The sequence below is a fragment of the Haliotis rufescens genome, unplaced genomic scaffold (genome assembly GCF_023055435.1).
Source record: "Haliotis rufescens isolate VD_foot unplaced genomic scaffold, xgHalRufe1.0.p SCAF_8, whole genome shotgun sequence".
Lineage (NCBI taxonomy): Eukaryota > Metazoa > Mollusca > Gastropoda > Lepetellida > Haliotidae > Haliotis > Haliotis rufescens.
The window spans coordinates 15,585,267-15,636,716 of record NW_025964372.1 but is presented as its reverse complement, the minus strand read 5'-3'; the positions used below and the strand labels follow the sequence as shown (position 1 = coordinate 15,636,716).

Here is a 51,450-nt window from a genome sequence, read left to right as displayed (position 1 = left end):
CAATGACCACATTATATTTCTGTTTACAGAATCACTCAACAAACTTTATATAGATCATGTCAACAACTGATAAAGATAAAACTATCAATGTTCATCTATCATGCTATGTTAATTAGAATGTGACCTGTTAAACATATCTGCATCCACTCCCGAGAACAGAATTGTACTATGGGCCTGAGGCCTTCAGTATGGAATAAAACAGATCCTTATCCTTATCCTTATCTTTACCTTAATCCTTATCCTATATGCCACATCCATCAACCCATGAACTGCGCTTCACTGTGATTCATTGGGTCATTTAGCGGGTGATTTATCGGGTGAGTGATTTGAATTTAACGCCACTTTAAACAGTATTGCAGTTATATACCTGTGTGTCAACTTAATGTGGGAGGAATTCCAAAGTAACGCCGTAGGCGTTTGTGAAATCCATAAACCCGGATATGGTGTTCATAGGCAGGGAGAATCTTATATTTGAATCAATGATCAGCGGATCCTATTGTGCGTAAGGTATGTAACTATGCAAACCTAATAGCGGCGTGGTTGGGCCAACTGTGCCCTCAGTTAGACTGTTTGTTGACAAGGCCGGCATATGCTTTGTTTGTTTGTTTGTTTAACGCCGCACTCAGCAATATTCCAGCTATATGACGGCGGTCTGTAAAATAATCGAGTCTGGACCAGACAATCCAGTGATTGACATCATGAGCATGGATCCACGCAATTGGGATACAATGACATGCATCAACCAAGTCAGCGAGCCTGACAACCCGATCCCGTTAGTCGCCCCTTACGACAAGCATAGTCGCCTTTTACGGCAAGTATGGGTTGCTGAAGACCTATTCTACCCCGGATTCTTCACTGGTCCCCGGCATATGCGGAAGTTCTGCTCTTCGAATTAGTTCATGACTCCCGTGGGACCTATTCCGGTCCTACAAGTTTCAGAGACTCTGTTAAATACGTGTCATCGTGACCTGACGGCGTGAGACTGTGCGCATAATATCAATCACAGGTTCTCTGGTCCATACTCGATTATTTACAGACCGTTTGTGTTAAACAACAAACAATGCTACGGACCTTGTGTTTGATTTATATACTTGTATTTTAGGGAAGAAAGCACAACGCGGTGGATGTTGCAGACGTTAACTATTTTTTATGGAATACTGTAAGGGACATTCTCGCGATCTCGCGATCTCGACCTATGGAAACGAGCTAAATATGCCCCAAACACGAGAATGCGAGATCGCGAAAATATCCCTTACAGTATTCCATAATTTTTTGAAAGCCATGAGTTTCACACACCATGGGTCATAATGGCTCCGAAGCACGGACAGCGGATCCTGGCTGGAGGAAGAGTAGCTATGTCCGGCCTTGTTTTTACTATCCGACATTAATTGTTTTGACGATCAATAACTGCCGGATGGTACAAACACGGGGGCTAGCTGTGCATAGCTACGATTTTACAGCTACGGGAAAGGGACACAACTCCGCACGTCGAATTGCGCTCTGAGAACAATCTTGCTTCTTTAGGTTAATTACATCATTTCGCATTTCTGCCAGACCACATTTATATGATCTTGTTTTTCGTCATAAAAATTGTTAAGAAGAAGAAAGTATTTTATTTTATTCATTAAAAACCTTTTTTTCCCCAACCACTCCAAACTATATAATGAATTGTAGAAATAAACGACCCTCCAAGTCATGTGCTTTAAAACATGGCAGCAAAATCATGACAGCACATTCGAACAGCATACCTGCATGTCAGGACGGGTAAGAAGTGCAACCTCGGAATTGAAAATAATCTAAATAATCTATAATCCGGATTAATTGGAATCCATGCATATAATAACCATTACAATGAAAACAAAAACAACTTTAAGGGTCGGGCCGATTTGCATAGCTGGTCGGTATTAAAAACAAGATATGTTTAAGTCGCCTAACCGTAATAATATATGAAATCATTTCATGTGATTCCTATTGTTTCTTCACAATATTCTATATCGGTTTTTACAATTGACATTTATTGAAGATACAAGCAATGGTTTCGTCTTAAATCACTCAACATTCACAGTGGACATGCTTTGAAATTCAGGTATTCACTGAAATGGTCTTTTTCAGTTGGTTGTTAGGAACTTAAACTACTTAAACTTAAATCACCTGATATTTGTATACTCATTTGTTTCAAATTGTTCGTCTAATTTTTGTATTCCTGCACTAAAATAATAGAAAATATTACACCAGTTTCATGGGAACAGGATTGCATTCAATATTACATATTAAACCCAGGCCGATCGCGTCGGGTTCACTGATTCCATTTCTGGCGTTCTTCCCAGTGACGTAACGGAACGCGTGGCAGCAAATCCCGTGACGTAACGCGATTGTTTCATAGCGACACAGGCTTTCCCTGTTGGACGCAAGTGGACTCTCTCCTCGGACATTTAACCTTTGGCGTTGGACAGTAAGCAACAGTCGGCTAAATCAAAATGCCTGGCTCAAACTGCAAGGGAAAGAGTATTGTAATGACACCGGACCCGTATCATACACCCGGGTGAGTTTATCACAAGAATCATATTTATCTATATATCGATATACTTAATGCTTGTTGAGTTGTATACCAGTACCACTCTACATATTTTGCAATTTTCGGATATACGCGGATATGATTAACAGCTTATTCTTATACTTATGTGATATGTTTTACCTATAGAAAAATTGCGCGAGGAATTATTAATTAATTATCAAGTTTGTATTCATTATGTTGTTTGCACTTCAGCAAGTTTAGTATACGTCGGCTTTCTGGAAATAACACCAGTGCAGCTTAAATACTTTTCCTATTCCCCACCGAATTCCTTTTAATCAACATATGTTCACAAGGAGAATTTTGCTCAATCTCTCCACTCATTGCAAACACCATACAGAGTATGCGCTGCGAAACCAAAATATAGAATCGATATATATTGATATACATATTTAGATTTTATTATGTGCTTATTCGTTCTGTCGTTTGACCGTGTATAGCTATGAATATGAAAGTACATGATTGATATACAATTGAGTTTTTCATGTCAAAGAACATGCTTACCTATTTTGTCAAAGACACTCGATCCATTATAAAGATTATCTGATAAGAAATGGCAAAAAATCCCTCTATTTATGTCATATCGTATTGTGAGAACGGTGTATGAGATATTTAAACGCTTCTTGATCATGAATCAGTATCTACCTTGTTCTCGGGCCTCAGCTCCAAGTGGTGAAAGTACTCCATGTTTTCTGTAGTTTGAAGTTGTACTCTGCAATATTCCAGCTATATGACGGCGGCCTGTAGCTGTTTGTTGTTTTACGCCGCAGTCAATATTCCAGCTGTACGAAGGCGGCCTGTAATATACCCCACAACGCGTTTTGCGAAGGGGCATAAAAATGGACTCCGTCTTTCTGTCCGTCCGTGATGGCGATGTAGTTTCCGGTGCAGATGTTGAAGACCGCACCAAATTTGACACATAGATAGATCTGGTGATGAACTGGTACCTTTTGACAGTTCGGAATTTCTCAAAAATTATTTCTAGTTTCCATGGCAACAACTTTAACTTAGACTGAAAATGGCGGTAGTGTTCGTTTCCGGAGCAGATCTTGAAAACCGTAAATATTTGTTCACCAAACTTGGCACATAGAAAGGTCTAGTGGTGAGTTGGTGCCTTTTGGTAGTTTGGGATTTAGGAAAAAAATATTTTTAAAGTTTCCATGGCAACAACTTTGTCTTAGACTGAAATGGCGATAGTGCTCATTTCCGCAGCAGATCTTCTTCCCCAAACTTGGCACATATATAGATAGGTCTAGGGGTGAACTGTACCATTTATACCATTGTAGTGGTTATCGATGACTTTGTCAGCAATATCCCAGTTATGTGACGGCGGTCTGTAAATAATCGAGTATGGGTCAGACAATCCATATGTTTAGATGTTAAACACATGCACGGCGTGTGTAGCTGAAAACAGGTTTGGTATTGTGTTTTAGATTTGCTTGTTTGTTGTTTCACGCCGCACTCAGCAATATTCCAGCTATATGGCGGCGGTCTGTAAATAATCGAGTATGGACAAGACAATCCAGTGATTGACATCATGACCATCAATCTACGCAAATGGGATACGATGACATTCACCGACCAAGTCAGCGAGCCTGACCACATGATCCCGTTAGTCGCCTCTTACAACAGGCATGGGTTGCTGAAAATCATTCTAACCCGGATCTTCATGGGGATCGGCGGCCTGGGAAAATAATCAAACCCGACGATGACACGTAATCAACCAAGTCACCGAACAAAATCAATAAATCCTTTTATTCGACTCTTATAAATACAAGCATGGATTATTGGGATTTGCTAAATCTCGGAATCCCCGCGGGTCTGCTTTCTGTTGGGGGCCGACTTACACAGATCGAGTGCTAACAATGTGTAGCTTGGTAGAATGTGTGTCCTGGCGGCGTGCATCGTTGCCCGCGCAATAATGAGGGTGCCACACACACATTTCAAAATCATTATTTCAGGGACGCCTCCGTGTCCAAGTTGAAAGCTACAAAATGGTTCTTGTTGTTACCCTGCCTGGCGCTTGGCATTAACTGCTCATGTTTAACTACGGCATGGTATCAAAGTGGGCTAGCACTATAAAACCGGCATATTTCCGAATAACTCACACACACACACACACACGCACACGCACACACACACACACACACACACACATACCTCCCCTGAACTCCGAATACCAACTTATATTTCACTTGAGTCTCATTGCTCATCCTTGTATAATACTACTTAATATAAATCTCAAAAGCTTTGAGAAAACGGCTAGATTTGATGTTAGATTTATAAAAAAATGTCGAAGAAAGAACTTATATAAAGGACTCATTTATGTACAATGTTATATTTGTCTAAATGCTGTATCTGCGAACCAAATACGGACTTTATTTGCGTGCCGCGTACCACACTGCCGAGTCCCGAATACCCCCTAAATATCCCGCGTACAAGAAGGGGGTTTGCAGCCTCAGAAATCAACTGGTTTGTCTGTCCTTGACTCAAGTTTGCAGACCGCCGAAATAGCTGGAATATTGCCAAATGAGGCGTTAAAAACATATGTCGTTTTACCCCTAAAATGCATTATGGGTGAGTTAGTGTGTTGGTCAACTTGTTCTGGAGTGCGTGAGTTGGTGAGTGAATGAATGTAGTTGAACGCCGCGGTCAGCAATATTGTGAGAGGCCACAGCGGCCTTTATTTAACCAGGATTAGATCAGCCAAGAGCCACGAGCTACACCAACGGGGATTAACGACACAGAATCAGCCAGCCATAGAGCCTGCTCTACTCGTCTCTGGGGACATGCACGAGATACTGGGACCTGTTCTTATCTTGAATCTTCATAGGATACCAAACGTTTAGAATTAATCCAGTTAAAAGTACCTCAAGGCAAGAGGGGTACGAATAAAAATAACTATCTACATTCATTACAGAATTTTACTGTATTTTTGTTCGCACTTGCGTACACACGTCCATGTTGTGTGTGAGTGTGTGTGTGTGTCGGGGGGGTGGGGGTGGGTGGGGGGAGGGAGGGAGGGGATGGGGTGTCATTTTATCACTCGAGTTTATTATATTCATTTTTTAAAGAAACATTTGTGCGATTATTTCCCGTTACAGATTGTTTGGCGTGTTGAAATTGCTTAAGTGACAGAAGGCAATGAAGAATATGTTATTTTGAAATTCGTCCTTGTGATAAGAAATATACATTTTCTACTCCCTGCAGTTATGGCGGCTTTTGTCCCCAATTCAAGTACCAGATCGGTCAGACATTCGGCCGGACGACATCTCGTCTGCTCCAAGACACGGACGTGGCGAGTTCCGGGCGCCTGGTCCTCGCCGACATCGAGCCGTCTGCCAGCCTCGATCTCGGCCAACAGCGGCGAGCCAAGATTCTCAACTCTCGAGTTCAAAGTTGGGGGGACCAAAAGCTCGTAGAGAAAATGGTTCCTGGGTACACAGGTAGGTTCCATTAAACGGTTTATATAGAAGTGAGTTCCATAGACATATAGTAATAGTAACAAATATTGTAGAATATGGAGTATCAAGACAACAATAGCTGACGTAACATAAATGCATGGTGAATGTATAAAGAAACGTATAGTTGAATGTTATGCTTTTTATTTGACAAGACATACAAAATTATTATAAGATTTACATGAAAATGACCAGGCTGGTAAATATCCAGTTCTATACAGTGTGAACATTTGAATGTAAGCAACACAATATTATCGAAAGATATAAACATCGTTTTAGCTTTAACAAATGAAGCTAAACCGCCATCGATGTTTGACCACATACGTATATGAAGCTTGATAAATCTACGACAGTCGATGTGAGTGCTAGGTATATTGTACTGAACGTGTTATGTAAAATGTTGTTTTCGTCCGTAAGATAACGCGTCTTAAATCTGAATTCTGATTTGTCGAAAAGACGCATTAACAGTATCCAGCACATGAAGCTTACGCGTGTTGTATGAATATTATTATCAGACTGTTTAATGTACTGTTTATGTTTGAAATAATTTTACCTAACGGTCGTACCAGACCAGTGAATTAGGTATGTGTTCTGAACATGATCGCGTGTCTGTGATTGTAAAGATAATTTCTAGGGTTTCAAAAAAATAAGTATACTCAGGGTCATTATTGAGGGGTCACATGGGTACAATGTGTGAAGCCCATTTCTTTTGTCCCCCGCCGGGATATTGCTGGACTATTGCTAAAACGGCTTAAAACCATACTCACTCACTCACTAGCTGGAATATCCATATAGCGAGGCAAGGCCATGATCTCTCCCTTGGCCACTTCTTCTAATTACAGAATCTCGGTGAAGGGCATTGTTGCTGTGTTTGAATCTTATATAAGCAAAGGCGATCATAATGATAGTCTGAATGTACGACTTAGCACATAATCCGGGTTCATCCAGGCGATCTTGAACATAGGAAAATGATCCCGTCTTTGTAGATCTGGATTGATTTACTGGGCTGTTGAAGTCCATGGCGTGACGAGTACATGAGAAGTTCCCTCGTGTTTACTGCTCCACTGGTTGCTGGTCGGGTTACCGTTGATAGTACCCACAATCTCACCGGAGGCCTCCCTTCACGTGGGGTGGGGTGGGGTGGGGGTTGGCGGGTGACGGGTACTTTTTACATAAAGTATTCCCTGGGAACAATGTTGTTTATATTTTGTTTGTTTGTTGTTTAACGTCGCACTCACCAATATTCAAGCTATATGACGTCGGTCTGTAAATAATCGAGTCTGGACCAGACAATCCAAGTCATCGAGCCTGACCAAATGATCCCGTTAGTCGCCCCTTACGACAAGCATAGTCGCCTTTTGCGGCAAGCATGGGTTGCTGAAGACCTATTCTACCCCGGATCTTGAACTATAAGCAGTTGATATTGCCACGCATTTAGCTGGGTAGTTGGACACGTATTGGTCTATAGAAGCAAGTGATTTTGATCACGTATTGATCTACAGGTAGTTGATACCGGCCACATATCGACCTAGGCAGGTGATTTTGGCCACGTTTTGAGCTAGACAGTTTATATTTGCCATGTGTATCGCGGTAGGTTGTTAATATTGTGTAGTTGATATTTAGCCATGTATTGAACGAGGCAGTTGATATTGACCTAGGGTGTTCATATTGGCCATGTATTGACCTAGGGTGTTCATATTGGCCATGTATTGACCTAGGGTGTTCATATTGACCATGTATTGACTTAGGGTGTTCATATTGGCCATGTATTGACCTAGGGTGTTCATATTGACCATGTATTGACCTAGGGTGTTCATATTGGCCATGTATTGACCTAGGGTGTTCATATTGGCCATGTATTGACCTAGGGTGTTCATATTGACCATGTATTGACCTAGGGTGTTCATATTGGCCATGTATTGACCTAGGGTGTTCATATTGACCATGTACTGACCTAGGGTGTTCTTATTGGCCATGTATTGACCTAGGGTGTTCATATTGACCATGTCCTCAGCGCAGCAGTTTGACTTCCATCGCCAGGTTTCATCCCAAAGGGTCAGCACTATTTCGGCACGCGTTACGCCGAGGGTTGCCGGAACTCCATCTGTGACTTTGAGCTGGATCACCGGACTTACAAGGGGAAGATGCAGGAACTGACAGACCTGGAGGCGTTACAGACGGGGAGGACCCCCAGGACGGTCCGGGATCTGCCGGTGAGTTTCTGTAGAACATCACGTGATTTGAAGGTGAATTTATATATAGCACACCATGACATATGGCGGTGAGTTTCTGGTGAACACCACGGAATCTGCCGGCGAGTTTCTGTAGAACACCGCGGGATCTGCCGGCGAGTTTCTGTAGGACACCGCGGGATCTGCTGGCGAGTTTCTGTAGAACATCACGTGATTTGAAGGTGAATTTATATATAGCACACCATGACATATGGCGGTGAGTTTCTGGTGAACACCACGGAATCTGCCGGCGAGTTTCTGTAGAACACCGCGGGACCTGGCGGTGTTTCTGCAGAACACCACGGTATTTGGCGGTAAGTTTCTATAGAACACCACGGTATTTGGCGGTAAGTTTCTGTAGAACACCACGGTATTTGGCGGTAAGTTTCTGTAAAACACCGCGGGATCTGTCATTGGGTTTCTATGAACACCATGTCATTTGTAGGTGAATTTCTGAAGCACACAACAGTATCTGGCGGTACGTTTCTGTAGAACACCACGTGATTTATAGTTGCGTTTGACAGATGAGTGAGGTGGGTTTAATGCCACTTTTATAAATATTCCAGTTATATCACGGCGTGTCAGCTTAATGTGGGAGGAAAGCCCGAAGTGATGCAGGTCTCAGACGTCTACCACTTCGGTGAAACCCACGAGCACGGGTATGGTGCTGACAAACCTAGGAACATAGTCAGGGAGAACCGGAATTGGAACCCACGAGCACACGTTAATGAAAAGTTTACACTTAAAGTATTATTGGTTAACTTTATTACAACCCATTTAATGCCGCCACAAGCTAATTAAACAATTAAAGTGTAATAAACCCTTGAGTTAAAGAATGTTTAATTCCTGGTCCGGTCGTCCAACAGTATCGTCATGTGCGTGTTACTTGCAGATATGACCCGTGAAGATCAGGGGTAGAATAGGCCTTCAGCTTGCCATAAAAGCGACCATGCTTGTCGTAGGAGGCGACCAACAGGATCAGGTGGTCAGGCTCGATGATTTGGTCATTTGTCATCATATCCCAACTGCGTAGATCGATGCTCATGTCAAACACTGGATTGTCTGGTCCAGACTTGATTATTTACAGACCGCCGTCATATAGCTGGAATAATACTGAGTGCAGCTTTAAACAACAAACGATCAAAGGAACAAACTTGCAGATATGCAATGTAGTTGTTGTTTTTGTGTTTTTTCAGCCCCTAAAAACTAAGCAGGTTCATCCACTAAAGTCAATAGCCGCGCAACCCGAGCCCTACCAATCTCCTAACGTCGTCAAACATATGTTGTCGCCTTTCGAAATGAACAATGCTGACCCAAACAAAAACTTCATGTCAGGTAAGGAGAGTGAGTGAGTTGTGTTTTAGGCCGCTGTGAACAGTATTTAAGTTATATCACGTCGTATCCGTTTAATGTGGGATGTAAACCTGTGACACCGGTGTGAGACGCTTAGCACTGTGGTTAAAACCCATGCGCAGGGTCTGGTGGTGATAAACAAATGATCCTAACCTGGGATTCGAACCCACAATCATCGGATCCTGGGACGCCTAAGGGATGAAAGCAATGATGCCATCATGGGTTCCACGTTTGACAAAAAGGGATTCAGGGACACAAAAGCCCTTTGTGCCGCAAGCTTTATGTTCGAGCATATTGAAAAGAGCGTCAAGTGGCTGTCATTCCTGACCTGGATACTTGTTCATACTATCAACCACTGATTTGCCTGGTCCAGATTCGATAAAATACACCAAGAAATGGCACGAATATTGCTGATAACGGTGGCAATTAACATAGCCTTGCACCAGGGTCGCAATAAACAGACCAGAGATTCACATACATTTTGTTCATTTCAAAATCAATTTTTTTCAGGGACGCCTCCGTGGTCAAGTTGAAAGTTAAAAAATGGTTCTTGTTGTTACCCTGCCTGGCACTTGACATTAACTGCTCATGTTTAAGTGCGGTGTGGTATCAAAGTGGCCTTGCACTATATAACCGGCATATTTCCGAATAACACACACACACACACACACACACACACACACACACACACACACACACGTAGTTATATAAGTGCAATAATCTTCAACGCGAAGGTAAACTCCATTTCACCTCGCCCATAATTTCAGGCTACACAGGATTTGTCCCTCGGTCACGTGGTCTGATCGGCATCGGCTACCCCATCATCACCCACCACGCCCTGAACGACTTCACCGACGACGTGGCTCGGTCACAGTCTATCAAGGGTCTGCCCATTACCATCCACAGGAAGGAGAAAATAGTCCCCGACATGAAGGGCGTGTACCCTGTAGAGACAGGACTGGTACCTCACTATACCGGACACATACCTGGTGAGTAGGTTGTATATAGTGGAACCTCACTGTACAGGACACATACCTGGTGAGTAGGTTGTATATACTGGAACCTCACTATACCGGACACATATCTGGTGAGTAGGTTGTATTTACTGGAACCCAACTATACCGGATGTATACTGAGTAAGTAGGTTGTATATGGTGGAACCTCACTATACCGGACACATACCTTGTGAGTAGGTTGTATATACTGGAACCTCACTATACCGGCTGTATACTGAGTAAGTAGGTTGTATATGGTGGAACTTCACTATACCGGACACATACCTTGTGAGTAGGTTGTATATACTGTAACCTCACTATACCGGACACATACCTGGTGAGTAGGTTGTATATAGTGGAACCTCACTATACCGGACACATACCTGGTGAGTAGGTTGTATATAGTGGAACCTCAAAATACTGGACACATTACTGGTGAGTAGGTTGCACATACTGGAACCTCACTATGTTGGACACATGTCTAGTAAGTATACTTGTATATACTGGAATCTCACTATACCGGACACAACTGGTGAGTAGGTTGTATGTGCTGGTACCTCACACATCTGGACACATACCTAATGAGTATACTTGTATATGTTGCAGTCAATGTCAGTAATCAGGTAATATGTGTATTGACTGAAATGTTCAGTGGTATACATATTGCCTGAATATAGACATTGACTGTAACATACATACTGGAACCTCACTATACCGGACATATGCGCAGTGAGTATACATGTATGTACTGTACACTATACCAGACACATACCTTGTGAGTATACTTGTACATACTGGAACCTTACTATACTGGAAACATGCCTTGTGGGCATACCTGTATATACTGGAACCCCACTATACTAGACATGTGCCCAGTGAGTATTCTTGTATAAACAGGAATACAAACTTGTATATACTGGAACCTCACTATACCAGACACTTACCTAGTGAGTATACTTTCATATACTGGAACCTCACTATACCAGACTCTGTATACTGGAACCTCACGTTTGTATAACCCTTCAGTAGAGTGTAACCTGCCTAATGTGTATGTATCAAACTTATATAGGGCATAACCTGACAAAATCAAACATATAGCTGTTGAATAGAGGTGTCTACATTCAATAAGACCCGTGAAGATCCGGGGTAGAATAGGTCTTCAGCAACCCATACTTGCCGTAAAAGGCGACTATGCTTGTCGTAAGAGGCGACAAACGGGATCGGGTGGTCAGGCACGCTGACTTGGTTGAAGCATGTCCAACTGCGTGGATTGTCTGGTCCAGACTCGATTATTTACAGACCGCCGTCATATAGCTGGAATATTGCTGAGTGCGGCGTAAAACAACAAACCAACCAACCAACATTCTATAAAGTGTAACCTATACGTAAAGTAATTGTAAGGTCTTGCACAAACTGGTACTCACTGTACAGGAATGTGTTCTCTCCTTCAAAAGATTGTCAACAGCTTCCTTTTATAATTGCCTGTGTACCTAATCACCTTGGTGTTCTCTTTTAGGCCAGAAGTTCCGATATGGGGAGACATTCGGGCACAGCACCGAGAACGCCATGAAACACCCTCTCACAGCCAGGACGTAGACAGCAGTTGTCTCCCTTCCTTGTTTCTTTTTGTTGTTATTTTTTATGAACTGGGAATTGTTTTCAGAAAAGATGTTTCAATGTTCGATCAGGCAATGTTAAAATCATTAATGATTAAGACTTCTACAACAGGAGTAAATAATATTATTTTTTTATATTTATCAAACAAATCACGAACAGTAACCTCAGTGATATATACACATAGGTATCTGAAATTCTGCTTTTTCTCTTGGTAACGTCTTCAACTTTCGTTTATACCACAATAATTTACATGTTAAATAATCATGGCTTCTGATTGCCAGCACATTCCTTTTGTTTACTATTAAAAGGAAAATTTTGTTACCCTTTCGGTTTTTGTTATGAACAAATTATTACATCCTTCAGTAGACCAGTAACCTCAGTGATTGAGGCAGTTGAATTTCCGTTTTTTGTCTCATTAAAAATGTCTTGAGCTTTGCGACTCCCAAGATAACTTACCATTTAAATAATCATGTCTTCTGATTACCAGCTTATTCCTTATATTTATTATTACAAGGAAGAATAACTTTCTTCACTTTCGCTTTTCGTTGTGATCAAACTAAGTCACATTCTTCAATTGCAGTTCTATCATGGCAAACTTGATTTTTGTTGTTCCTTTATAATAGTTCTACATGCCTTTTTATTCACAACAGAGAATCTTCCAAATGTGACCTTATGGCATGATGGCTGTTTCTGATATTAGGTTCTGCTAAGACTTACACCTGTGGGTGAAAATTTGTCAACGATCTGGAAAACCCCATAGCTTGTTCCATCAGCATTTTCCAACAACTTTCACATTCATACACTGCCACCATATTTGGCCACCACGTACATATTACTCGACTTCCTGCAGCTGCCATGTTAATTTTTAAAACGGCAGTAATTTACGCCAATAGTATCTATCATGCCTCCATGTGTGGACGTGTTTACAATGAATATACAGCATGCATGGCACTTTTATATCTCGATTTTCTATCCAGAAAATATTTGAAATTTTATACCATCTCCTTGATATTAACTGTCAAGAATTACTTTGGTCCAATTAAAGCCATGTATAAATAATATATACTGCAATGGAATTACAAGGAAGCAATGGTGTTTCACAGCTAGATGAATGTTTAGCACATGGGTGTATGATTGTACTCTTGTAAGATTTTTTCAAATGTTTGTAAGATGAGTGATTAACAGTGTAAATATAATTTTCAAACTTTTTTTGTCATAAATGTTTTATTTTGATGTATAAAATGTAAATAAATATAGATATTTTAGCATAGCATTGTGTCATTTTTTCTTTTGGGATCAGTTAGGTAATGTTATGTTTACTGCCCTCACCTGTTACCGTGACAACTTGCTGGTTTGTTTGTTATCACTGTAACGATTGGTATGCTGTATCGTACATCTATGGGGGGTATTCATCCTGTGTCAAGAAGTACATCATCAGTGATGTGATACACATGCCATGCTTGCCGTAAAAGGCGACTATGCTTGTCATAAGGGAAACTAACAGAATCGAGTGGTCAGACTCGCTGACTTTGTTGATGCATGTCATCGTATGCAAATTGCGTGGATGCTCATGATGTCAATCACTGGATTGTCTGGTCCAGACTCGATTATTTACAGACCGTTGTCACATAGCTTGAATATTGCTGAGTGTGGCGTTCAACAACAAATAAACAAACAAACAAATATGGAATCTAGTAAGACAGCATCAATATTCTATCCATTTGTACGGTTTTGTGACCCTTTAGACCACAGCTAGGATCATTCATGCAAAGTTTAAGATCATGGGCTTATTGTTAAACGATGTAAAAACACATCAGATTACAATGGACTGTCAGACAATATGTTATAACCAAACCTCACCAGAATTTTCAGTTCAATGAGATGAAAAGCAAAACAAAAAAGTTGTTTCCAAGATTTATTACAAAATGAAATGGCAGTGAGTGAGTGAGTGAGTGAGTGTGTTGAGAGTTATGTCTTCTGTACCAGCACGGGGGTGGGGATGAACTTGTTGGAGGCGAAGTGTTCCCTCAGGTAGCCCTCCCCCATCTCCTCATACTCCCCCCTGGTGATGCTGCAAGATGACAGGTGAGGGGACAGCGCCCACTTCCTTGCCCCCAGCCAACTGTCCAGGCTGGGATTGCCTGAAACAGGAGTGAGTAAGTTCCAGTTATATCACGGTGTATCAGATCAATGTGCGAGGAGAGCCTGAAATAAAAGGTGCCTTAGGTTTGCCAGAAGAGAAGATTATGAGTTCAAAAGGATTTACAATTTTCTGCTTTATGAATCACAGATGCATAATAATGTCCCTATATACATATAAATAGACATTCAGTATCTGTCCAGAAATGGGGTTTCCATAAGAAAAAGGCTTGACAATACATAGATATCTTACCTGCTACCGACACATTGAATGTCGACTGAAACGGTCTTATCTGTCGCAGATCCCTCACTAGACGTTCCCTGAAGCCTGGCAGCCAGGCATTGCCACCAGTAATGAACACATTCTGAAACATTTACATCACAACTGAAGCCTGGCAGCCAGAAATTGCCACCAGTAATGAACACATTCTGAAACATTCACATCACAACTGAAGCCTGGCAGCCAGACATTGCCACCAGTAATGAACACATTCTGAAACATTTACATCACAACTGAAGCCTGACAGCCAGACATTGCCACCAGTAATGAACACATTCTGAAACATTTACATCACAACTGAAGCCTGACAGCCAGGCATTGCCACCAGTAATGAACACATTCTGAAACATTTACATCACAACTGAAGCCTGGCAGCCAGACATTGCCACCAGTAATGAACACATTCTGAAACATTTACATCACAACTGAAGCCTGACAGCCAGACATTGCCACCAGTAATGAACACATTCTGAAACATTTACATCACAACTGAAGCCTGACAGCCAGGCATTGCCACCAGTAATGAACACATTCTGAAACATTTACATCACAACTGAAGCCTGGCAGCCAGACATTGCCACCAGTAATGAACACATTCTGAAACATTTACATCACAACTGAAGCCTGACAGCCAGACATTGCCACCAGTAATGAATACATTCTGAAACATTTACATCACAGCTGAAGCCTGGCAGCCAGGCATTGCCACCAGTAATGAACACATTCTGAAACATTTACATCACAACTGAAGCCTGACAGCCAGGCATTGCCACCAGTAATGAACACATTCTGAAACATTTACATCACAACTGAAGCCTGGCAGCCAGACATTGCCACCAGTAATGAACACATTCTGAAACATTTACATCACAACTGAAGCCTGACAGCCAGGCATTGCCACCAGTAATGAACACATTCTGAAACATTTACATCACAACTGAAGCCTGACAGCCAGGCATTGCCACCAGTAATGAACACATTCTGAAACATTTACATCACAACTGAAGCCTGGCAGCCAGACATTGCCACCAGTAATGAACACATTCTGAAACATTTACATCACAACTGAAGCCTGACAGCCAGACATTGCCACCAGTAATGAACACATTCTGAAACATTTACATCACAACTGAAGCCTGACAGCCAGGCATTGCCACCAGTAATGAATACATTCTGAAACATTTACAACACAACTGAAGCCTGGCAGCCAGACATTAATGAACACATTCTGAAACATTTACATCACAACTGAAGCCTGACAGCCAGGCATTGCCACCAGTAATGAATACATTCTGAAACATTTACAACACAACTGAAGCCTGGCAGCCAGACATTAATGAACACATTCTGAAACATTTACATCACAACTGAAGCCTGGCAGCCAGACATTGCCACCAGTAATGAACACATTCTGAAACATTTACATCACAACTGAAGCCTGGCAGCCAGGCATTGCCACCAGTAATGAATACATTCTGAAACATTTACATCACAACTGAAGCCTGACAGCCAGGCATTGCCACCAGTAATGAACACATTCTGAAACAATCACATCACAACTGAAGCCTGACAGCCAGACATTGCCACCAGTAATGAACACATTCTGAAACATTTACATCACAACTGAAGCCTGACAGCCAGACATTGCCACCAGTAATGAATACATTCGGAAACAATCACATCACAACTGTGCCAAGAGTCCTCTGTAAACATGATAAATACCTGTACAAGACTGTTCTGTGAGGCAGCGTCATATTTCTTGAGAACAAAATCAGCAGTTTCAGCAATACCGGCCTGCTCAACACCGATCATAGAGGGCTGGAATAAGACTTCCGGTGCTCTGAAAAAGTTGCAAATATAGTCTCTACTTTATCAACAACAAAATTACTATTTTGCTTGTTTGATGTTCAACACCGCACACAACAGGCTTATGATAGCCACCTGTAAGCACTCAAGTCTGGACCCGAGGAACCTGTGATTGATATTGTGAGCAGCATCAGGGTAAGATGAGCCTGACCACCCGATCCACAAACCACCTCGACAACCAGCATTGGTTGCTGGGGAGAATTTCTCAAGAGGGTCTTGAATACAGATCTGTGGTCATCATGTGTGACATGGCAGGTTTTTGTGTGACGTTCATGCCCTGACAGCACGAACTGGTGCTCATACTATCAACCACTGGTTTGTATTTACTGCTGACTGGCATAAAACAATACATATTCAATCATTTATTCACTGAGCTGAGCTTAAATGTCAACCCCAAGTTGAAGCACATTGGAATATTTGGTATAACTCTGGTCTAAATTCCATGTTGCCCTTAAGTGATAATGGTCAGGATATCTGTAGGATTGAAACTGTCTAAATTCCATGTTGCCCTTCTGTGATAATGGTCAGGATATCTGTAGGATTGAAACTGTCTAAATTCCATGTTGCCCTTCAGTGATAATGGTCAGGATATCTGTAGGATTGAAACTGTCTAAATTCCATGTTGTCCTTCAGTGATAATGGTCAGGATATCTGTAGGATTGAAACTATCTAAATTCCATGTTGCCCTTCCATGATAATGGTCAGGATATCTGTAGGATTGAAACTGTCTAAATTCCATGTTGCCCTTCACTGATAATGGTCAGGATATCTGTAGGATTCAAACTATCTAAATTCCATGTTGCCCTTCCATGATAATGGTCAGGATATCTGTAGGATTGAAACTATCTAAATTCCATGTTGCCCTTAAGTGATAATGGTCAGGATATCTGTAGGATTGAAACTGTCTAAATTCCATGTTGCCCTTCAGTGATAATGGTCAGGATATCTGTAGGATTGAAACTATCTAAATTCCATGTTGCCCTTCAGTGATAATGGTCAGGATATCTGTAGGATTGAAACTATCTAAATTCCATGTTGCCCTTCAGTGATAATGGTCAGGATATCTGTAGGATTGAAACTATCTAAATTCCATGTTGCCCTTCAGTGATAATGGTCAGGATATCTGTAGGATTGAAACTGTCTAAATTCCATGTTGCCCTTCAGTGATAATGGTCAGGATATCTGTAGGATTGAAACTGTCTAAATTCCATGTTGCCCTTAAGTGACAATGGTCAGGATATCTGTAGGATTGAAACTATCTAAATTCCATGTTGCCCTTCACTGATAATGTTTTGTCCAAATCTTATTTAATTTGTACATTACATTTTTTACAAGGGAAGAAGTTATGGCCACACAGTGTATTCCATATAAAGGACCAACCTCACTCTCTCTACTGCCAGATACAGGCGATAGTAGTCAGCGATGTCAAACTCTCCTCCCGGCAGGCCTCCAAAGTCCAACTCCCTGGAATACAGATGACCAACTGTAGAAAATATGCACATAGTGAGGTGTGGTGAAGTTTGTAAGATGGTTTGGTTTCTGATTAAGCTCTCAGAGCAATATCCTCTGGATGAGATCTAATAAAGCTCTGTAACGACACGCATCTGGAAGTCATGTTTCAAAAAGACTCATCTCTGGAAGTACGGGAAGTCTTCTGACAAGACACACCTCTGGAAGTACGGGAAGTCTTCTGACAAGACTCACATCTGGAAGGCAAGGTTGTGTTCTGACAAGACTCACCTCTGGAAGGCAAGGTCGTGTTCTGACAAGACTCACCTCTGGAAGGCAAGGTCGTGTTCTGACAAGACTCATCTCTGGAAGGCAAGGTAGTGTTCTGACAAGACTCATCTCTGGAAGGCAAGGTTGTGTTCATCTTTCCAAGGCAAGAGAGTCAACTGACTTTGAAAATCCAGTTTCCACCCTTGCCGAACTAGGCTGGTATTATGGAGTTACATTTTGGCTGGACTAACGAGTCTATGCATAGTCCAATCAAAATCGTGCAACGAAATCGAAATCCAGTTTGTAAACTGTCGTGCAGATTTCAGTCAATTGCAGGATTTGCAAAGCATGTTCACCGCCAACTTGTTGTCAACAGATATTTTCCAAACCTTTTCATGTTTTTAATCAAGGTGCTCGCGTGATTTTATGCACTTTGCGATGTAAGATCCGTTTTATCACGATATAGATCCTTATTATCAATCACATCGTCTTGATTGGGCGCCGCCATTTTGTCTGAAACAAATACAAGTGATGGAATCGGATTGGCCCATAGGAGAGGCTTAGAAGGGACATAACTCATAATAACCACTGGCGGCACTACGATCGAGCCCAGGAATTCCAGCCTAATTCGGCAAGGGTGGAAACTGGACTTTTATAGTCAGTTAACTCTCTTGCCTCTGGAAGATGGGTTGTGTTCTGACAAGACACCTCTGGAAGGTAAGGTCGTGATTTGACGTGACTCACCTCTGAAAGTCGGGGATGTCTTCTGACGTGACTCACCTCTGAAAGTCGGGGAAGTCTTCTGATGTGACTCACCTCTGAAAGTCGGGGATGTCTTCTGAGGTCTCACCTCTGAAAGTTGGGGTTGTGTTCTGACGTGACTCACCTCTGGAAGTCAGGGTCGTGTTCTCTCAACATTGTCTCCAGTTCCTCGAGCTTCTCCTCCTCTGCCTCGGAGTCGCTGGTGTTCATCTCCGTGTTCTACACAACACACATCAGTACAGACACACAGCAAGGAAGGAGAAAGGCATCAAACAGGATCAAAAATCACCAAGAGAATTAGTTCACTTACAATGGATTCCCAGGAGAATTAATTCACTTACAATGGATCTCCAGGAGAATTAGTTCACTTACAATGGATCTCCAGAATTAGTTCACTTACAATGGATCTCCAGGAGAAATAGTTCACTTACAATGGATCTCCAGGAGAATCAGTTCACTTACAATGGATCTCCAGGAGAATTAGTTCACTTACAATGGATCTCCAGGAGAAATAGTTCACTTACAATGGATCTCCAGGAGAATTAGTTCACTTACAATGGATCTCCAGGAGAAATAGTTCACTTACAATGGATCTCCAGGAGAATTAGTTCACTTACAATGGATCTCCAGGAGAATCAGTTCACTTACAATGGATCTCCAGGAGAATCAGTTCACTTACAATGGATCTCCAGGAGAATTAGTTCACTTACAATGGATCTCCAGGAGAATCAGTTCACTTACAATGGATCTCCAGGAGAATCAGTTTACTTACAATGGATCTCCAGGAGAATTAGTTCACTTACAATGGATCTCCAGGAGAATCAGTTCACTTACAATGGATCTCCAGGAGAATTAGTTCACTTACAATGGACTTGTACACATCCCAATCAGCATCATTCTGGCCAAATGTGTCTTCCTTCTTCGATGACTTTACATCTGCCAATTCAGAATACAAAATCCCTTCACAACAACCCTAAAAAGAGTAATTATTCTATCTGCGACCTTAGTTCATAGACCTGATGACTATCAAGGTGGTATTCATGTAGGATATTTCAGCTGTTTCCATAACTAGAAAGTGTTCGGAAAGTGTTTCCTCAAGCCCCGGGAATGTATTCCTGTTATCATGCACTCCCAGTCTGACATGTTTGGTCCAGACAGTGACCCGCTTCTAGTTCTACAATACACCCTCATACCAGCTGTAAGGTTCCTTGCCTCTTGCCTAATGAGAAATCTAATGCACTTCCGGTCTAATGACATTACTGGCAGGCAGAGAAACCATATGGCCTTTAAGTCCCGTGCCTCCAGCTACTGTAGTAAGAAAGTGATATGCACTTTGAATCTACTGTATCACTTTCAGTATGTGAATACCATGCTAGCTGTACAACTTCAAGACAGAAAGTCTCATCCTTCCAGCTATCTTATTAACAAAGTTACATGCACTTCCAGTACAACGACCTTGACCCTCACCTTCAACCAAATACGGTATATTCCAGAAAATATCTATCTGCAAACATATAGATGCTCTTTCTCATACCCCATAAATGGTGGCTTCATTACTCAAAGGGGCACTGCTAATTCATGAGGCGTGGTCGGGTAGCCTAGTGGTTTAAGCGTTCGCTCGTCATGCCGAAGACCCAGGTTCGATTCCCGACATGGGTACATTGTGTGAAGCCCATTTCTGGTGTCCCCCGCCATGATATTGCTGGAATATTGCTAAAAGCGGCATAAAACCAAACTCACTCACTCACTCATGAAGGATCTTTTACAGTGACCTTGACCTCAATGAAGGTCAACCACTTAGATTCCCTATCCTGTGGATCTAAGTTTTGATGAACATGAATTATTTATGTGTATGAGACTTAGTATTCATAGCCCTTCTTGTTCTAATATTGCATCTGGTCCAGACTCGATTATTTACAGACCACCATCATATAGCTGGAATATTGCTGAGTGTGGCGCTAAACTAATAAACAAACAAATAAACTGACTCTGTGCAAGCTGGGAGATTATCTTCATCCGCTGCTGGGATGCGTATGTCCCCCGCTTGGCCATGTCAGTCTTCCTTTGTCTTCGGGATGTCCTCGCTTCAAGAATTTTCTAAAACAGTTGTACGACTGGTAAGTTGAAGATAGCAATCTTACAAACTCTGTAAACAGTCCAATATTATCAGAGGTAAATCTAGGACCAAGGTCCTACACCCAAAGTTGAATAGGAGGAATTAGTCATTTTCTTTGATTAAGAGGAGAGGGTTCCTTAGCATGTGAGCACTAACAATGACCTACTTTCATAAATTACTGTTTCACGAATTTGAAAACAAAGCAGTGAGATGCTCTGTAGAAAATTACTCTTTGAAACATTGAATTGTGACTGGACGATATTGTCAAAAACAAATCATAACAACATCTAATTGGCTGCGGCACAGTCGGGTAGCCTTGTGGCTAAAGCAGCCGCTAGTCATGCCGAAGACCCAGGTTCAATTCCCGACATGAGTACAATGTGTAAAGCCCATTTCTGGTGTCCCCCGCCGTGATATTGCTGGAATATTGCGTAAAGCGGTGTAAAACCATACTCACTCACTCTAATTGGCTTCTTTTATAACTTCCTTTACCTCATTCACGTTAATGTCTGATGTTCATATATTATGAAATTTATCGTAAAATACGTACTATTTTCTTCCAGTGTACAAGAGGTATGAAACCCCATGGAACATATCTCTGTCCATGACATATAAAGATGTCGCAACAAAGATGTCGTTTACCTCCAAATAATCAGACGGGCCCATGGATGGCCCAGTCATCTATGGCACCACAATTCACTGTGCAGTGTTGTGTGCCTTAGGTGTGCCAGGATCCTGTGATCGTGAGTTCAAATCATAGATTTGCCCTGATTCTGTGTCTTGGTTTGTAAGCACCACACCGCTTACCCATGCTCATGGGCTTCACCACATTGGTAAACGTTGACCTGCATCACTTTCCACACAAAATAATGTTTACTCTACCCCCATGTGTAGTGTAAGTAAGTATAGCTTTGCATACTATGGACTATTATAGCTAAAGCACGAAGATAGTCGCTTGACTGTATAAAAGAACGATGTTACCAAGGATATGTTAGATAACGGGGGGGGGTAATTTGAACTGCGCCATAACATCAGCCTATTATGACGTAACTCAAAGAGTGTACTTTATGGCAGGACAAAGTACGGTCAGTACCTTTGATCCTTTAGCGAAGCACTTAGAATCACACATCAAGCAGTACACCATGACATATATCTGGCGTAAAACCCAAACTTACTCCATCAACATCAGACCAGGAATCACTGAAGAAGGGCAGGCTATTGCATCATATATTGTCATAAGCTGCTGACACAGGGTAGGATTTTAATGTTTGAAATTTTGCCCACCAAGACCAAGTCAAATTCCAAGATGCTACGATTACATTACCTGTCTCTTTTTCCTGACTTCTGACAACCAGCCGTGAAAGTCAGCTTGACGCTTTACTTCCAGACGACGCTCTTCTTCCAACTCCTGCAAAGTTCACAGGTCATTGATAAATCCACTACACTACACACCTACTGTGTTGTCAGTTAGGGACTGGTCATTTATTACAGGGAGAGGGGCCGGTGATTGGTCATATTTTGCCTCCCACCCCACCCCATTTTTTTTTTATCTCCCACCCCCCTCCCCCCCCCCCCCCCAAAAATAATACATGTAACATTTCCCATGACCTCCCGATAATAAATTTTTTTTAAAATAGAACCATGTCATTTTTTCAAGGCCAGCTGTGTAGTTGTGATAACTTTGGGTGCCTCTCCCCTACCCATCCCACACACCCCAGTTCCCCGTTCCCTATAATAAATGACCACTCACTTTTAATATTAACATTCTCTTAAATATGGTAAATATTCAAGGCAAACTGTTTGTACAGATATGGCAAAATTCCATGCCATCAGATTACGTGGACACACACTCCACCTTGTCACACACTGTAACCACCCAATTCTCACTGTAGTCAGGTGTTGCAACAGCATCAATTGCTGGGTACCAATTGCGACTGTAATTTCCCACAGGGCTTATGTTACAACAGGGCAGAGAGGTCATGGTGGGGTAGCCAAGTAGTTCAGGTGTCTGCTTTTCCTGCCATAGTCCCGGGTTTGATTCCCCACATGGGTACAATGTGTGAAGCATATTTCTAGTGTTCCCCATGATATTGTTGGAATGATGCCTCGCTCACTTCTCAGGCTGGCAGCCATCAACTGTCCAAGCTCACTCTTTGACTCTGGGCTCCTCTGCAAGGAGTAACACTCACCTTCTGGCGTTTGGCTCTCTGCAGTGCCTGAGCTTTGAGTCGTCCTTCGCGTGCACTCTTCAGGATCCGCTGTCGTTTCTTGGCAGCCTGCTGCTCAGGGCCGAGCATCTCGTCTGGGATGTCCAGCAGGTCAAACACTGGCTCCTTCACCTGGGGAAGACTTTCGTATCATCAAACTTGTTCGCAGAATTGGACAAATATGCCTTTTTGTTCTTTCTATAATAAATCTAATTTCTGATAAACAATGGGAGGAATTTTGATCTAAGAATCCAAAATGTGAATCTACTGTTCGTACAGAATTTCACAAAATTTCAAGATCTTTTCGAGGCTTCTTCCCAAAAAATCAAGGCCAAGTCAAATAGCTAAAAAAAATTACTGACATTTGCTGCAGACTTTGGGCTGAATATTGGCCTCAGAGCAGGCTGAGATAAACCCTGTCTAACCCAGGAGCTAGCAACCATGACAACCAGAAGCAAGAGGTACGCGTGATCCGATTACAAACCTCTTGAGGCTCTTCAGGAGGGAGTTCTACACCCAGTATTTTAGCTTTGGCTCTCTGTATACTGACGGTCAGCTTGTTGACCGTGTCCTGCAGCTCTTCAGCCGACTTGAAGCCCACGTTGTACAGGGCTTTCTGTACAGGGAAAATGAAGGTCAATACAATAGGGGTAACATTAAGTCTGCAATGATTCATCAAAGCATCAGTGGTTTTGTTCATAATACAAATATTGTGCACAACGCATGTGATACCATACTAAAGAATATATGAAATGATATGGTACGAAAAGGAATTGGAACGTCTTAAGACTCTTAAAATTATGCATCTTCCCGAGGCAAGGGAGATAACTGACTATAAAAGATCCGTTTCCACCAACACAATTATAGGGTTATATATTCTAATAATGGAGTGATATATTGGCTGGACTAACGAGTCTATGCATAGACCAATCAAAATCACGTAACAAAATCGACATATGGTTCGTTAACAGCCTCGCAGATTTCAGTCGATTGCAGAATTTGTAAAGCATGTGTACCACCAACTCGGCGTCAACAGATATTTTCCAAATCTTTTTATGTTTTTAATCAAGGTGCTCATGTGATTTGATGCACTTCAGGAAGTAAGACCTGTTTGAACACAATATAGATTTTGATTATCGATCAAATTGTCTTGACTGGGCACCGCCATTTTGTTTGAAGCAAATGCAAGTGATATGAGAGTATGAGAGTTGGAGCATGATTGTCCATAGGAGTGTCATAGAAGGGACATAACTCGAAATAGCCACTGGTGGGGCTAAGATCGAACCTTGTTCAGCAAGGGTGGAAACTGGACTTTTACAGTCAGTTGACTCCCTTGCCTTGGAAGATAAAAATGATATAATACAATATTTGTTACTTTCATTTCCTGGATAATGTAGCATTGGTTCTTAACATCAGTTCTTATTGTATGAAAAGTTTTTAAAAAAGTATTTATGGAAAAAACATCTTGTTGTTTGTCACAACATATTGCGGTAACACGGGTGGCCAAGTGGGCTGCAGCAATTGACCGTGTAGAGTTGTGTCCCTTGAGCACACCAGAAACCTATGACTGTGCATTTGAATCCTGGTTCGCCCTAATTATATTTCTAGGTTTGTCAGCACCATACCTGTGCTTGTAGGTTTCACTTCCGGCTTTTGTCCAATATTAAGTTGACACGCTGGATCTACCTGGAATAGTGTTCAAAGCGGCGAGAAACCCAGCCCCCTCATTCACAACATGTAGCATAGAAACCCTTGTGATAAGGCATCCTGTTGTATCTTAAACTACCAGCAGGACAACATGCCGTACTGACCGTGAATGTGTCCTCATCTCCATCCACCAGCAACTCCTGGACACTCATCAGCTGCCGCAGTCTCTCTTCCTCCACCTCCAGCTGGGGAGGACAAAGTAAAAGCCTGGTCAACTCTCCTCAACAATGGGTTTGAGAGGGTGTAGAAATTGACAGCACAATCAACTCTCTTGGTCAGTGCGCCAAATCTGACATGCACACTTAAATGCATCCTCGATTAACCAGGGTATCCTACTGCATTCTATTTCAGAAATAACTGACAAGTGAGAGTTGTTTATCCTACAATAAAACACTGCAGGGAGTAGAAACCATGAGGGGCACAGCCCCATGTGATCAGATATCAACATTTTGTACAGCCTTTTTAAGGATGTCAATAAATTGTTCAGGCTTTAAAAACATTTACCCGTGTTTAAAATAATGATGACTCCCTGTATACAATCGGACCTCGGCAATGTCGGACAACTTCATTTTACGTACAAGGGGGTAAGTTTGGTATGCTCACAATTTTTACGTCTATTATGTCCACCCTTTCTCCCAATACTGATTGTCATATCTCTCCAACTTTTGGGTGCGAACTTTCGGCCATAGCATTCATCTGCGCTGTCCAGCTTCATCTATGGGGAACAACTCACTAGACACTCCCTTCATCTTCATCTTCCTTGGCTCAAAAACCAATGCATGCTTTATTTTGATTCAGCAGTCAAAGATCAAAGTATTCACCTGATGTGGTCGTTGTTTGCCAGACCTTGGACTTATATAGTGACGTGCATGTACTAGTCTGGACTGATGCCAAGTTTGTGATGCCGGCCCACAGATATACCATTCTCCTTTTTAACATGAATACCCCACTCAGACACAGCATACTTACTCCGGGCCAACCAGTCCTTGTTCTAATGCCGAGCGCGAGGCAGGGTAACAACAAATACAATATTTTAACATCTTTTGGTATGACGTGGTCGGGGATCGAACCCCAGACTTTCCACTCTCCAGGCGGACGCTCTACCTCTAGACCACTGAGCTGATGGAGTAACAGATCTTAATGAGCTTGGGGACTGACACAGGATGATGTCGTTATTTTAAAACACTAAAGGGGATGGGGTTTGCACTTCCCCTATACTCCTGGTGATTCCATGCAAATACTTATGTCGTCAAGCATACAAGGTCAGCAAACACCCCAGATTGTTCATCCTCCCTGAATACCGCCTCCGTGGTCCATTGGTAGAGTTTCCGCCCAGAGAGCGGAAGGTCCGGGGTTCGATCCCCGACCGCGTCATACCAAAAGACGTTAAAATGGTACTTGTTGTTACCCTGTCTGGCGCTCGGCATTAAGGGGCTAAAACAAGGACTGGTCAGCTCGGAGTCAGTATACTGTGTCTGAGTGGGGTATTCATGTTAAACTGCGGCATGGTATCTCAGTGAGCAAGCACTATAAATCGGCATCAGTCCGGACTAGTACAAGCAGCCACACACACACACACACGTACATGCACGTCGCTATATAAGTGCAATAATCTTGGACGCGACGTTACACCCCATTTCACCTCACCTCACCTCATCCTCCCTGAAAACCCAGGTCTCACCTTCTCCAGGCGACGTTTAGAGTTGACTTCCTTCAGACGCTGGATTTGCTGCTCCCTTCTTTCTCGCTGCTGATCCGGGGTCAGCTGACTGCCGCCACTAACCTGGAGGTCACATGCAAGGGGAGATAACTCTATTATAATAGCACATAGTGTATAACTCCCACCTGGATATCTCACACAAGGGGATATAACCGTGATAAAAGCAAGTAGCATACAAGTCTCACCTGGAGGTCACATGAACAGGGCGTTAACTCTGTTATAATAGCACGTAGTGTATAACTCCCACCTGGATATCACACACAAGGGGATATAACTGTGATAAAAGCAAGTAGCGTACAAGTCTTACCTGGAGGTCACATGAACGGGCAGTTAACTCTATTATAGCAGCACGTAGTGAATAACTCTTGAAATTTGCCCTCTAACCCCAAATATAGTAACGTCCAGTCATGTCACTGATCTCCCCTGTCAAGGTGTACCTCCAAGCTCCTTCGCAGCGCATGACACCTTCGTTGCACTCTCGATAACACCGCTACCACCAGTGTGGGTGCAGCCATTACAAGAATCTTGAAAATTGTAACGTTGCAAATATAGTAACGTTTATACTTTGTTTATGTCTTTGGGAATGCCATCATTGTGAATTTTGAAAAGGTTTACGACTGACCATGTTTTCCAGGTGAATTTACATTTTTGTTTGTATAATCAGATTGGTTCAAGATTGCAGACTAACGGAAAATCACTTAACTTCCCCGTTACATTCTTATTATACCAGTTACATGATAGTTGGAATAAAGCAGAAATTCAGATTCACAAACAATGAAAATAATTAAGCTAGGGTAAGAGTATTCAGCGTCACGGCAGTCATCACTTGTTTGTGACAGCGACAGTATAGAGAGCTTCACGAATGGGTCGTCGCTGTGAGGAGCTTGGGAGATCATACACAAGGGGAGATAACTCAGTTATAACAGCAGTTGGTAAGAAAGAAATGTTAAGTAAATGGCTATCTGATAATACTACTGAGCAATGTTGATGTCAACTATTGCTAACATCATCGCTTTGTCACAATCAGGGCATGGACAATTGCATTGCATCAATCAGTCGATGTACCGTCCATCTTTCGGACATAGTGTTTGTTTTATGAATACATATTTTTTGTTTACCACCTGACATGGGTAGGTTAAAAAAAAGATAAAAAAAATGTTTTGGCAGCTTTATATTTTTTTATATATGACATAAATCTGTTTGTGGCAGTCAGTTTATTGGGTAAAATAAAGTGGGAAATTAGGAAACAGTAGTTGGCTAGTTTGTTTGTTTACTGTTTTACGCCGCAATATTCCAGCTATATGACTGCGGTCTGTAAATAATCAAGTCTTGACCAGACAATCCAGTGAATGATGTTATGAGCATCGATCCACGTAATTGGGATACGATGACATGCATCAACCAAGTCAGAGAGCCTGACCACCCGATTCCCATTAGTCGCCTCTTACGACAAGCATAGTCGCCCTTTACGGCAAGCCTGGGTTGCTGAAGACCTGTTCTACCCCAGATCGACGGGTCAGTCGGCTAGTGGATGTGGCTTAATTTTGTTTTGTTTTATGGGAACATAAGGGGGGAAAAAGAATTTGTTGGTTAGCCAATCAAATGCCCAAGAATCATTTGCAATTTACTTTTAATTATAAGCATGTTACAATCAAAAGTTGCAATGTTGGAACAATTACTTGAATTAACATGAATGTGAGAAAGAGACTATATCAGAAAATGTACAAACAAGTTTCACTGATTAAAATCACTAGGACATGTATAAATAAAATTTTCTTTCATCACATAAATAAGAACATTTCTAATTCTGAATGACCCAAATTCCGATATCCCAGCTTATGTGGTAATCCCAGCTTTGACACAATGGACACAATTATTCATAATTATGTAACCCCTTAAACCAACAAGAGGAAATTTGCTGGGGACCATCTCAAAAATCTTTTGTAACCAAATCTCAAAAACAAATTGTCGGAAAATAAAATTATGTCATAATGCTAGTTTTAATTATGGAAAGCAAATCTGTAATATATAGATTGGAACAGTATACTCCAGATCATCAAATTTCTATTTTATCAAATGAAACAAAGTTGAATTAAAACTGTTATGACACAATCCCTGTACCAGTCTGACCAATGGGGAGTGTTCTTCAGTGAAGCGTAGATAAATCCCTAAGCTGTGCTACAAACATCAGCTGCCAGACAATTCCTGTTGCAGTACTACACAGACATTACTCAGCAGTAGTGAACAGGGACACAGCAAAATGCTGCTTTTATTTAAAAAAATGAGGTAAGGCTTTTTTCTCTCAAAGTACTCTTTAACAAAACCTAAGGATAGGTGGTCAAAATAACCAAATAAATTAAGGGTGTTTGCTAGTTTGCACTGAGAGTATTTTCTAACCTTTCATAGATATGTGTGTTTCAAATTAAAATGATTGAAACTAGCTGTCCAAAAGCAAATATAAAATCGGTTTCTCAGTATCACACTATGTGAGTTGCAGCTAATCAATGCTTATGAATTACAGCATCAAATTCACACCATAAACATGATATAAAAAAATCACTAACCGAGTTAACTGTTTCGAATTAAATCAAAAGTAATACTTTAATATTATTGCACTTTTAAAATGATATTTGAACCACATATGGTTAAACATTTATAAATAAATATGACAAAAAACATTCTAATTTTTATGCATTTTAGTGTACTAATATTTCAGCAAATGATTAATGTGACCGTTAACCTTCTAGCGCATGATAGGCAATCTGGTTTGTATACTCCCAAGGGAGCTGAGAATGAAATTGAGTACACACTGATCCACCGACCAGGGTAATTACAGTGCAGCGCTTTGTGCATGCACCTCGGTGGTGTGGCAATATAGCGCAATATAAATGGCCTAAGACATTCATTTACACCATTTCATATTAGTGAAGGACTTCAATATGCCATTAGAACACACTATACCATGATAAGTACTATACACAACATTCAGCAATCAATATATAAAAAGCTTTATACAGATATGTAACGCTAAAATTCAAGGCTTTTCAAGGTTGACAATAACAATCAAGGAGTTTCAAGAGAGACCTTATAATTCAAGGCTTTTTCAAGCCTGTACAAACCCTGTAAACAAATGGTCGTTTCCTCACCAGCATGGTCAGGGCAATGTTTGCTATGGTTTAAGAAATAAACGATGTGTGGGAGTTTATTGTATGATAAACAACGACTATGAGTCGTATATTTCTTATATGAGATATCAACCATATGTTTGTTTGTTTGTTGTTGAACGCCGCACTCAGCAATATTCTAGCTGTATGATGGTGGTCTGTAAATAATCGAGCCTGGACCAGACAATCCATTGATTGACATCATGAGCATCGATCCACGCAATTGGGATAAACCAAGTCAGCGAGCCTGACCAATCGATCCCGTTAGTCGAATCTTACGACAAGCATAGTCGCCTTTTACGGATCTTCACGGATCAAGATTATGTACAGCCTCTTTAAGGATGATGATAAAGTGTACAAGCTTTAAACATATTTACCCGTTTTTAAATAATGATGACTCCCTCAATAGAATCTGACCTCGGCAATGTCGGACAAGTCCTTTTTATACACTAGTGGGTATTTCCCGCATATTTTCACAATCCTCACATCGTCAAGTCATCAAGTTGTGATCATATGTTCAAATCTGACGTCATGATAGAACAATGTTTTATCGTGAAATAAACCACACTTCATTCTTTGACGTTATTTGGGATTTATCGCATGGCTATCTTATATAGCCCCATAAACAAGTAATATTCAGCTGAGGTCCATGGGAGGGGCTGAATTCCAACTTCTCACAAAAGAATGGTCAACTGTACTCTGTTGTGATTAGTTCTTCCCAACACAGTGTCACGTTAAGTGTCAAACACATCCCGGGACTCACGTTAAGTGTCAAACACTTCCCAAGACTCACGTCAAGTGTCACACACATCCTGAGTCTCACATTGAGTGTCACACATCCTGAGACTCACGTTAAGTGTCACACACATCCCCAGACTTACGTTAAGAGTCACACATCCTGAGACTCACGTTAAGTGTCACATATGTCCTGAGACTCACGTTAAGTGTCACACACATCCTGAGACTCACGTTAAGTGTCACATACGTCCTGAGACTCACATTAAGTGTCACACACATCCTGAGACTCACGTTAAGTGTCACATATGTCCTGAGACTCACTTTAAGTGTCACACACATCCCCAGACTCACGTTAAGTGTCACATATGTCCTGAGACTCACATTAAGTGTCACACACATCCCCAGACTTACATTAAGTGTCACACATCCTGAGACTCACGTTAAGTGTCACATACGTCCTGAGACTCACGTTAAGTGTCACATATGTCCTGAGACTCACGTTAAGTGTCACACACAACCTGAGACTCACGTTAAGTGTCACACACATCCCCAGACTTACGTTAAGAGTCACACATCCTGAGACTCACGTTAAGTGTCACATATGTCCTGAGACTCACGTTAAGTGTCACACACATCCTGAGACTCACGTTAAGTGTCACATACGTCCTGAGACTCACATTAAGTGTCACACACATCCTGAGACTCACGTTAAGTGTCACATATGTCCTGAGACTCACTTTAAGTGTCACACACATCCCCAGACTCACGTTAAGTGTCACATATGTCCTGAGACTCACATTAAGTGTCACACACATCCCCAGACTTACATTAAGTGTCACACATCCTGAGACTCACGTTAAGTGTCACATACGTCCTGAGACTCACGTTAAGTGTCACATACGTCCTGAGACTCACTTTAAGTGTCACACACATCCTGAGACTCACATTAAGTGTCACATACGTCCTGAGACTCACGTTAAGTGTCACACACATCCTGAGACTGACGTTAAGTGTCACATATGTCCTGAGACTCACGTTAAGTGTCACACACATCCTGAGACTCACATTGGTGTACGGCAGCTGTATCTTGTGTGCGTTGTTCTCAAAGTAATCTCCGTCCAGCCACTGATGCAGGTTGTCAGCGTAGTCGGTGGCCAGGTAGGCGTGATCTCGTACCAGCTCCTGGAACACATGTTAGAATAGATGGTTTCACCAGATGGAATAAATGATTTCACTAGATGGAATAGACCATTTCATCAGATGGTATCTATACTTCAGCTCTATCCATTCTTCAGCTCTATCTATACTTCAGCTCTATCTATGCAGCTCTATCCATATTTCAGCTCTATCTATACTTCAGCTCTATCTATGCAGCTCTATCCATACTTCAGCTCTATCTATACTTCAGCTCTATCAATAATTCAGCTCTATCTATACTTCAGCTAAATCCACACTTCAGCTCTATCCATACTTCAGCTCTACCTATACTTCAGGTCTATCCATACTTCAGCTCTATCTATACTTCAGCTCTATCAATAATTCAGCTAAATCTATACTTCAGCTCTATCCATACTTCAGCTCTATCTATACTTCAGCGCTATCTATACTTCAGCTCTATATATACTTCAGCTAAATCTATACTTCAGCGCTATCTATACTTCAGCTCTACCTATACTTCAGCTCTACCTATACTTCAGCTCTATCCATACTTCAGCTCTATCTATACTTCAGCTCTATCAATAATTCAGCTAAATCTATACTTCAGCTCTATCCATACTTCAGCTCTATCTATACTTCAGCACTATCTATACTTCAGCTCTATATATACTTCAGCTTTATCTATACTTCAGCTCTATATATACTTCAGCTAAATCTATACTTCAGCTCTATACTTCAGCTCTACCTATACTTCAGCTCTACCTATGCAGCTCTATGCTTAGCTTTATCTATACTTCAGCTCTATCTATACTTCAGCTCTATCTATACTTCTGCTCTATCTATACTACAGCACTATCCATGCAGCTCTATGCTTAGCTTTATCTATATTTCAGTTTCTGCAATAATTCATGCTTCTGCAATAATAGTGACGTTATAGAAATCAACTTAGAATGTCTACAAGCCCAAATTGTGATATAGGAAAACACCCCAAAATAATTAAATATTATGAGCCTTAGGACTTCTAAATCAGTTTTAACATCAGGAAAATTGGCTTCTTTTCTACACTCTCTACAAGGCCTACCTCAGCCCAGCTCAGAGTGACAGCTGCCTGGTGGCCGGGGTACTAACTACAGCTGAACTATTCTATTCTACACTCTCTACAAGGCCCACCTCAGCCCGGCTCAGAGTGACAGCTGCCAGGTGGCCGGGGTACTTCAGCTGAACTATTCTACACTCTCTACAAGGCCTACCTCAGCCCGGCTCAGAGTGACAGCTGCCTGGTGGCCGGGGTACTAACTACAGCTGAACTATTCTATTCTACACTCTCTACAAGGCCCACCTCAGCCCGGCTCAGAGTGACAGCTGCCAGGTGGCCGGGGTACTTCAGCTGTAACAGCCTCATGAGGAAGGAGTCAACATGCACGCCCCCCAAGTTCATACGCCGACCGTTGACCGAGTCCAAGCGGCCATTCAGGACGGGCAGAATGTGTGTGGCCTGGTAGCCACAGTCAACAATGAGAGAGTTCATCCAGTCTGAAATAACAACCATCATATAAGCACTGGTAAAAAAAACATGTTTGGGGATGTACACCAGTCTGTATACAGAGTACTTAACATTTCTGAGACAGGTATTGAAAAATCTAGATGACTTTATCTAACTTTAAAATTGAAAACGAACTGGGATAGAGTGCATTCTAATGACTATTAACTACTGCACCAAATTCAATCTTTACTATAAAGTTTACTTTACAGTTTTGCATAACCAGATAACAGTATTATTAGCATGAACTCACAATGCCATTTAGAAAGTGGTCAAATGTAACACATGTTTTATTTGGGATAACACTTTCTCAGTTAAGTACAGATTCTCCTACATTGTTTGAGTTGAGTCCCGTCCGGGATTCGAACCCACACTGCCAGAGTGAGGCACCTAATCGTTATTAGTCAACACAAAGTCAACGATCTAACCCACTCAACCACCGAGGCTTCCACAAAATGAATGTCTGACAACTGGTAGTCTAGATCACATACTTTGTGTACCCCTCTGACAAGTGTAGATGGGACTCAACCCAAAGTACAAGAATCTGTACTTTACTCAGAAAGTGTTATCCCAAATATAACATTTGTTACAGTATTACTAGCAGTATGTTGTTATGGGACAGCCGACATGTCATAGTTCCAGCTGCACAGTGAACACAAATACATACTACCAGACATCTTAACCCTAACCAAAGTTTGGGAGTCATCATGCCTAAAATGGGGAATTGAAGTTGTTTAAAAAAGAAATTGTCAAACTTAATATATCCAATTAACGTGGTAAACATTGCACCAAGCCAAATAGCACAGGGGTTTTCAAACTTGGGGTTGAGAAAAAATAGAAACATATTCATATGCAGTGAAAAGTCTTAAATATTTCAGGATCCAATCCCAACAGCGTTTGTCAATTAATTAGACTGCAGCGCACATTCCATTTTATTTTACAATGTAGATTCAGTTAACACCCATCTTCCCAACAAGGGCGTTAACTGACAATAAAATTCCTGTTTCCACCCTTACCAAACTGGGCTCAAATTTTTCAGGGCTGATCGTAGCGCCACCAGTGACTATTACAAGTTATGTACCTCCTATTGACCAATCAGATTCCATCTCTTATATTACTTGCAACTGTGTCAAACAAAATGGCGGCACCCAGTCAAGACGATCTGATCGATAATCAAGATCTATATTGTAATAAGACATGCCTTACCTCGAGAAGTGTATCCAATTATTTGAGCACCTTGATAAAAAACATGATAAGATTTGCACAATATCTGTCAATGACCAGTTGACAGTACACATGCAGTGCAAATCCTTCAGTTGACCAAAATCTGCACATTGCCTGGTTCGGCAAGGGTGGAAACTGAACTTTAATTGTCAGTAACGCCCTTGCCTCAAGAAGATGGTTGGCACCTGGCCCACTACTGCTTACTTGCACTACCTGTGTGTGGCTTGTTTTTGTAGAGACTGAAGAGCGAGTCAATGCCGTACGCCACTTGGGGAACATGGTAACACTCAAACATCAGCTCCGACATCTCTGATAAAGAAAAAATACAGTCTTCATCTGTCATATTACCCATAAAGTAAAATAATTAAGGCTTAAAAAAATATTAAAAAATCATTTTTTTTTGGGGGGGGGTGTGTCTTCAAGCTAGTATGTAACCAAATGTTGCTTACAATAATTTTGTTCAAGCTAGTATGTAACCAAATGTTGCTTACAATAATTACGGTGAAATCATGTTGTTCTTAAGTATTGTAGCATTTCACTGTCAGGGTTGTGTGTTCGAGACGCGGGTAATTAAAGATTTGTTTATGTTTTTAATGGAAATAACAATGAAACATGCAGCGGACTTTATGATGATATGGGCAGTGCCTGAGAACCAAGCCAAATATTTTTTTTAGCCTAATTATTACATTTTCATTCTGCTCAACTCTACCAAACACTGTGTCTAGTATAACTTGTGGGTAGTGTACTCACGCTGTCTGCAGTAGTTTGGGTTACACACAGGCTCCGTCAGGACAATCGGGTGATCCACTTTACCCTCCGTATTGATGCCCAGATGGGTGAATATATAGTCAAATATCTGCTCCTACAAGACAAACATTCTGTCTAAGACATCTGGGTATAGAAGGATCTTATCAAAGGCAACTATCCACCAAGGCACTGGCTATATTTCACACGGGAGGTCGGCAAACTAATGCACAAATATTACTGACCCTCTCTAAAAGACATGTCCTTAAGTTACTGCGTTTGCTGTGTACATACAGACATACATTGTAAACAAACAAGCATACACAACAATGTGCTTGCTGTGTCTACATCTTAGCATATATTTAAGGCAGTACAAAGGCAGTAGGTTTGCAGCAAAATACAAAATACAAACAAAGTATAATTTTATTTTTCCTTCCCTAAAGACAGTCATGTCTTTTCATGATGACAATCTCCTAATCCCCCATCCCCAGGCCTATAGGAATATCGAATTCAGGGCCCGAAGTTAAAAACAAATATCAGATGTGCCTAAGGGCAATGGCCCTGTTTTTCAATTTAGGTGTGCTTTGCCTTTTCTACCCAATTATTATAACAAATAGCGATCGTCGGCTAGCTTTTTCAAACAGTCAACACGAATGAGCACTTCCATTTTGAAAAGCAAGACCTACATGATATTCCATCAAAATACGGAAAGACACGATTACATTCAAATGTATTTCATGCAATCTTGAACATCTCGTCTGAAATACATGGTCAACAGAAACCCCCAAATAATGCCAATTGATTTAATAACAGGAAGTCTTTAGTGACAGTGGAACATGCAACTAATAGAGAAAACTTTTCATTTCACAGTTTAATTTTGTCAAGACATGAAATAAAAATTAACGTAAGTACTTTTAATGAAAATGACCGTGCTTATGAGGCATTGTACATAAAATTCAAGCGTGTTATTTCCTATTATATGTGTGTTGCAGGAACAGCAGCACTAATAATTTCGAGCCCTGAATATGTTTAGATTTCTACTGATATTTATCGTAGGTATAGCAGTGTATAGTGTGGCCTCACTAAATGCATGAATGCTTGTCATTACTGAGTGAGTAAATAATTCTTAACACAATGGATATATTATTATAAAGAAAAAATAGAATGCTTTTGAATGTAGTCTTTTCAGGGAGAGTCGTGAAAAACATGTATGAGGACATGGGGTGACATCCAAAAATATGACAAGCATTTGGGAAGGGTCATTTTTTTCAGCATAATTCATTAAATTGACCCACCCACCCCTGTGATAAATGACCGGTCCCTAAAATGATTTGATGACAACTTCTGTTGTCATTCCTTTTTAAAGTTTTGGAAGCATGATTACAAGCTGATCATTAACGCAGAGCATGAAAGAAATTACCTGAACATCATAGAGTGTGACCACGTTTCTGTCAAACTGTGTTCGCAGAATCCAGCGGACAACCTCAATGTTGCTGATATCATTTCCTATCTGTAAGTCAGACTCCTAGAAAAAGAAAACATTTGAATGTGGAACCATTCATCATATCGAGCATCATCTCCATTTGTTGTGTAACACTGCACTCAGCAGTATTTCAGCCAGACAAACCAGTGGTTGATGTTACAAACAACATCTCATGTCGATGAAATATGATGACATGCTTGTTTAACACTGCACTCAGCCACAAACCAGTGGTTGATATGATGAGCATCATCTCATATCAATTAGATATGATGACATGCTTGCTTAACACTGCACTCAGCCACACAAACCAGTGGTTGATACGACGAGCATGATTTCATATCAATTAGATACGATGACATGCCTATTTAACACTGCACTAAGAAATATTTCAGGTAAATCAGGGTGGCAAGTAAATATTTAAGTCTGGGCCACACAAACTAGTTGATATTAAGAGCAACAGCCCACATCTTCCTCCTGCATCATTCCTGGATTTTAATACTGATACAATGTAATGACCTCACACATACCCAACCTTGGAATCCACACAATAACAGGGATCAGTGGACTAGTTCAGGTGCCACAATTCACTGTGCAGCAGGGCATGCTTTTGGCATGTCAGAAACCTTTGACCCTGTTTCGAATCACTTTGGTTGGTTGGTTTGTTGTTTAACGCCGCACTCAGCAATATTCCAGCTATATGATGGCGGTCTGTAAATAATCGAGTCTGGACCAGACAATCCAGTGATTGACAGCATGAGCATCGATCCACGCAATTGGGATCGATGACATGTATCAACCAAGTCAGTGAGCCTGACCACCCGATCCCGTTAGTCGCCTTTTACGACAAGCATAGTTGCCTTTTCCGACAAGCAAAATCGCCTTTTACGACAAGCAAAATAGCCTATTACGGCAAGTATGGGTTGCTGAAGACCTATTCTACCCTGGAATCTTCACGGGTCATTTCGAATCACTGTTTCAGCCTGATATGATTCTTGGTTTGGGGGGGGTCCCTCCTACATGAATCAATGTTTTAGACAATAACCTCAAAGAGGACCTTCACCTTGACCTTTGACAGACAGGCCTTTGACATTTGATGTAGTTTGACAATGCTACAACAATGTTTTAATAAAACCCTAACTCTGACCTTGAACTTTGACTAAAGTTTCAAAGCAGGGCCTCATCCTTGTATATAGGGAGATTAATGATAAAAAACAGCTGAAAATAATCTTCAAACATTGCAGTAATCAATGTCAATCACAGACCTCCAGATAACTTTTTGAGCAATTGAGTTTTTACTCTAGGGTTTCGATTTTAATTGGGTTATTACATTTTTCATTGGGTAACCAATATGTTTTCACTCATCTATTCATTACTCAATTGTTTTTTTCCAAACATAAGTGAACATTCTAAGATTCAAAAAAAATGAAATTATGTTTTCGATGTTTATAACCATTGATAACTGTTCTAAATATATAGGCTTGACTCGAAAAGTAAATTAGCCCATAATTGTGTTTTGGAAGTTAGCTCCTTTGTACGCATGCTGAAAAAGCTTCATTGGTTGTATTTACGCGTGCTGTTTTTATGCATTTGAGTTTTCATTTAATGCATGTGTATCTGTATGCAAGTTAATTGAAACTAATCAGTTTTGAATATTTGTGGGGTATTTTATGCAAATACGCAGCTTATCTGTAGGTCTGTAATTATCGTGTTAAAAATGGTCAGTATTATTACAATCAAGGATGGAGACAGATGGATGCTGAGTTTGACAATACACTAAGACAGCCAAGACATGAAATTGATAGGATAACCCACTCAGCCTGCTGTGACCTGTATATGTTAACTAACTATGACAGGAAGACCTTGAAATGGGTTCGATGATACACTAAGACAGCCATGTCATAAAATGGGTTCGATGATACACTAAGACAGCCATGTCATAAAATGGGTTCGATGATACACAAAGACAGCTAGGCTGTGGATTGGATACAATGACCAAAAACAATCTCATTTGATGTTAAAAAAAAGCAATGTCAAGTGAAACAAACGCACCTTCTTTCCTCGCTGTTTTGCTGTAATATTTTTAAATGTCAGAAGGGGCTTCTCTTTACTGGCCCATCCTGCTCGACACTGATAAGTTCCTGAAAACACATCAGAATTTTATTATCCATGAATCGACATGACTGCTGTTTAGTGGTGGGACGATACATCATTGCATCGGTGGATCACGATTTTTTACTTCTCAATACAAATATCAATCACAGTCACACACTAAGTAAAAAATATTGATTCTGACCTTAAATGTTTGATTTAATAACTCTTCCACTAAACACTAATCAGTAGTGCAAGTTAATAGTGAAAACAAATATTTTAATTTGCTGTGCCATGTTTCACACTACCAACTGTAAATCATCAGTGTGACAGGTATTTGGCCATCCTGTCTATGAAAATGATGGCTTACGCACGACTGATAAGAAACCATGTAAGTATCGTGATACATATTGGATTGTGAGTAAGGTATCGTGATACGCATCAGATCACACAGTTGGTGTATTGTCCCAGCCCTACTGCTGTTAGTGTTAAGGCACATCAGGTTGTTTGGGTGCCCTTGTCCAAAGCTTTCCCTTGTTATCCCAACCCCTGCCTGTAATGCCAAATGGCCACAGAATGTGCACATACACCTCAGGTCAGCTACCCAGTACTGTTCTGAAACTCAAACAAATATTTAACAGTGCAAGGTCTATCAACAGATACTGCAGTCAACAATATCACTGATAAATTATGATGGCTTGTTTATAAGAAAAGTTCAGCCATTCAAACCAGTGGTTGATAGCATGACACACAGAAAATATAACATCATAATTCCAAACACGTTCGCAAGGGTGGAAACTGGACTTTTATAGTCAGTTAACACCCTTGCCTCAGGAAGATGGACAAAACCAGTGGTTGATGGCATGACACATTCAGCAAGACGAATCAGAGGTTGAAAACAAAACACAAATTCAGCCCGATCAGATATATTCTTACCACCAGATCTTCATTTTGGTCAGCTCTTATGACTGAGTGAGTATGGTTTAATACCATTCTGAACAGTACTTCAGTTATATCATGGCATGTCACTCAGTGTGATGTGAAATCATGACCACAGGTTCCTGGAATGCCTAAAGGGGCATTCACAAGGTACAACTAGTTATATACAATTTATTGCATGCAACACATTGCATCGTGTGAACAGGCAAGTCAGGCCAACTATTGACATATGCAAGGGCATGCTTATTTTAATGCGACAAGCTGTGTACACGCAGCCAATCATAATGTGTATGAAATTCATGTGACATTTACACGTCAAATTATAAACGAAAATGGCGATCTGATTCACGGCGGTAACTTCTGCTTTTCGATATCCTAATTGTGCTGTGTGAATTATCCCTAAGACAAGCAATTCTCCACAGTGAATTGCAGTGCCTTAGATGACAGGCCACTCGTGTCCCCTTACTTTAGACTTATGACATTTACAACCTCCATACCATTATCAATGACAAGTGGTACTTTCCCGTCTCTCAGCGAATCTGAATACTCATGCACTGGATCAGGCACTGGTTTTTCATCCTTGAAAGAAAACAGATTGGGCACAGACATTTTCTGAAACAAAAGAAATAGATTTTCAGCATGTTTAGTTGAATCTTTTACAAATAGATCTACAATCTACTTACCGATTGCAAGTCAGCATGTAGTCAAAAGCAGAAAATTCAAATATTATCTTCTTAGATATTTAGCATACAGTACCAATTAGATCCTATAGGGTCACAGGGTGTGTTTGCTTGGCAAGTGGTGCCCAACCCTAGTGATTCTAAATGGATGCTTGATTGGAAAGGGGAACCAAGAGCTAACCAAGAGCTAAAGATGGAGTTAAAGGGGCACTGATCTAACGCAATTCCCCGGACTGGTTGTTGCCTTTGTTATTGTTTTTTCCCCCATGAGTACCCGGATGATACGCAACGCAACTGAGCGTGACCAGAGACTGGGCTACCGTCTGCAAGGACAGCTAAATAAACTTGGAGGCTGGAGGCAATATTTGTTTTACGCATTTTTGCATAAACACTGATTGGTTAACTGTGATCTATACAGATTTCGACAAAGGGCGCATGTTAATTAATTTCTTCAGCCTAAACAAACAGACAAAAAGAACAGCGGAGCTCATCATATGTCGTCATTTGGAAATACCCCAGATGGTTATAGTTTTATACTAAAAAAAGTATCCATGCAGTGAAAGCATTTTCGGATTTCGGCTTGCGTCGATAATACGATTACTACTCCCTTGTTGACATCCACGTTTTTTCGTATAACCTTTCACTTGTGTATTTGTCGTCATTCACTTGATGCTCAGTTAATCAATTTATTACAGGTACAATTAGTGTAGCACCACTTAGATTACCTGACAAAGGCTCCCATTTGGCATTTATTGTGTCTGGGGTAATTATTCAATCTAAATCCAGGTTTGAAGTGAGGTGAAATGTGTGTTATGTAATATGCACGTGGCAGCCCAGCAAGAGATGAATGATCAGTTGATTTATTTTTTTGTAAATCAACGGAACGTTCCTAGTCATCAAAGGATTAACAGAAAATATGTTGATTGGTTAATCACTGTTATCTTGCACAGTGGATATGTCAAGGGTGAGTGTTTACATGTCTAGGTTTACTAAAACAAAGGGAATACACTCATACCATGGCGTGAAGTGCCGATGTAAAAACAACATACTTTGTTCAAAGGGTTAACTTATAATACGTTGATTAATTGATCATTGTTATCTATCACTCAATGGATTTTTTAGGAACCGTGAACATTATGAAAATAGTTGTCACGTGGGCTTTCTCAGCCGACCATTGAGACTTGACACCTATGTAAAACACCTGAAACAATCCAAGTGATCAGTTGAGAAACGAACACGGGTTATAATATCCCGAAACGATATATATCTTTTAAAATATTTGATTGTTACTGAGACACGTGACATCGAATAAGTTTCTTTGTACATCTGCAGACGAGTGAGATATTGTTCCTTTGTGTGGATATTCACGGATTCATTCCTCGAACAAGGACGCTGCCTAAAATTTATACACATAAATTTGGTAGGTTGTAATTATGATATTTGCATTTTGTTTTCCTTCATTTGAATCGATTCGTTCTTGTTTCTCTACGTCTTGGTTGGGAAATTCTTCAATGCGCGATAGACGTTGTTTTCACAGGTCTTTTCCTTTGTAAGCGTGTATATATTACCGTCAATTTGTAAAATGTGATTCTCTCAGGCAATTTATAAAATGTGTAAATATTTCAGTCATTTTGACTAAAAAATCTGTCCAGATTGATTAAGACGATCAAAAGGGCCTACAAACATCACAACAGATTATTATGTAGGATTAGAAGCCAAACAACATAGAAATGTACTTTTCTCAACGTAACATTTTCAGTCTCTTGGTGATAACATTAAACATCAAAATGTTTGGAAATCTGTATTATCATAATAATACAGATTGAAATGTTTTTCAGTCACTTTGTAAAATAACTGAATATTTAGACGTTTAATAAACTTGTTACACATTTGACAGTAAAAAAAAATACACACTATAAAAAAAGCAATGCTCAGGTGAAATATGTACTTTGTGTTGCAAGTCAAAATAGTGTAAACGAAAATCGCAAAATTACCAAGCAAGTGACTTATCAAAACTTCGTCACCATTACCGATGCTACCCACATAGATACCTACATTTCCTTATTATCTCGAAAACTGTATCTTATTTTGTTCATCAATGTGACCATACGCCCTTACTAATGCGCTTACGAATGGCGCAGCAGAGGTCGCGAACTAGTCTAGATTTCTGCTATACATCCGGGTACTCACTGGGAAAAAACAATAACAAAAGCAACAACCAGTCCCGGGGTATTGCGTTAGATCAGTGCCCCTTTAAGGGTAACCTACCCTAACTCTATCACAACTAGAGGAATACAAGATCTGTGAAGCAGAAGACAGAGTCAGCCTAAGTCAATTTGTGCCAGCTTCTTTAACGTGCAATGCAGAATTTTAGGAACACGACAAGACAGCAGTTTACCGGGCGCTAAATTCTAAGCCGAGAGCCGCGATGGGTTCCTACAGTCAAGACATGACCACGTAGGTTCGTGTTTTGACTATTGGACCGCATAGCAGCTCGGCTACGAAATGCTCATTGGTCTGCCTTTGGTACACACCTCTTCGATCCTGTGGGTTACTTCTGTTAGGAGGGTAGGCTACCCGGAAGTATGGCACGTATCAGAGGAAGATCGGAGTTATGTAAAGCGAGAGACAGCCGGCTGCCAGGACACGGTAAACAGCAGTCTCGCCAAAACATTTGTTCAGTAAAAGAAAGTAAGTTAGTTGTAACTGACGCAATTTTCGTCAGTAATCGTACAATGAAGGGGAATAGTTGAACTCACTCTAGAAATCGATAATGCATCAAAGAGATGAAATGGACCCAAGTGTTGTAAGAAACGCTCTCACAAATAAACTCATGCCGCCATACTGCATTGAGATATCATTATTGCTTCACGAAATATAAACTAAAATAATACTTCACATGAACAAAAGTTAAATAATTTGGTACCAAACAATTAAATTAACTATATATTTTTTTCTATATAATATGAAGTTATCATTTTGACAAAATCTGTTTCGAAATATAGACAGATAAGGTATCAATAACTAAGACCTCCCTTTCGGACCCAATTAACCGGCTCCGACCCCAAAAATGTTATTGTATCCTGATTTTATTAAGCTCCGTACAGTGTTCTTCTTCCGAAACTAATAAACACTTCATTGACCAATGCAAACTCCTTCGCAGTGCCGGGACACGTTCTTCGCTATCGAAATATTCAAAGTTAAAAATCAAGGAACCAAAAGCCTATTTACGTCCTCTCCCAGATAATAGGTGGAACTGTTTGCCTCTACAACTACTGCAATTATGTTTCCATTGTTCAACAATGCCGTGAAGTTTGGCCATTTCCCCTAGAGCCCCCTTGTATGTTGTCTTATTACATAGTGTGTAGATCCTATCTCCATGCCCTGTGGCACTCTCGAGAACAAATACATTTCTATTTTCCAGAGACAATATAATATATCTGTTATATATGGTCTCTGTATTTTCTACCTCTGAGTTCTATATCTGTTCCTTCTATTTTCAGACTTGATGTAATGTACAAGTCATTTCTTGCCATCCTGGGCGCCTGGGCCTTCCTATGCCTCATCATTTACTATGGACTGAACAGGATGCTCCTACCCCTTAAGAGCAATCGTCGTGCCATTGACGACCCTTTCTCCATGGTGTCCCATGCACACGACCAGGCACCGAGTGATAAGTACATCATATATACCTGTGATGGGACGTTCTACTGTGGGGGGTGGGCAGACCGACTCAAAGGAGTAGTAGCAGCATATCTCCTAGCTAATGCCACCAACAGCAAGTTTGGAATTCATATGACTGTGCCGTGTGACATCTCCAACTATTTGTTGCCAAACTTGATTGATTGGCGGATTGATGTGTCAGAGTTGGGCAATGACAGTACCGCTTTCTTTATGGGAATGAGCGATGCTGTTTTTATGAAAAATACTGAGGTTATGAAACTAGAAGACACATTTCCTCACAGAGTGACTTTTTTTGCCTTTAATTTAGACATTGTGCCTTATTTGAGAAACAATGTTCTATATTCTGATAATTTAAAATGGATGTTTGGAATGAAAAATCCTGAGATTTTCAGTCATGTTTACAAAACATTATTTCGCCTTTCTTCTGAACTAGAGGAGAAATTGCAAGACTTTAACATGAAGCTTCCTCTTGGATTTTCACTTAAATGTGCTCAAATTCGACTCGGAAGAAATCCATCAAATTTGAACGATACGGAAGTGAGAGGGTTTTATTCGGATGTAAGAATAGTGTGGGATTTCTTCAAAGGTTTTCACAGAGGAAGTGAACATGAGAGCCTAGAACATGATCACAATCATAACCACCATCACCATGACAACAACCACCATCATCATCACCAAGACAACCATCATCATCATCACCACCATCATTCTAATAATGAAAACTTGAGGATCTTTGTGACATCTGATTCGGAACAAGTTCGCGCTGATGCAGCAAAAATGTTTCCAGATCTAATTGTCGACTTGCCAGGTCCGCTTGTTCATATTGAAAGATCAACCAAGGTCAAGGAAGAAATTTGTGGAGGATTTTCGAAAGTTATACTGGATCAAATTGTCTTAGCTTCATGTGAAACTCTCATTGTGAGCCAGAGTGGTTATGGAGAGATTTCCTCATACCTGAGAGGATCGGAAGCCAATCTGTACTGCTTTCGTCATTCAGAACTATACAGATGTTCCATGTCCAACTTCGATGTGGCTATCGATAGGTTTCCAAAACTAGTTACAGTAATGGTGTTTGGAGTTTTACTTTTAATTGTTTTGGTATGCTGGATATTTCCTGTTAAAGCAAGACAGATCAGAAAATGTCTCCGGATGAAGTTGCTTCGCTGCTGAGGTGATACTTTTAATAAAATAATTGGCCACAGGCCCTAGCAAATTTTAAATGGTACAAATTAATCTCAAAGTACACTCAGTTTTAGAATAAAGGAGTGAGTTGTTTTTTCTCTGAAAGCCCCTGAAATTATGTTAGAAATCTACTCTAAAGTTTTCAGTGTTTGGTGAGCATTTTCATTTATTCCCTTGTTTTGTCAGAAGTAGAGTACCACTAAACTGCAGTTTGGAGTAGGGTGAATGCTAAAGCTTTGAGTGATTGAGTATTTCCTTATGCCGCTTTTAGCAATATTCCAGCAATATCATGGCAGGGGACACCAGAAATGGGCTTCACACATTGTACCCATGTCGGTAATCGAATCCGGGTCTTTGGCGTGACGAGTGAATGCTTTAACCACTAGGCTACCCGACCGCTCTAAAGCTATGGGAATGTATATTTTTCCCAAACTGAAAGAACTCATAATTTCTTATTAATCAAGAAAGCAAAGTGGTCTCTTTCTCCTGGTAACATCCTCTGTATCTCCAGGGCTCACATTTTGGTAAACCTACACGAGCCCATGGAACCATTCCTAAGGTTTTCACAATCTTAAAATTACCTGACTTACAGGATCGGGTGGTCAGATTCGCTGACTTGGTTGATGCATGTCATCATATCCAAATTGTATAGATCGATGCTTATTATGTCTATCACTGAATTATCTGAAGATCCGGGGTAGATCAGGTCTTCAGCAACCAATGCTTGCCGTAAAAGGCGGCTATACTTGTTGAAAGAGGATCAGGTGGTCTGGCTCACTGACTTGGTTGATGCATGTCATCGTATCCCAATTGCTGAGTGCAGTGTAAACAACAAACAAACAAACTGGATTATCTGGTCCAAACATGATTATTTACAGCCTGCCGTCATATAGCTGGAATATTGCTGAGAGCAGCGTTGAACAAACAAACAAACAAACAAAAGCGATACTCTGGAGAAAGTCCCTGCTGGGAGATTATTCTGTGAAAGGAAGGCCAGCAACAACGCAAACATGACATCACTAGAGGTTTATTTGGGGCTGTCACTTGACGTGTTATCTTTGTGTATAAGGCTGTATTTAGGACACTTATCATTCGTCCATGTCAGAATGTTGAGATTGGTTCACCTGATCTTGATAAAATACTGTGTATCCTATGTGGGAGGGAAATAAATTTCTGAGCACGAGAATAAATTCTTAATACCCCGCCACAAAGAAAACAGTCTGCACGTGGATTTCTGAGCGGGAGAATAATTCCCTTATACCCGTTTGAGACAAAAAGCTGCATGCTTTTTCCAAGTCAATGAAAGTCATGTGACACTGCACAAGTTAACCTCAGCTTAATGGAACAGCTGTTTTCTATCAATTTTCAATTTGTTTTAGTTCTTTTACAATGTCAGGTTTAACATGTCGGTAAGATAAATTTGTTGTAGCAATATCACAAGGGGTACATGTGGTTTTATACATCCCTCGTTGGGTTTTATACCAGGTCAGGGTATACTTTTTAAAAGTGATTTGTACTTATAAGTAATTGATACTGTTTTTATCATATTTCAAATTGCATGTTTTTATACAATATTTGTATATACAGTCTATTTATTTGTCCAACATTCCACATTGATGTATGTGATGTGTAAAGTTTTATTATACACACTAGGGTACAACATAGAGATATTATGTGAAGATACGTGTAAATGTTGTATTTTCACTGCGATAGCATGAATGTCTCAGTTCACTGTCTCAACAATTTACATAATAATTTCACTGTCTTGAAAGAAATGAATGATATTTTCACTGAACCTTTTACTGCTACGTTGAGTAAAGTGAAATTGTGAATATGATAAACATGGATCTCTGGCGGTCTGTATGAATATTGTGTTCCATATATATTCACATTCCACAAAGTAGGCATATTTTCATGCTTACATGCTTTGGACCAGAAATTAAGGAGAATTTTTCATACCTCTTTGACCATCAATATTTATGTGTATGTTGAAACTGTTTTTTTATTCAAGGGAGAAAACACTGTATGTAATGTTTGTAAAGTATGACCGGAGTTGTCTCCCTTGGTAAACAAGCTTGCAGATGGCAAACAAGAATGTGGAAATGCAGCTTTGGAAAAAAGAAAGAGTGTAGATATATTTTTTGACAGGTTTTCACTTGTCTGCATAAAATTATAACTTGTACTAGTCTGAAAGTCATACATACTTGGTTGGGCGAGTCAGGGCTCAGTGATGTCATAATTCCTACGAATGCCATACCTCTATTACACACTTTCCAGAAATCCTGTATTTAGGCTGTCATTACTACCTTAAGAAATCTTCAGCTTTTCAACAGAAGTCCTCTTCACGGTCAACTATTCATAACTAGTTGTGCAAGTAATAGTATGTTGCTTCCCATGTCTCCTGTGTGTGCGCAGGGCAGGAAAACCTTTCTGTCCTGTGTGCATAGCTAGAGATTCCACAGTGATGTCATTTCTGTCTCAAGGCTGTTTTAGTGCTATTTTTTATAACTTTTGTAATTATTTCCATTGAGTACACTGTATTTCATACCAGATTACTTGCCTGCAGCAGGGATGTATCAGGGTCTATATATTTTCACTTCAACTCTCAGTAATGGAGTCCAAGGCTGGCCACAAGATGCACTCAACCTTGAAATTCACTTCTTTTTTTAGACTGATTTGGAGAACTAGTGGAAACTGTTCACTAGTCCTCAGAGTTTGTATCTAGTTCTACGTGAAGAAGACCAAACTGTTTACTATGTTTACTGTTACTGTCACTTTTTTTCAGTTCTAATTTGTAGCCAAAGTGAAGCATTGAAATAGTTCAGAAATAGAGCCCTCTAATGTTGCCCTGCTAGCCAAAGAGGACTACCATCTTTGAAGTTTTATTTGTCCCAAGCACAAATTAGTAGTCTCAGGCTAGCGGACTAGCATGAATTTCGAAGGCAGTGTCATATCATTGAACATACTTAGAAGTCTCGAGCCTACTATAGATTGGATTTCAGGGTTAGACTGCGGAAAATCATCTATTCACTCTCTTAACTGAGGATTTCTCACCAGAACAGAATGTCAGTTATATGTAAAAGCAGTCTTCAATTTTGAAAGATTTAAAATTCACCAGCCATATCTTTTTGCATCCTCAAAGACTTGCAATCTAAATTATTTGCCTCCATTCTCAATACTCAGTGTCTGTAAACCCTTGCTGTAATTCTGATCTCATTGACCAAATGTTGATGTAACAGAGAAGACTTGTTATTGAAATGTGTTGATGTAACTTTGATACTCATCCTCATCATCCAGTGCATTGTGTCTCCATTCTATTATAATAAATACCCTGGACTCATTAGCTACCACAGCTTCATTTGTTCCTGTTTCAAACAGCACAACAATAGAAACAGCCATCCAATCTCGTCTGTCTCACAGTCTCATTCGTCACACAAGCCTCGTCTTCTTGCAGGTTACAGAAAGAGACGAGTGGTGACGAATGTTGCAGTCCCATATTATTTTCCCTTCCGACCAGTCCTGTGATGCTATAGCCCTAAATAAAGCAAGTTTTATTTACTGTAAATGTGGTAAGACTAAGCGTTAGTCTTCCATCCAAACAAAAACACTTCTGTGGCCAGTTAGTTGGTTGGTTGGTTGGTTGGTTGGTTGGTTTGTTGTTTAACGCTGCACTCAGCAATTTTCCAGCTATATGACGGTGGTCTGTAAATAATCAAGTCTGGACCAGACAATCCAGTGATTAATATCATGAGCATCGATCCACGCAATTAAGATCGATGACATTCATCAACGAAGTCAGCGAGTCTGACCACCTATACTGTTAGTCGCCTCTTACAACAAGCATAGTCACCTTTAATACAAGCATGGGTTGCTGAAGACCTATTCTACCCCGGACCTTCAGGGGTCAGCCAGTTAGTGACAGGAGAGATGGGAATAGTGACTTCCCTTCAGAACCAAGCTTTGGTGGTGGATGGATCCAGTTCACATTCAATGGAAAATCGAGGAGGATAAACTTGTTCAAGGCAGTTTTACCTGTTAAATCTTCTAAGAGTGAGAAGAAGGATCATGAGACAGTATGTGTGTGTTTCTCACAGCCATGTCCTCCTGGTGACTTAGCGATGAGTGATGGTTGGTTATGTGTAAAACGTGCACATGAGTCAAGGTCATTAAACATGACTTGTGAATAATTCTTCAGGCAACTCAATAAACGGCCAGTGGAAACTATAGTTTCAGTATTAGATGTTTGTTGTTTTGTTCTATGTTACACCATGCTAGCTGTTTCATTGTGATATGTGTATAACATAATTGCATATTATCAAGGTTGGAATATTTGGGTTCTTACAGCATTGACATAAAACAAGTACATTGCTGTATTCATATTGATAATAGGGTCTTGCATGACAGTAGTGTATTAAACTTAGATTAAGATTTAGATTCTATGTTACTTTGCCTGAGATCGCTATAAGCTGGACAAATTAATATCAGTTAAGAGTGATATTCATTTTCGATATGGTTTAAGTTAGGAGGAATATTATATTGTCGTCCAAAGCCAGAAACGAGTCAATGTGGTTCTGAATTTATTTACAGTAATACTACCCAAATAGTTCTCACATAAAATGGATGTACATTATGAGCCATCTGGGGCTTTCAGATAAATCACTGCCAAACCTGAAATTATTTTGTCTTTTAACCGTTGACGTAACATATTTAAAAATACGGTTTTATTACCAAATGTTTGAAAGAACCAGCCATCAACAAATCCTAATCTAAAAATAACAGTTTTAAGTTTCGTTACCCAATTTACTTGGCCTTGTTTATCGTACAAGCGCAAAAAATTGTAACATTTTTGGGGTAAACGAGATTCCTGCATATTGAAAAGAGACAGCCAATATTTGACACATTTCAAAACAGCAAGTGACTGAGAAGAATATCTACCACACTCGCCTAACGCCCGATTATTTGAAGTTGATAACATTACATTTAAAGACGCTTACAGGCATACAATTACACTTTTTCTACTGGTTCTATGTCACTGAACCCCCACATTACAACCCCGTATAAAAGTATTGGTGTTATCTTTGCATCAAATAATTTGAAGTAAAAGTGAGGCAACTTTGGTTTCAAGAATTGGTTGGTTTGTTGTTTTACGCCGAACTCAGCAAAATTCCAGCTATATGACGGCAGTCTGTAAATAATCGAGTCTGGACCAGACAATCCAGTGATTGACATCATGAGCGTCGATCCACGCAATTTGGATCGATGGCATGCTTCTACCAAGTCAGCGAGCCTGACCACCCGATCCCGTTAGTGGCCTCTTACGATAAGCATAGTTGCCTGGTTTCAAGGAATGTATACTACTTAAAAGGACCATGAACAACTTTCTTGCCTGAATTGCAGTATTATTTAAAGCTTTAGACCACAGCAATCTATTGCTAAAATACAAGCCAAGATAACTGTATCCAATAACTACATCAATCGCATTTCCATCATAATACCATTTTTCATAACGTAACAAACCTCCCCCATTTTTAAACCAACTATTTTTGTTTTCGATAGATTCACTGACATTTCCCATTTACAACAGTAATCATGCAAGATATTTGACTTGTAAGTTGTAAATTTGTAAGTTAAGTTGTTGATAGTACTGCCAAAAACCCAATATGGTCATCCGCAAATAGAAGTAGAAAATTATGAATAAATTATGAATGTAACAACACCAAAACGTCAATTTTGTTCCATTTCTGTAACCAGTTCGTTTATTAAAAAAATGAAACAAAAAGGACTAAGCATACACCCTTGCCTCACACCCATGAAGCAATAGCATGTACCAGATACTCTGTTGTGTGAACGAACACAAGCTTTTACATTACTGTAGATGGATTGTAACATTTTACCCATTTTAGCATCCAACCATGTTTGTACGATAGCCTCCATAGAAGATGACGCTATATAAAAAATACCCCCTTTACGCGAAAGATAACGCTGAGTTATCAATAGTTGAATAACCTATTCGTTACCCCAACTGACATACAGATATTTTGTCAAGTGTTGCAGCCCAATACACTAGTCTTCTGCTTAAAA

At 40.5% G+C, this 51,450-nt stretch overlaps 3 protein-coding genes across 8 annotated transcripts; 2 read left to right on the top strand and 1 right to left on the bottom strand.

The window, feature by feature from the left end:
* Window positions 1-2,385: 2,385 nt before the first annotated feature.
* LOC124144777 (protein FAM166B-like) lies at window positions 2,386-13,494 on the top strand. The gene is made up of 6 exons (XM_048389560.1): window positions 2,386-2,542; window positions 5,783-6,018; window positions 8,074-8,246; window positions 9,461-9,599; window positions 10,385-10,606; window positions 12,129-13,494. Exons 1-6 carry the CDS (start codon window positions 2,478-2,480, stop codon window positions 12,206-12,208), a joined length of 915 nt encoding a protein of 304 aa, XP_048245517.1. The 5' UTR covers window positions 2,386-2,477; the 3' UTR covers window positions 12,209-13,494.
* A 637-nt stretch (window positions 13,495-14,131) lies between these two features.
* LOC124144775 (actin-related protein 5-like) lies at window positions 14,132-43,390 on the bottom strand. 5 transcript variants are annotated; one of them, XM_048389212.1, is made up of 20 exons: window positions 43,263-43,390; window positions 40,321-40,435; window positions 38,846-38,934; window positions 36,734-36,838; window positions 35,320-35,431; window positions 34,774-34,878; window positions 33,145-33,338; window positions 31,713-31,829; window positions 26,707-26,808; window positions 25,130-25,210; window positions 23,803-23,934; window positions 23,301-23,450; window positions 22,436-22,519; window positions 20,984-21,092; window positions 19,861-19,931; window positions 19,120-19,214; window positions 17,895-17,978; window positions 16,371-16,488; window positions 14,622-14,733; window positions 14,132-14,370 (listed from the first exon to the last, which is right to left on the bottom strand). In XM_048389212.1, exons 2-20 carry the CDS (start codon window positions 40,430-40,432, stop codon window positions 14,198-14,200), a joined length of 2,145 nt encoding a protein of 714 aa, XP_048245169.1. In that variant the 5' UTR covers window positions 40,433-40,435; window positions 43,263-43,390; the 3' UTR covers window positions 14,132-14,197. The 5 variants fall into 5 exon arrangements, with proteins under 5 accessions (XP_048245169.1, XP_048245171.1, XP_048245170.1 ...); XM_048389214.1 differs by having other exon boundaries at window positions 34,783-34,878; XM_048389213.1 differs by lacking the exon at window positions 43,263-43,390 and adding an exon at window positions 43,038-43,239.
* Window positions 28,213-46,069, top strand: LOC124144776. 2 transcript variants are annotated; one of them, XM_046514327.2, is made up of 2 exons: window positions 28,213-29,031; window positions 44,007-46,069. In XM_046514327.2, exons 1-2 carry the CDS (start codon window positions 29,006-29,008, stop codon window positions 45,355-45,357), a joined length of 1,377 nt encoding a protein of 458 aa, XP_046370283.2. In that variant the 5' UTR covers window positions 28,213-29,005; the 3' UTR covers window positions 45,358-46,069. The 2 variants fall into 2 exon arrangements, with proteins under 2 accessions (XP_046370283.2, XP_046370284.2); XM_046514328.2 differs by lacking the exon at window positions 28,213-29,031 and adding an exon at window positions 43,643-43,843.
* Window positions 46,070-51,450: the final 5,381 nt, after the last annotated feature.

What these genes read in the sequence shown, in the direction of transcription:
- LOC124144777 (XM_048389560.1), top strand. Translation starts at nt 2,478, where the DNA reads ATGCCTGGCTCAAACTGCAAGGGAAAGAGTATTGTAATGACACCGGAC. An exon ending in AAACAAAAACTTCATGTCAG is followed by an intron (nt 9,600 to 10,384) that starts GTAAGGAGAGTG and finishes CCATAATTTCAG; the next exon opens with GCTACACAGGATTTGTCCCT. An exon ending in CTATACCGGACACATACCTG is followed by an intron (nt 10,607 to 12,128) that starts GTGAGTAGGTTG and finishes GTTCTCTTTTAG; the next exon opens with GCCAGAAGTTCCGATATGGG.
- LOC124144776 (XM_046514327.2), top strand. Translation starts at nt 29,006, where the DNA reads ATGCTGCTTTTATTTAAAAAAATGAG. An exon ending in CTTTTATTTAAAAAAATGAG is followed by an intron (nt 29,032 to 44,006) that starts GTAAGGCTTTTT and finishes TTCTATTTTCAG; the next exon opens with ACTTGATGTAATGTACAAGT.
- LOC124144775 (XM_048389212.1), bottom strand. Translation starts at nt 40,432, where the DNA reads ATGTCTGTGCCCAATCTGTTTTCTTTCAAGGATGAAAAACCAGTGCCT. An exon ending in ACCACTTGTCATTGATAATG is followed by an intron (nt 38,935 to 40,320) that starts GTATGGAGGTTG and finishes ATGTGTTTTCAG; the next exon opens with GAACTTATCAGTGTCGAGCA. An exon ending in CCCAAACTACTGCAGACAGC is followed by an intron (nt 34,879 to 35,319) that starts GTGAGTACACTA and finishes TTTCTTTATCAG; the next exon opens with AGATGTCGGAGCTGATGTTT.